Genomic DNA, 72,089 nt, shown 5'->3' with positions numbered 1-72,089 from the left:
CCGGACAAAAATAAAGTATGAAAATTAACAAAGGGCAATAACTCAAAAAATAAGAAGTGCAGAGTACCGGTTCTTGTGCACTGCACTTCGGGTCATTGTAAGAAGAATGCATATCAAGTTTGAAGTCAATCTGACTTATAATGACTGACTTATGCTCCCGACAAGCTTAAGGGGACGCCGACACCGACAACGACGCCGAAACCGCCGACAAAAGTAACACCTATATGTCGCCTTTTTCAAGGCGACACAATAAAGTATGAAAATTAACAAAGGCAATAACTCAAAAAATAAGTAATGCAGAGAACCTGTTCTTGTGCACTGCACTTCTTCTTAATGAGATCTATCACCCTATGAAGTTTCATGTCAATAGCTTTTATACTTTAGGAGAAATGGCCTGGACAAAAATAAAGTATGAAAATTAACAAAGGCAATAACTAAAAAAATAAGTAATGCAGAGAACCTATTCTTGTGCACTGCACTTCTTCTTAATAAGATCTATCACCCTATGAAGTTTCATGTCATTAGCTTTTATACTTTAGGAGAAATGGCCTGGACAAAAATAAAGTATGAAAATTAACAAAGGCAATAACTCAAAAAATAAGTAATGCAGAGAACCTGTTCTTGTGCACTGCACTTCTTCTTAATGAGATCTATCACCCTATGAAGTTTCATGTATATAGCTTTTATACTTTAGGTGAAATGGCCTGGACAAAAATAAAGTATGAAAAATAACAAAGGCAATAACTCAAAAAATATGAAATGCAGTGCCACAGTTCTTGTGCACAGCACTTCTTCTTAATGAGATCTATCACCCTATGAAGTTTCATGTCATTAGCTTTTATACTTTAGGAGAAATGGCCTGGACAAAAATAAAGTATGAAAATTAACAAAGGGTTATAACTCAAAAATTAAGAAGTGCAGAGTACTGGTTCTTGTGCACTGCACTTCTTCTTAACGAAATCTATCATTCTATGAAGTTTCAAGTCCAAAGCATTAATACTTTAGGAGAAATGGCCTGGAAAAAAATAAAGTTTGAAAATTAACAAAGGGCAATAACTTAAAAAATAAGAAATGCAGAGTATCGGTTCTTGTGCAATGCACTTTTTCTTAATAAGATTTATCACCTCATGAAGTTTCAAGTCCATAGCATAGTTATACATTAGGAGAAATGGCCTGGACAAAAAGAAAGTATTAAATTAAATTAACAAAGGGCAATAAATCAAAAATTCAAACTCAAAGTGCAGAGTACTGGTTCTTGTGCACTGCACTTCGGGTCATTATAAGAAGCATGCATGCCAAGTTTGAAGTCAACATGATAAAATTCTATACATTTCACTCCCCTTGAATTTCATCATGTTTGTGAAAATGTATTGAATATTTCACTCAAACGCAAAAATTTCCTCTTATTATTTTACATTCTATACAGATATCAACAGAAATTTATATAATAAGCATATCATTCTATATAAACAAATTCCAATAAAAAAGCTATTCAGCTTCTTAAAGCTGCATACCTCCAGATGAGCTAAAATATTTAAATAAAATCAAAATTTTGTAAGAGTAATTCAGTATCAGTACCAGTACTTGCAAAATCGCTGCAGTATGTACTGCAGTACCAGTACCAGTACCAGTAATGCAGCTCTGATAGTAACACAAATATACAGTTTAATTAAATAATACTGCACATTTGAAACTTCACTTTTCATGGGATAATCATGACGATAATCATGACATTTATAAATACTATTATATACACCTCTCTGTCAATTTATGAATTCTTTATTTTTCTGTCATGAAGGAATTTTGCTCTACTGTATATGCATTATAAGATTCTTCACATGTAATATGGCCATATATAAACAGTTGTAAGCAATATAATCCTCACCAAGCAGCTCGGGTTATATATGCCAACAGCCATAACAAATTCAGAATCTTTATAACTAAGAATATACACAGCAAATTATCATTTAATGTTTCAAAGCAAAGGGAGCAGGAGAACAATATCAAAATTTGGTTATAAAGACTTATGAAATACATCAGGCCGTGCATGAAATGTTGTTTGTTATACCCGAGTGTAGATTTTCCAGGGTAAGCCTGGAAGAGAGGCTGGTAAGCCCTGGAAAACTATGGAAAAGCATGGAATTTCATGGAAAATTGGTATTTTTTCCATGCTATGTGGACTTTTTTTGTCCAGCCATTTCCAGCATTGCTGGAATAGGCTGGAAATTGGTTGGACATTTGTGGTAAAAGGCTGGAAAACCATGGACTTTACTTCCATATAGCATGGTAAGTGGAACTTAGTTTTTGTTTGATGCTGGAAATATGTTAAACTTTCTCTAATTATGCTGGAAAAAACTTGTAAAAATTACAACAAGAAATCTTACTTTATATATTCAGCACAATATTGTAAATTTACGAATAAAATATACAATCATCATTTATTTTAATGCAAGTTACTGTAAATGATTTGAAATTTGACACTTCATACTTTTTATGTAGTTGAAAAAAGGTGTTTCAGAAAGAATGTCTATGCTAAAGACATAAATGAATTGATTGTTCAAAATACGTATTATTATTAAAGTAAATCTACATGAAGTTATGTACAATGAAATAATATCAATTTAATTACAGGCTTTAAGTTTAACTATAAATTAATTAAAGTCTGTGATTAAATCATTCAGACACTATAATAATCAAGATGGGATTGCATTGCTTGCCATTTTTAAATTGTAAGAATTCATGTTTTTGGATAATAATAAATAAATAAATAAACAAAACAAAACAGTGTATGAAAGAATCTCATATATATTCTATATTAAATTGACCAATATTTAGGAAAATAAATACTACATCCACTGCGATTTTATGCTACACAGATCAGAGTTCTGATAAAACTCATTGACCAGCATTTTTTCACCATCTGTGCGTGACTAATTTACTCCACTGGTCATTTCAGATAAGGCTGTTCCATGTGATTATTTTGGGTAGAGATAACATTATAAATTTCATATGCAGAATGTATCTAGAAGGACAATCTTTTTTGTACAAAAATTTGTAATGATCTTTAAAATCTATATATCTATTAGCCATTTGATATTTTCTTTTATGCTCAAAGAATAAAAGTTAAAATGATGAGTAGATTAACCCTGCTTTACATAATGATAGACCTGTCCACTAACTGTTGTAAATTTTGAATTCTAAGATATCTGGGTCAGCAAAGAGTGCAAATTACAGAGGATGTACTTGATATTTTACCAGTTTTGGAGATATTGTTTTGTTTAAGACTTAAAAGTGTTTAAGTATTGGCATGATAACAAATAGAATCACCTGGGACAAAGAGATAAACAACAGAATCAGGTATTTATAAACCTTAAGTTACATTAATGCAAAAACAGGTTATATATCAAACTATTAACATTTGTAACAAGAGATCAAAGTTGTTTTTATATTTTCAACTTCATGCTTTTGTTTTTCTGATAATTGTTTTTAATCTATACATGTATAATCTGTAAGATATAAATTATTCAATGATTTCTTTATAATGTATATTGTTAAAATGACAATTGTTAGTAGATCTTTTTTATTTCCTACAAATAAAACAAATTAAATCAATTTGATAAATAGAATCAGTAGTTTTGTACAGCTGAACAGGGTCATCATATGATAATCATTTGTTATTTACATGTATGTGTTGTGTTTTCAATGATAACATTATACAATTACATAACTTGCAGGCTGGGACAATTAAGTGCTGACTGTGAGAATTACCAACAATGTTTAATAATGATGTGCAGTATTAATCCTGAAATGGTATATTTTTATATCTCAATACGTGAACTTTTTTATTCCATGTCTTTTCTTGAAAAAATACATACTGGGTGATAAATATTGTCACAAATTTACTTAATTCTTATACATGTACTGTGAGAGAAATTCTTAAACACTTGTGCACTTTGAAATAAGATATACTGCATTGCTTTAGTATTTTTTAATATGCATAAGCATTATAAGTGAATATTTAATAGTAAATACTGTTGAAACATTAGATTTGATGTTATTAAAAGATACGAAATATAATTACTTATTTAACCTTTTGTAACCATGACAACTGTTAGAATTTCATTGGCGGGGATTCATTTTATTTACACTGTCTCGTTTATAGGAATATGGTGGGGCTAAGAGCGAGGTTTGGTGCACCATTAACCGGTTTAAACTCCCCAGCAGTCATTATTATGCTGCTGACCGTTCCAAGGCGGCGCCCCACTGTGTTCCTCAAATGTATGTCTATGTTGTTTCATACTGTTTTGGTGACACTTTTGCTTGTGTCCCGTGTTGTTTTCTCGTCTACGGTAAGTATCTTTCCCATTGCCTCTAGTTTTTATTTCTTTGATTACCCCCCCCCCCTTCCCCCGGTCTCCTGTCCCCTTCCCCTTTGTGGGCCTATTGTTGTTTTCTTTGAATTCCTAATCAGTTACAAATTATTTATCATTTAATGATTAACCTGTCCGTGCTCTGTCTTTGCCCTGTCCTGTCCACCTGGGCTCCTTGTCATGGTTCTTGTTGCTGGGTCATATAGGGGTTGCGTTCATTGAACGCCGCCTTTCCTTGATGATCTTGTTTATCATATTCTCATTGACAGATTAAGAGCAAAATAATTGCTAAAATTTGTAAGACAACCAGAACTTACCAAACCTGCAGCTAGTAAAAAAACTGTTTGTGCTATAGTGAATGTAGGATGTTCTATTCTGTATTTGGACAAAAGGATATGTATTAAATTTTGTGAAAGAAATATGTGATCATGTTAAACTAATAAAAATTCCACCCCAAACATTCCTGTGCTGAATTCCGTCAGAGAATTTTACATTTTAAGAACATTCAGGGATGCTGGAATTAGGCTGGATTTTTTTCCATGTTATTCCATCAAGGCTGGACTATTTACCATGGTAGAAAGTCCAGCCTCTATGGTTGGCAGACACATGGAATACCCTGGAAAAAAATCCATACTTTTGTTCCAATACTCCATGTACATGGAAAAGCATGGAATAAAGTCCATGCTTTTCCATGGAAAGCATGGAAAATATTCCATGCAGCATGGAAAATGTTCCATGTTTTTTCCCCGTTTTTCCAGCCCATTTTTTCTCAGCTTCAGGTTGGAAAGTTTTGTTCCACTACTCCAGCCTCTTATTTTCCATGGAAATCCCTGGAAAAGCATGGACTTTTTACACCCGGGAATAACCATCATCTGGTGACTTGGGTTTTATAAAGCTCATAATACTGGGCAACATAATGAATTATAATTTATCTTTATATACATAATTTCCGTTTATCGCCAAAATAAAAAAAAATGTTACGTGAGCGTTTGTTCAGAAAACTGAATTATTAAAAATAAGAGCGAAACTGTTAGAAAATATGTAAATATCATACACACTTCAAAAACTGTTTACAAAACTATACATTTATAATACATATAATTCTAGAATAAGTGGTTTAAATTATAAATTATACTGTTTTTTATTTCATGCTTTCCAGTGTTTTTCTGTAATAGATCTATTTCAGATAATTATATTCTGATAAACCACAAATATAATTTTCACTGTAGCCGGACTATATCTGAATGCAGATGAAAAGAACTTCATAAATTAATGGAATAACAGGCAGAAATAAATGCTGTCAACCATAAATTTTGCTTCTTTGGGAAAAGGAAGTCGATGCCATTATACATCATTTTAAAAATGTAACAAAATTATAGAAATCAAACAGAGCTATATTTCAAAACTGATGATGTGACGTCATGATATGATGACATCATAAAGGAGAATGCGCGACATTATATGGCAAAATCAGTTATAAATACTTAAAATCGCATAAAAAGCATGAAATAAAAAGATAATTTATTTGTTTTACATATATGATTGAAATATATTTCATTTGTGAAGATACACCAGCTATCATAATTTCAATCATGGCTTTGCCACTCGTGAAAATATTACATCTGGTGTTCACTCAGTGATATATATTTCAATCTTACTTGCAAAACAAACAAATATCCTCTATGATAGATGGTATTTTTTTGTATCAAATTTAGTGGTACATTTTAAATTTAAGTTAATTTTATCAACATAGATACTTGTTACTTTAAGAATCAGCGTGCCATACTTGCTCTGAGTTAAGATTTAAAACATAATGGCAACCATTAAATAGGTTAGTGTTTATTAAGTCAGCAGAATCCATTAAGTAAGTTGCACGAATGTGTCTCGCCAGAAAAATGAAGTTTCTTTATGCTGACAACAGCAATAGTCTAACCGATACTCTAAAATTTGTCATTTGTCGATACTAAATCTGCCAGGCCAGAGCGACGAAATTCCCTTAATGCTTATTAACAAACACTACGCTATATTTATAAACAAGGCACATTATGCCTAAGAAAAAAATATTCTCCAGCACATTCAAGCATTTTCTAACAAAAATGTTTTGATAGCTGGTTTAAGGACATGTAAGATGTTTAACAAGTTGGCAAACAGGAAGTGGATGAGCGACAGACCTGAAATCGAATCCCACAGTATGGGACCATGTGTTGATGCTGTATACCAAATATCAAAAGGCTATGATTAGTAGTTGCTGAGAAAACTGTTACGAAAGTTTTTTCCCTTTTTTACTCTTTCTCTTGGTATGACCGCCTCCGTGGTCGAGGGGTTAGAGTCGATGACTTCTAATCTAGTTACCTCTCTGGCGTGGGTTCGATCCCCGGGAGATGCTTTGGTAGTTTAGCGCGGAGGAAGATTGTCTAGTACTGGTGTAACTCTCCAGGAACGATGGTTAGGAAACTACCCGCCTGTATGACTGAAATACTGTTGGAAAAAGGCGTAAAATGAAACAAACAAACAAACAAACAAACTCTTGGTATGTTTTTATTAGATCTTCATCTGAATATAATCTTGATGTTCATGACGTAAACTTAAAGTTCCAGTTGGCACATTATAAGATACATGACTAGTGCTTCGATGTTTTAGATCCGGGTGAGTACCTAACAGACTGGGTATCTGAAATTACAAAATAAACTTATTTAGAATGTGTTGTGTTAACATGTCATACATCTTTTAATATTTCAATGTAAATAAAAATATGTTCTATTAATTTCGTAAACACCCTGAACAAAACTAAACAGTAAAATATCCAAATAAGAAGAAAATAGAAAAGTACAAAAAACGTCACAGCTGGCTTGGGTTATTTATTTTCTAACAGATTTGGTTCTATCAAACTTTCATCAGGATGACAGTAAAATAAGTATACAAAAACAAAACAGACTTAACCACAATATAACTTAATTATTACCCAAACATATTTAAATATATATATATATATATATATATATATATATATATATATATATATATATATATATATATATATATATATATATATATATATATATATATATATATATATATACAGTCACATTCCTCCATTTACGGGGCATCGGTCTATTTGAGACCATACTTGTGGGGTTTATATTTAATGTGGGGCATACATAAGGCCTCGCTACTCTGGCATGTTTAAAACGATGTATGGGGGCGTAGGCTACCCTTCTAACATAGTGCCCGTAGGCCGTTTTTAGTAGTAAATGATATATGTCCCACAAATGTATATATTTTTAATGGGGTTTTATGTTATTGGTCAATATGTTTTCACCTATGGTAAAATTAAATATATAGTTGATATATATAACTTAGTACCCCTTAGTTCTGTTGTTTGGAAATGTCATTGTATGCCTACATAGTGGCATATATAAAAACTGACTGCATGAAATAATGCCACTCAACTCGGTCTTATAAATAGGCCCCATAAGTGAAGATATGTGTGAATATATATATATATTGACAATTTTGACCCCAGGGCTTTTATTTGAACAAACTTGGTAGACACCCATGAGAACATGTTTCATGCTAAATATCTTAGCTCTAGCTCTTTGAGTTCTTTAAAAGAAGATTTTTTAAGTTTTTACTATATGCACATAGGGAAAATCAATGACCCCCGGGGGCGGGGCCAATTTTGACCCTAGGGCTTTTATTTGAACAAACTTTGTAGACACCTATTAGAACATGTTTCATGCTAAATATCTTAGCTCTAGCTATCTGGGTTTTTTCAAAGAAGATTTTTAAGTTTTTGCTATACACAGTCATATAAGGAAAATCAATGACCAATTTTGACCCTAGGGCTTTGATTTGAACAAACTTTGTAGACACTCACTAGAAGATGTTTCATGCTTAATAGCTAAACTCCAGCTATTTGGGTTTTTTTAAAGAAGATTTTTAAGTTTTTGCTATACACATATAAGGAAAATCAATGACCCCCGGGGCAGAGCCAATTTTGACTCCAGGGCTTTTATTTGAACAAACTTGGTAGACACCCATTAGAACATGTTTCATGCTAAATATCTTAGCTCTAGCTCTTTGAGTTCTTTAAAAGAAGATTTTTTAAGTTTTTACTATATGCATATAGGGAAAATCAATGACCCCCTGGGGCGGGGCCAATTTCGACACTAGGGCTTTGATTTGAACAAACTTGGTAGGCACCCATTAGAAGATGTTTCATGCCAAATATCTAAGCTCTAGCTCTTACAGTTTTTTAGAAGAAGATTTTTTAAGTTTTTCTTATTGGTTGCCATGGCAACCAGAGTTTTTAATGGAATTTAAATTTTTGAACAACTTTGGAAGGGGTCCACCTAAGGATCATTTCTGTAAATTTTGGTTGCAATTGGCCATGTAGTTTAGGAGGAGATGTTGTTTGAAAAGTTTGACGCCATTTTTTGAAGGACGCACGACGCACGCAGAGTGATGACAAAAGCTCACCTTTGAGCACTTCGTGCTCAGGTGAGCTAAAAATAATACGTGCAGAGCAGCAGTTTCTGTACACTGCACTTCTTATCAATAAAATCTATCATTCTATGATGTTTCAAGTCCATAGCTTTCATACTTGAGGAGAAATGACCAGGACAAAAATAAAGTAAGAAAATCAACAAAGGGCAATAACTCAAAAATAAGAAATGCAGAGTATCAATTCTTATGCACTGCACTTCTTTTTAATGAGATCTATCATCCTATGAAGTTTCAAGTCCATAACTTTTATACTTTCAGAGAAATGGCCTGGACAAAAATTAAGTATGAAAACAAGGGTGCCATAGTCACAAAATACGCCCGTTTACGAAAGCTTTAGATGGAGATGGGGGCATTATGGATAAGTGTTATCTAGCAAGCAAGTTTTTATCCTTGGCACAGCCGCACTGTGTTGTTAAATGAACCTTAACACAAATCAGTAGGGAAGATAAAAAGTACATGTAATTGTAATTTAATAACTAAAAAATTCTGATTTAAGATTTTATTCTAGGGAAATACATTTAATTACAATTCTTAATCTTTGAATGAGCTGAACTGATATTTACTTGAAAATTAAAATATAATTAAATTTCTATGAGAAAGTATTTACATTTGATAAGGTAATTACTGTATGATCTTTATGAACAAATACCAAGTCTACAGAACACCATAGTTATCACAGTTAAGAATCTTGACCAATGAATGAAACATGTGTAAATAAATGTTACATTCTTTAGAACATACTCAAGTCCAAGAAAGAGGATTATTTTATGCCCTTTGATTAAATTCTATTTTTAGAATTGAAAGTGAAAGTAGATCAAGGAGAGTAATTGTGTAAGTCATTTATGAACAAAGTAATAACTTTGTTGTTGCCCTTTGATTAAATTCTATTTACAAAATCTGAATATTTCATCATCTTTAGTGACCTTGACCTTGTATATATTGACCTAAATTATATGTATCACAGCCATAGTCTTGATAATGACCATTTGTGTTACAATCCCTCAATAAATGATGACTAAATGGTCCATATACACATCTTCATATTTTTATCTGAACTTTGACCTCTATGTGTGACCTTGACCTTGGCCGCAAGGACCTGAATCTTGCACGCGACACTCCGCCTCACAATGGTGAACATTTGTGCCAAGTAATATTGAAATCCCTCTATACATGTGGAAGTTTTGCTCCGGACAAGCATTTTTCAATGACCTCTAAGTGTGACCTTGACCTTTGACCTAGAGACCTGGTTCATGTGCGCGACACTGCTCCTCATAGTGGTGAACATTTCTATGAAGTTTCATTAAATCCCTCCATACATGTAGGAGATATGCTCCGGACAAAATTGGACGCCGCCCGCCCGCCCGCCAGGGGCGTTCCCATAATACGTCCCGTTTTTCAAACGGGCGTATAATTAACAAAGGGCCATAACTCAAAAATAAAGAAATGCAGAGTACCAATTCTTGTGCACTGCACTTCTTAATAATGAGATCTATCATCCTATGAAGTTTCAAGTCCATAGCTTTTATTTAAGGAGAAATGGCCCGGTCAAAATTAAAGTATGAAAATAAACAAAGGGCAATAACTCAAAAAATAAGAAATGCAGAGTACCAGTTATTGTGCACCACACTTCTTCTTAATGAGACCTATCATCCTATGAAGTTTCAAGTCCATAGCTTTTATACATTAGGAGAAATGGCCCGGACAAAAATAAAGTATGAAAATTAACAAAGGGCAATAACTCAAAAATTAGGAAGTGCAGAGTACTGGTTCTTTTGCACTGCATTTCTTTTTAATGAGATCTATCATCCTATGAAGTTTCAAGTCCATAGCTTTTTTAGTTGAAGAGAAATGGCCCGGACAAAATTAAAGTATGAAAATTAACAAAGGGCAATAACTCAAAAACTAAGAAATGCAGAGTACCGGTCCTTGTGCACTGCACTTCGGGTTATTGAAAGAAGCATGCATACCAAGTTTGAAGTCAATCAGACTTATAGTGACTGAGTTATGCTCCAGACAAGCTTTAGGGGACGCCGACGCCGACGCCGACAACGACACAGACGCCGCCGCCGACAAAAGTAACCCCTATATGTCACCTTTTCAAGGCGACACAAAAATGATCTCAAATGAAATGTTTGCAATTTTTTTCAATTTACAACAGTTATTATTGAAAATATATTGAAAAAGATACGCATAGGGGCACAGGCTAAAACGCAGACGCTTATGCAGACAATATAGAATATATAGTAAAACGCAGACAATATAGAATATATAGTAAAACGCAGACAATAAAGGTATATAGTAGAAATGGTTGTTATGGGAATTAAAAGTAAAGGAGGATGATAGCCCTAGATAATAAAATAATTATTTTATTACTCGAAATAAAGAGAAACAAATCATACAGTCAACATACGTGTTTATTTTTTATGCGTTTTACTATCATTTATGTAGTACTACAAACAAGCTGTTATGACAACGACAAAGTTTGAATGGGATATTATTGGCCGCTCTAAATATAAATTCCGCCGACCGAAAGAGGAGTAAACGTGTAACATGTAACCAAAAACACACAAATTAAAAAACAAATGCAACTAGAAACCAAACGACCCTCTAACTGACCCTTTTAAATGGAGACGAACTACTTTAACTTAACCTTGCTAGCTAACATAAGTTTTTGACCCCATAGGAACTGCGTAGTGAGAGAATCATAAATATACAACTGCCGTAACGTCGGTCCAACGAACACCACATCACCATTCACACCCACGACCGGTTGACCCAGGAAGTAGACGAAAACGGTGACCCGGGGCCCGTAAAGGGAAAGCAAGGCAGTGTAATCACAGCGAGGCAAGGCAAAGCAAAGCGAGCAAGAGCAAAGCTATATAGGAATCACCAAGTACTAGGGCGAAACCTATTACTGTCCAGTCAACACAACAACTGGTGAACCTATGATATCTCTCCGCAGTACCTATTTAAAATATCGTAAAGTTCGAGACCCGACGGCATACCCCACCCCCAAGCGGTTACCCCAGCCCTGAGATAGGAGACACAGCCAGGTCCCACTTCACAAAAGCTAATTTAATACAAGACTGAATTAGCCACGTCGGCTCGTCTTCCGGTCGACAGAATTTTACCGCCACAATAAATTTCCTAATTTATTCCCCCCAAAATTCTTAAGACCTTTTACAATTTTTTTAAAATTGCAACCCGCAAGTAATCCAAATAAAATTCTAACCCCACTTCATTTAAATGAATTCCATCTTGGCGGAAAAAGGCAGATTTCGAATCAATATCAGGCTTAACCAAATCAAAATTGCCCAAACTACTAACAAGCTGGCGGCCTATTCTATTTATCCTTGACCTTTTATTTTCTAAAATCTTATAGGCACTTGGGTCGGATCCCCAGACCCGTCGTGTTAAAATGTCAACCCATATGATAATTGTGGTTGGGAAAGCCTCTCTTAAGTATAATAATTCGCTTCTCATGACGTCCTTCATTTGTAAATTTGAAAGATTTATCAAATCGTTTCCCCCCAAATGTATTATGATAATTGAAGGAGGAGAAGAAAGGAGAACCTTCGCTTCAATCTCGTGACGCAAGGAAGTCCACTTCAGGCCCCTAACCCCTAACCATTCAATAGTTCTGCCTGGAATGCGAAGATTCGGTTTCCTGTATTCTTGTGCTCGAATACCTGCCCAGTAAGGAATAGAATCTCCCAGGACCCAAATATCAGGCGCCACTAATAAGCTTCTGAAAGATTTGTCAGCACATATGCCTTGGCTGAAAATAATAGTACAGCCAGAGTTTCATACACTGTTTGGTATGTTTGTAAGCTATTTATATGTATATGTTAAAAGTTTTCACACATTGCTGTTATGAAGAGTAAAACCTGTTGTAATTAGACTTTGTTCATGTATTAAAGACAAAGTGGAAATTAATATATAACAAAGGCTCATTAAAGGCGCATTAAGCCTCAGGAATCCAAATGTTTATGACTTTAAAACATTCGTATTGACATTTTGACTCCCATTATTGTAATCTATTAGTCTCGCAATAAGCTATGAATAATCATAAACTTACAATACATATGACACACAGATTTCACACAGTTCATGTTGATTTATATTCTTTTTTCTTCTACAGGTGCCTCCCAACATTTGCTTAGTAAGGACGGGCTGCATTTGAGCTTTGAAGGTACAGAGACAATTGTCTCAAGCATTGAACAGGCTGTTACAACATCTACTAAGCCAGTAACTACCAAGTACCAACCATCTTCTTGGCGATTCCAGAAAAAAATGACACATTCAACCCGCGAACCTATACAACGGCAATCACATGAGACTATTCACGACATTCGCGACCTACCCTCAGCACCGATACAAAATGCTCCGCATCCAAAGATGGTTAAAACAAATATGTGTAAAATGTCAGGTGTGACTTAAGTTAATGAAAAAATGAACAGGAATAAAATAATCATGCAACTGCAAGAACCTAAAAATAAACATTCATTACATATTTCATGGACAAAATGCCCATCAAACCTTGTTCTCATTGAATCAGAAAGACAATATCACGTGAGTTCTGACTGTGTAAAACTTGTAGGTGGTGGTAATGAAACACCAATGTTTACCACTACTGACAGAACACTCACCCACCACGAAGCCGCAGACATTCTAGTGCAAAATATTCGGGAAAGTGTAACAAATGAACCACCTTACAGACCTAAACCTGGATCTGTGTTTCTCTATGATGATTCAGGTGACATAAATGGAAAGGATTAGATTGGCGCAGTGATGGGTATACATGGAGAAACTATGGCAAAAGAATATATAATAGTTTTGGAAAGAAAATTGAACGGTCATTTTTCAAAATTCATAATAAAGGTGTAGTCAATCACGATTTCCAAAAACATGCTTTTAGATTTATCGATGAAGAGTACAATGGAAAAACTGTTGTGGTATATTATGGCGACAATACAGTATATAGAAATTTACCCCATGCCGGACGAAAAAAGAATACACGTCCATATAAAAGAACAAAACCAAATGATATCAAACAACGTTGTTTAAGTGAAAAACCAAAACAAGTATATGATAAAATGCTAACTGAAAAATCTCCTACTGCGGTTATTAATGGCGTAACCGTACCACGTAATGAAAAACAGATAAAAAACATTCAGGCTAAAGCCAGAGTGGAGGCAAAACAATCACATGATTCCCTTTATGCGTTACACTTACTTGAAAAGCAGCTTGAATATGATTATATCATAAGTATAAAAACCTGCCCAGACTTGGAGGTTTTCGTTGGAAATAGTGAACTTTTTGCTGAGCTTAATAAATTGTTACAAGTGAAAGACATTGACATTGAACTGTATTATGATACAACATTCAACCTAGGTGATTTCTATGTTTCTACTTTGGCTATACAACATCCAATGTTTAAAGAACAAGAGCTGTCGGTAGGACAGCACGCTCGACTATTCTAAGTGCTTGATAGTAAAAGAGCCTTTATAATGTTAAATTTTTTTAAGTTCACAAAAGAGCTAATTTTTTTCATAAATTCATGTTATAGGCCTTAGAGAGAGTCTAATTATACAGTATTGGCTTGACTATTCGGAAGGTAATGTCACAAGGGTGTTTAATTGAGTAAAATAATACTAATTACCTATGAATACATAAATTTGACAGAAAAGGTACAAAGGCTTGTTATTAAGATGTTTTATCAAGTCCCAAAAAAGGTACAAACCCTTCAGTAGTTATTGAGATAACAGCTTACAAGCAAAACTTAACTATGAATTTTTAAGTTGAAAAAGGGGAGAAAAATCAGCCTAAATGCAAGATAGAATTATTGATCATTGTCAGTGACCTACAATTATGACCCTAAATGCATATGTGAAGTTTTAAATAAATATCTTTAATAGTTATTGAGATATGTAAAACTATCATGTTAACATTAACCAAGAGACTAAATAGAAAAGGGGATATGAATCAGCCTTAATGCATGAGAGAGTTATGGAACTTGGTCAGTGACATACAATTATGACCCTCCAATTATGACCCTAAGTGCATGTGTAAAGTTTCAAGTAAATATCTTTGAAGACCTTTAACCTTTAACCAAAATTTCTAAGTTTCAAAGGGGCAAATAAATCTGCAAATATTGCAGGCAGAGTTATGCAATTTTGCAAACTGATATACATTGTTACTATAAAAGAGTATTTTAAATTTCAATTGAATATCTCAAGCAATAATTAAGATATTTGACTTTACAAAAAAAACTTTAACCAAAATTTCTTAGTTCCAAAGGGGTATAATTCTGTCAATATTGTAGGCAGAGTTATCCAACTTGTCAATCTGATGTTCCTTGTTACAATAAATAAGTATTGTAAGTTTCAATTGAATATCTTAAGTAATAATTGAGATATTTGACTTTACAAAAAACTTTAACCAAAATTTTTAAGTTAAAAAGGGGCATAATTCTGTCAATATTGTAGGCAGAGTTATCCAACTTGTCAATCTGATGTACCTTGTTACTATAAATAAGTATTGTAAGTTTCAATTGAATATCTCAAGCAGTAATTGAGATATTTGACTTTACAAAAAACTTAAACCAACGCAGACGCCGACGCGGACGCCGACGCCGGGGCAACTAAAATAGCTCTCATATTCTTCGAATAGTCGAGGTAAAAACCATTTACGATTTATTGAAGAAATAAATTTGAAAATTCCCCAGTTAACACAGAAAGCAGTAAATGTTGTAACTGACAGAGAAAAAGGCATTATAAATGCATTTGAATCGAAACTACCAAATTTCTATATCTCATATGTTGGAATCATATTTTTAGAGATATTAAGTTCTGGTTGTCAAAGCATGGAGGTGGTGTGGACGACAGAAAAGCATATGAGAATAATGTAAGAACATTGCTTACTTGTTCTAGTCTGGACGTTTTTAGAGACACCTATGAACAATTAAAAGAAAAATGGAGCCAGCCATTTATTCAATATTTTGAAGAATGTCTTTATGACACAATAATTCATCATGCTGCAAGGTGGATTTTAGAAAGCAAGAACATCTATAACCCATACTCTGGAATAACAAATAATGTTAGTGAAAGTCTCAATGCTAAATTGAGAAGACTAATAGACTTTAAAGAAAAAACCATTGATCAAATTGTTCTTTACTTTTATTACTGTCAGTCAAATGATCTGTCTAAATTGATTCGTGGTTTCTGTGGTGAAAGTGAGTTGACAATGAAAAACGACTTCCAATATGCTGCTCTTGATTCTGAAACAGTTATTTTTCCCAAAAATGTGTGCCATCCAGATAAAATAATAGACATAATCAAAGGTGAAATTTCAACTATTTTAACAAAAGATAAAAGTGATTTAAAACAAGTGGCCGAATCTGAAAATTGTGTTCCACCAATTATATCATCTAAAGGAGACAGCCAAAAAGCATTAGCCATTAATGTAATTGAAAATAATGACATTGTTCTTGTTCCACAAATGGTTAAAGGGACTAGAGATATTAAATATTCTGTGACACTTTATCCTAAAGAGAAATGCACTTGCCCATCAACAAGCAGGTGCTATCATATAATTGCTGCCATGATGGCAATAGGGTTACCCTTGCCTGATGATAAAAATAGTGTACAACCTAACACAACTCCGAAGGAATTGCCGCCCCAAAAATATGAAAAAATGTGGAACTAAAAAGGGAAGAAAAGGCGACAATGATCTAACAATAAATCCTGCTCCTGATTCTGTAATAAAAAATAACGATAAATCTATCCTTCTGACGTCAACCTGCGAAACACCAAAGACATCTGACACAGCTAAGAAGAATTTATTTCTTTCATCTACTCCAGTATCGATTATAAAAAAATCCCTTTCTTATATCACTATTTATATATTTATTGTTGATATTATCATACTAATAAAACATTTAAATAAAAACGTTTCTAATCTCTAATTAAAATGTTATTTTTGTATCAAATAATAATTCTTATAAATCTCTTATTTTATAAAGTTAATCTGAAAAAAAAGTGGTGACAAGCTGTTAAGAGTCTAATTCACACCTTCTATCCTTCTATTTCTATATCGTCTGCGTTTTGTGAAAACACTCTAAATCTATATTGTCTGCGTTTTACTATATATTCTATATTGTCTGCATAAGCCTCTGCGTTTTAGACTGGCCCACGCATAGGCATACTGTTTATTAGTAAAGTAAATCCCTGAAGTTTATTTAAGGCTATAGCAATTGACCTTTCTTAAGATACTGTACAGTTATACACAAAAAGTATATACAAGTAATCATTACCTAGGGAGTCATTATTGTATGGTGTGTGAGGCAGGGTAACATGACGAACATCTTGTACAGTAGGTGAAACTAAGCGTGCAAACGAAGGTTGACGTGATCTACGTCTCTCAGTAGACCTACAACCTTTTAGACTTGCTCTTCTACCTCTACTCTGTTTTGGAGTGTATTCTAATGAATGAAATTGTAAATTTAAATCAAAAGATCTCCTTTATGAAAGAACAATCAGAAACTTAAATTGGAAACAAATCCTTCATAAACATAAATGCCAAATTCAAATTTAATATGCTTAAAGCACTCAGCTTAATTTTTTCAAAATCACTTATTTCAACACACCTATTAACTAATTTTTTCCCGCCAGAAACATACATGTTTTATGCAAATAACTTCACATATACACTTAAGCCAAGTAGAATCTTACCACATTCATATTTTCTCCTCGTCATTTCCACCATTGGGCTGTTACTTAGAACTTCAATCCTAATAACATAACCAATATTTCTGTTAATCTTATAACTACCTAAGTTACAAGCCATTTTTTGTTAAAATAAAATGACTTTCCTCATGTATAATCATTTTAATTTCTTAATCAAAAACTAATTTCCTGTCATTTTCACATGATTATTATCTAAGTTTGAAATCCTTTCCTAATTGTTATGTTAATTGCTACTTATCTTTAAAAATCAAATTTGTATTAACCCTTGTTGAAGCTTTACATTTTTTGTACATTCAACATGACAAGAGGACAATGATGACAACTATTCTGACAATTCACATCGTTAAAAAACATAATTTTATAAGAAAAATCTAAAATTATACAAAAACCAATGAATCCAAATAAATCTGTCAACATAAAATGTAAAGATACATGTCAACAATTCATGTATATAGATAGAAAAAATAACTAGAACTGCCACTATCATGGCGTGAATACCCCCGCATACCACTTTGTCAGAATCAACAGTGGCCATTTAGAGCTCAAGGACAACCTCCCTGCCAAATCTGAGGTTACTAAGCCAGTGCATTGCTAAGTTATGTATTCTACATGCTTCAAATGTGAAAATGTCAAAATCAATACATTGCGGACAGGACATTCTTTAGCAATTGAGAAGAAAAGCTTTTTTTTTGTCAAGGTCCCTGTGACTTTGACCTTTGACCCAGTGACCTCAAATTCAATAGGGGTCACCTTATAGTCATGATCAACATCCATGCCAAATATGAAGACTGTGGGTCAAAGGAATCTTAAGTTAACGGGTGGACAAACTTTTTGAAGTCAAAGTCCCTATGACCTTGACCTTTGATCCAGTGACCTCAAAATCAAAAGGGGTCATCTACTAATCATGATCAACATCCATGCCAAATATGAAGACTGTGGGTCAAAGGAATCTAAAGTTATTGGGCACACAAACTTTTTGAAGTCAAAGTCCCTGTGACCTTGACCTTTGACCTGGTGACCTCAAAATCAATAGGGGTCATCTACTAATCATGACTAACCTCCATTCCAAATATGAAGACTGTGGGTCAAATGAATCTTAAGTTATTGGGCGGACAAGCTTTTTGAAGTCAAGGCCCCTGTGACCTTGACCTTTGACCTGGTGACCTCAAAAACAATAGGGGTCATCTACTAATCATGACTAGTCTCCATGCCAAATATGAAGACTGTGGGTCAAAGGAATCTTGAGTTATAGGGCGGAAAAGCTTTTTGAAGTCAAGGCCCCTGTGATCTTGACCTTTGACCTGGTGACCTCAAAGTCAAAAGGGGTCATCTACTAATCATGACTAACCTCAATGCCAAATATGAGGACTATGGGTCAAAGGAATCTTGAGTAATTGGGCGGACAAGCTTTTTGAAGTCAAGGCCCCTGTGATCTTGACCTTTGACCTGGTGACCTCAAAGTCAATAGAGGTCATCTACTAATCATGACTAACCTCAATGCCAAATATGAAGACTATGGGTCAAAGGAATCTTAAGTTATTGGGCGGACAAGCTTTTTGAAGTCAAGGCCCCTGTGACCTTGACCTTTGATCTGGTGACCTCAAAATCAATAGGGGTCATCTACTTATCATGACTAGCCTCCATGCCAAATATGAAGACTGTGGGTCAAAGGAATCTTAAGTTATTGGGCGGACAAGCTTTTTGAAGTCAAGGCCCCTGTGACTTTGACCTTAGACCTGGTGACCTCAAAATCAATAGGGGTCATCTACTAATCATGACTAACCTCCATGCCAAATATGACGACTGTAGGTCAAAGGAATCTTAAGTTATTGGGCGGACAAGCTTTTTAAAGTCAAGGCCCCTGTATCCTTGACCTTTGACCTAGTGACCTCAAAATCAATAGGGGTCATCTACTAATCATGACTAATCTCCATGCCAAATATGAAGACTAAGGGTCAAAGGAATCTTAAGTTATTGGGCGGACAAGAAATAACCGACGGATGGACGGCCGGACGGACAGCCGGACGGACGAATGAGCTGATTCCAGTATACCCCCCTTACAAATTTGTTGTGCGGGGGTATAATTATGTAAAATTACATGCTGTAAGTAAGATGACATAACAAGAGCTGTCACAGGAGACAGCAAAGCTCGACTAATAAAATACTGGACGCAGTAAGGAGGACAAAACTATGAAAGAAAAATCAATTATGTATAATTAAGTATTAAGTTATAGTAAAAAAATAACATTTGTTAACATAAATTCCAAGATCAAGGGGAATAATTCTAGAAATAGTCATGCTAGAGTTATGGACCTTGCCACACAACATTTGTGTAATGATAAGAAATATATATTTCAAGTTTGAAGTAGATACCTTAAAAAAATAAAGAAGTTATTATATTTCTTGAAGAAAATCCTAAGTTCAAAGAGAGATAAATCTGTAAATATTGCTTCAAGAGTTATGAACATTGTCATATAAAATGTAATTGATGATAAGGAATAAGAATTTGAAGTTTGAGGTAGATACCTTTAAAAATAAAAAAGTTAATTAAAAAATAACATTTTTCTAGTAAATAAATCAAAGTTTATGGGGAGATAATTCTTGCAATATTGGTGCTTGAGTTATGAACCTTGTCACATAAGATGTGGATGATGATAACGTAAATATATTTGAAGTATGAAGTTGATCCCTTTAGAAATAAATAAGTTACAGTAAAAAATAATAATTTTTATGGAAAAGTGTAAGTTCAAAGGGAGATAAATCTGAAAATATTGGTGCTAGAGTTATGAACCTTGTCACATAAGATGGGGATGATGATAACGTTAATATATTTGAAGTATGAGGTTGATCCCTTAAGAAACAAGAGCACCGCTAGGCGGAGCATTATATGCCCGAAAATGATTTTTTTTTTAGTAAAGATGAAAGATTTCTTAGACATGGGAATTAAATAAAGTTTTACCTCCTTCGCAAAACAATCCTCCTTTTAAGTTTCAATATTGTGGTCCAAATGGAACTTTAGTTACGCCCCGGAAACTGTTTTCAGTTCTAAGGTAATAGTGACCTTGACCTTTGACATTGTGACCCCAAAATCATTAGGGGTCTTCTACCCAATATGGACAATCATACTACGAAGTTTAAACACAGTGGGCCAAATGAAACTTAAGTTATGTTCCAACAACTGTTTTCAGTTTTAAGGTCATAATGAATTGACCTTTGCCCTTGTGACCCCAAAATCAAATGGAGTCTTCTACCTAATATTGACAATCATCCTATGAAGTTTGAACACTGTGGGCCAAATGGAACTTAAGTTATGCTCCGGAAACTGTTTTCAGTTTTAAGGTCATAGTGACCTTGACCTTTGACCTTGTGACCCAAATATCAATAGGGGTCTTCTACCCAATATGGACAATCATCCTATGAAGTTTGAATACTGTGGGCCAAATGGAACTTAAGTTATGCTCCGGAAACTGTTTTCAGTTTTAAGGTCATAGTGACCTTGACCTTTGACCTTGTGACCCCAAAATCAATAGGGATTTTCCACCCAATATGGACAATCATCCTATGAAGTTTGAACACTGTGGGCCAAATGGAACTTAAGTTATGCTCTGGAAACTGTTTTCAGTTTTAAGGTCATGGTGACCTTGACCTTTGACCTTGTGACCCCAAAATCAAACGGGTTCTTCTACCTAATATGGACAATCATCCTATGAAGTTTGAACACTGTGGGCCAAATGGAACTTAAGTTATGCTCTGGAAACTGTTTTCAGTTTTTAGGTCATAGTGACCTTGACCTTTGACCTTGTGACCCCAAAATCAATAGGGGTCTTCTACCCAATATGGACAATCATCCTATGAAGTTTGAATACTGTGGGCCAAATGGAACTTAAGTTATGCTGCGGAAACCAAATTGCTAACGGACAGACGGACGGACGGACATACTTAGCAGACGTGTTTGTGGCGTAATTCCTTTGATCTCTTAACCCCACAAGAGCAAATTTTTCTAACCCCATAAGAGCATTTTTAACCACATAATACATGAAATTCTTTCGGGCATATAATAAAGAAGAAACAGTAAGAAATAGTAATTTTTGAGGAAAATTCTAAGTTTAAGGGGAGATAAATCTGAAAATATTGTTTTTAGAGTTATGAACCTTGTCACATAAGATTGGGATGATGATAAGGTACATATATTTGAAGTATGAGGTTGATCCCTTAAGAAATAAAGAAGTATCAGTAAAAAATAGTATTTTTTAAGGAAAATTCTAAGTTCAAGGGGAGATAAATCTAAAGATATTTGTGCTAGAGTTATGAACCTTGTCACATAAGATGTGGTTGATGATAAGGAACATATATTTGAAGTTTGAAGTTGATACCTTAAGAAATGACAAAGTTATAATGAAAAATATTTTACTGCACCAAAACTTTAATCTAAAATCTGGACGCGGACGCGGATGCGGAAGCCGACGCGAGTAGGACAGCTCTCCATATACTTCGTATAGTCGAGCTAAAAATGTGTATGAATTCTAAACAAGGACTGTATACAAGTATATTACTTTTCCATTTAATGAAACTGGCAGTTAACAAATACAAAAACTTTAAACTCAGTACTGATCAATTGAATTAAAGAGTGTACATACCACTCTTCAGGACTTTTTGGTTTCAATTTTGTTTTACGTTTTGCTGACAAAACCACAGATTCAGCATCTGGTAATCTACCAATATACAAATATGATGTAAATAATAGTAAATGACAGCTAATTTTGTTTGCAAGATAGAAAAAATAAATGTAACAGAAAAATTATATGCTTGTGATAGACAACAAATTCGGTGAATTTCAGCTTACTGGTGGAGGAAGACCATAAGTGCATTATTTCTGGCACAAGCTGCCACATGCTACTTTTATGACAAGTAACTTCACATTCAGCACTACTTTGTCTTCCTTCGGGTGATATTAAGCTATTACCTAAACATTATAAAACAACTATATATTCTTTCTAAAATAATTGTTTATGAGGCATAATGTGCATTTTAAAAGCAATGTAAAATAAGAGCAGATTTTTTTCTTTAATATTAATTTAAGGTAAACCAACATAACATGAATGTGCAGTTCCAATTGTTGATGAAGACCCTAGGTGTCCTACATGTACATATATATTATTTAAAAGACAAGAGGGAACATAATTTAAATCTTTAACTTTGAAACTCTATTCTATCCTATAATTGTAAATAGAAATGCGTCCGAAATATTGTACAATTACTGCAATGTACAGTCAAGGTTGGTCTGAAATAAGGACAAGGACAAATCTAAAATATCAAACCAATTCAATAATCAATACTTCAATTAATGATGCAATTTCATAACACAACTACAATATATTAAATCACTTCTGAAGAGTAAATTAACTTTCTTTAGGTTTTTTCAATGAAGAATTTAGTTTATTCAACATACTTTTAAAGCAAGAAAACATATTTTATCAAATGAATAACCAACCTTTTTGGATTTTTTTTCAAAAATAGCCCACAAGAACTATCTTGAGTTTGGCAAAGAAAACCTGCAGCACTTGTGTCATTTAAGCCAAAGTCCGATGTTTGTGCAAACGAATCAGCTGACAATATTGTGGGGTCACCACGCCTTGTTACTTTGTCTAGATTCAAATCTGGTGAACCAACTCTATCTAAATATAAGAATATTTACACTTTCATAACAAATTTAAAAGGAATAACTTGTTGAGTTACAGATCATTCATATAATATGCAAATTCAAGTAACTACAGAACAAATAAGATGCTACATCAAATAGAAATAAATTTTTGAAAAAGAATTCTTTCAATTTCAAAGTTCTCAAACATAGTGCATATCATCAATTAATTTGAATTTTGCTCCATATATTATTATAACTGAATATGCTGGCACCACATTTTAATGTTTAAGTTGCGGTCCAAATACAAATGGAGTCTGATATATAAATAAAGCTAATCACATGATTGGATTGTTGACAGGTAGAAATTTATTGTATTACCCCAACAACGTTTCTGTTCATATACAATTGTAAATGTTTTGATACATTTCATGATATCAATCATTATCATCATTAATTTTGAAATAATAAATTTATTTCTTATTCTGATTCGTGTAAATAACTGAAACAATAATTTACAAAATATTATTTTGTTATGTACTGAAAATGATATAAGAATATTTAAAAGACTTATAACTGTTTATTCCTTTACTTCATAGAGATATGTACAATATTGCATTGTATACCCATTGATAAGAAATATTTTTCTGAACCATTCCTGTGCTTGCCTAATACAATAACAAGCATTGTTTCAGATATTACATGAATTGAACACATCTGTAGTAAGTATTCCAAAAACAGGATTTTATAAATGTGGAAGTCAAATACTCTGGTTAATGTTATAACCATCTGACAGTGTACTTCTTATGTGAATACATTACAAAACTTCATACCTTTATTTTTAACTGCCTGTCTTTTTTGCTTAGGTGCTGCAACAGGCTGTCTGGCACTACACAATGTTCTTGTTGAAGCTGCTTTCTTTGAAATTGGGGCTTTCTCCTATTATATATGTAACAACTAAACAAGTTACAAAAATAACATAATTTCTTGAAAGTGGAGCAATATTGAAGAGTTCAAAACAAAAATAAACAGGTTGCTCCAATTAAATTTTGATTTAGCATACATGTATTTCCAATATCAACATCTAACTAAATGTCAATCAAAACATATGTAAATGGCCAAACTAATTGAAACTTGAAATGAGGTCATGGAAACCCCCATGTAACATTTTTTACTGTCTTTGGCCAGACAGACAAGTGCTAATCTACAACCCCCAGTTTGTGGTGGCATAAAGATGTCTGCCAAGAGTAATGTAGACATTTTTTAATTCAATTAGCCCAATGTGATATTACAATATATACTAGTTTAGATGTTAATAATGTAACAAGAGGGCCATGATGGCCCCGAGGTCGCTCACCTGTATATAGACCCCCCCAACGTTGCAGGGCAAATTTAACCCAAGGGCTTTCATTTGCACAAACTTGGTAGACACCGATAAGAAGATGTTTCATGCTAAACATCTAAGCTCTAGCTCATTGGGCTTTTTAAAAGAAGATTTTTTTTAAGTTTTTACTATACACATATAGTTAAAAACAATGACACCCATGGGGCCGGGCCAGTTTTGACCCCAGGGCTTTTATTAGACACTTACTAGAAGATGTTTCATGCTAAATATCTAAACTCTAGCTATTTGGGTTTTTTCAAAGAAGAATTTAAGTTTTTGCTATACACATATATAGAAAATCAATGACCCCCGGGGCAGTGCCAATTTTGACCCCAGGGCTTTTATTTGAACAAACTTGGTAGACACCTATTAGAACATGTTTGATGCTAAATATCTTAGCCATAGCTCTTCGAGTTCTTTTAAAGAAGATTTTTTAAAGTTTTTACTGTATGCATATAGGGAAAATCAATGACCCCCTGGGGCGGGGCCAATTTTGACCCCAGGGCTTTTATTTGAACAAACTTGGTAGACACTTATTAGAACATGTTTCATGCTAAATATCTTAGCTCTAACTCTTTTGGTTCTTTAAAAGAAGATTTTTTAAGTTTTTACTATATGCATATAGGGAAAATCAATGACCCCAAGGGCTTTTATTTGAACAAACTTGGTAGACACCTATTAGAACATGTTTGATGCTCAATATCTTAGCCATAGCTCTTTGAGTTCGTTGAAAGAAGATTTTTTAAGTTTTTACTATATGCATAAAAGGAAAATCATTGACCCCCGGGGCGGGGCCAATTTTGACCCCAGGGCTTTTATTTGAACAAACTTGGTAGACACCCATTAGAACATGTTTCATGCTAAATATCTTAGCTCTAGCTCTGGGTTCTTTAAAAGAAGATTTTTTAAGTTTTTACTATATGTATATAGGGAAAATCAATGACCCCCCGGAGCGGGGCCAATTTTGACCCTAGGGCTTTTATTTGAACAAACTTGGTAGACACTCACTTGAAGAGGTTTCATGCCAAATATCTAAGCTCTAGCTCTTATGGTTTTTTAAAAGAAGATATTTAAAGTTTTTTCTTTCGGTTGCCATGGCAACCAGAGTTCTGCATGGAATTTAATTCTTTGAACAATTTTTAAAGGTGACCACCAAAGGAACATTCCTGTGAAGTTTGGATGAAATTGGCGTAGTGGTTTATGAGGAGATGTCATTTAAAGTAAAAGTTTACGGACGGACACCGGACGAAAAGCGATCACAAAAGCTCATCCTGTCACTTTGTGACAGGTGAGCTAAAAACAAGATTACCAAGCTCCCTTGCTACAAAAGGTCACTATTTCAACAATGAAGTCACATTGGGTTTGTCATTTATTTTTACCAAAGTATCATAATTTTCAAAATATTTGTTGATGTGTGCTACTTTAATGCTTCATGACAAATATTTAAGCTCAAGGGAATACAGTTTCAAGAAGAAATATTAATGTGTTTTTCTATACAAGTCTATATTATATATAAAGTAAGTCAAGTAACCCCCAGGTGGGGATCATGATTTGTGGAGAACCAAAACGGTTAGGCCACATGTTATATATCTAAGCTCTATGAATTGTACATATTTTCTGACAAGATTCTTATAAAGTTTGGTTAAAATCGACCATGTAGTTTAGGAGATGTTATTTAAGACAGACATACAGACATCAACTCTCTGAGCACTTTGTCCTAAGGTGAGCTAAAAATCCACATTTCACTGCTTTGTTTCGTGTTGATGCATAATAATGAAATAATTTCAAAATAAATATTAACAACAAAACAATAATTTTACTATGTTTAGTTCAGAGTTTGTTGTGAAAAACTATAAACTTTGAAAGTCTCTTGAAGTTTCAAAATATCAGCAATGCTATTGTGTGCATTAAATAACTAATATGTAAACATATTAATTGCGAAGCGCTTTTGGACTCCAACTTTTTCAGGGTTGGGAGTCCATGGACTCCATGTTTTAAAGTCCTAGTGAGAATCAATAATTACTATAATAATTACGAGTCAATTATGACACATGTTGTTAATCAAATTTAAGTTTTGTAAGATTCAAGATGGATATTCTAAGTCTGTGCGACTGTCCTCGGCAACGATGTTACATTTTTTATGTCCAAATTTAAATATTTAATTACGTTATTATTTTTATATATATTTCGGCCTACCGACCCGTCGACTCCTTATTTTGAGACAATGAAAAATCTGCAGAAATAAAACTAGAACTATCGCTGAATGCGATTCATACCCCCACCAATGTCCTTGACAGAAGACCACATGGAAAGGTGGTTAAGGGAATAACTTATGTGGCACAAATACATAAAAAGAAATTATCTCTGGTGAAAAAAAGACTAATTGTACAGGTAATAGTATAAATATGTATTATCAAATCATGTTCAAAACAGTTACAAATAACCTTTCATTTTCCCAATGTATTAAACATTTTATTTATAAGTCAATTTTTGACCTTCAAGTGTGCCCTTGACCTTAATCTGGCACAAGGGTAAAATGGGTTTTGCACATCACCCAGTTTGGTTGAACATTTGAGTAAAGTTTGAAGAAAATCCTTCCATTAGTATAGAATTTATAGAGTAGACACAATATATTGTCTAGTGTTGGTTGTATGTAAATTTGAAGACTTAAAAAGGGGCATAACTTTGTCAAAATGCAATACAGAGTAATGAAACTTGACCTGCATATCTTATTTGCCACACCTCATATATCTTTTAAGTTTCAAGCAAATGCCTGCGCTAAATTCAGAATTATTCAAGTACATGTAAAAATTTAAGAACTTTTTCTAAGTCAATTTTTGTCTTCCAAGTGTGACCTTGACCTTTAGCCGGCACAAAGGTGACATGGACTCTGCACATAACCTTGTTGAGGTGAAAATTTGAGTAAAGTTTGAAGAAAATTCTTCCATTAGTATAGGATTTATAGAGCGACACAACAAATTGTCTAATATTTGATTGTATGAAAATTTGAAGACTTAAAAAGGGGCATAACTTTGGTAAAATGCAATACAGAGTTATGAAACTTGAACGAACAGCATATCGGAATTGTGACCCTTCAAAAATATTCTAAGTTTCATGCAAATACCTTTTCTAGATTTAGAAATATTCAAATAAATGTTAAATTTAAGAATATTTTCTAAGTCAATTTTTTACCTTAAAGTGTGACCTTGACCTTAAGCCAGCAAAAGAGTGACATAAGTTCTGCACATCCCCTGGTTGAGATGAACATTTGAGCCAAGATTGAAGAAAATCTTTCAATTAGTGTAGGACTTACAGAGCGGACATGACATACTGTGTAATATTAGATTGTTTGATATTTGACCTTCAATTGTGACCTTGACCTTGAGCTGACACATGGGCAACATGGATTCTGAACATCCCCTGGTTAAGGTGAACGTTTGAGCCAAGTTTGAAGAAAAGCTTTCAAGTAGTGTAAGACTTACAGAGCGGACATACTGTGTAATATTTGATAGTGTTTGATATTTGACCTTCAATTGTGACCTTGACCTTGAACTGACACATGGGCAATATGGGTTCTGCACATCCCCTTGTTGAGGTGAACATTTGAGCCAAGTTTGAAGAAAATCCTTCAATTGGTATAGGAGTTATAGAGCGGACACGAAAATGGAGACGGACCGACCGACGGACGGACGGACCGACCGACGCGACAAAGCGAATCCATTATAGCCCCCCCCCCACATTTTGTGGTGGGGGTATAATAAGCAAATAAAGAAATGAACTTACGAATTATATGTTAATTATCACAGCTTTTATTGAAATTGATACGAAAATTATCCGACAAAAAAACTTTCTCCTTTAGTATTAATCAAACATGTGCATTTTTTTAAAAACATTTTGTTTTCACATTTCTTTTTTCTCTTATGAACATTTAAAATGTGTGTAATTCATGTAAGTTTCGGCACTTTCTTTGAAGATTCGAATCAAACAGCCAGGGCTACATGATGGTAAACATCAATGATTGGCAGATTCTTTTGAAAAGCCGGCTACACGTGTGTTAAGGGTGATCGTGTGTAAATTGTATGCGTGTTATTGAACAATGGAAACATTATATTAAATTTTTACGGGTATTATTTTGTTTTCACAAATGTGAGCGAATTTTAATGCGTATTATAACGCTAATTGAGGAATTCAGACAATCGGCGGCGAATTTCGTTTTCATTTCATTTGAAATCGTAAGTACCACACGCACTAAATCTATTCATAACAGCTAGTCCTATTCTATATAGAAGAAATAAAATCAATAACGGTAAATTTTTTATATGTATCATTCAATTAAAAAGGAAAAAAACGAAATAATACACTTTGAAAAAGGTCTCGAAAAAATGTTTACGTCATATCAGACATCTTCAATGTAAGAATATAACATCAATCCGAACATCCGGATGTTTGATTCGGATATCCGGATGGCCGTTTTGGCTCCAGATGACATCCCTACAAGAAAGCATGCTCAAATAAGTGAAAGTTTGGTTGATGATGGAAAATATCCCCCCAAGTAACACATGTATGTACACATTACAACTCACCACTTTCTTTGTGTCAGTTACTGGTTTAGGATGATCTACAACTGCTGTATGACTACATGGTTTTGTGTTCACTGGAGCAGGTTTAGGTTTCACAGGGTGTAACTAAGTAAAAGACAAATATCAATAATGATTAATTTTCTTTTTCACACAATGATTACCATTGGTTGATTTGCAGTATTTGTATTTACCTAACCAGTATCAAAATTTAACAATTGATATTTCTTAAAACAAGCTGAATAGCAAAATGGGCAACTGGTTACTGGTATTTAAAGAGGGATTATGCTGGCATCAATATTTATTTTCATCATTCACAATAATTGATAAAGAAATTTCTGGTCATGTGACATGCCAGCTGACAATGATTATTCTGGAATGAATGAAAATGTAAGCATACAAAGGTAAGCATACAAATTGTTACAAAGAAACATCATGTAAACAACTGATTGGAATCTAAACTTGCTTTGTCAATACATCACTTCATATATAAAATATGTAAGGTTTTGCATGACTTGGTATGCAAAGTATTCAAATACTTACAAATCTCATCATATTTATCTTAACATTGTCAAAAGTCCTTTTGATTCATAAGGCCAAAATAAACAAGCATTTGATAGTATTGCGGGCAATACAGTAGTCCCCTACCGGTCCCTCAAAAAGTTCTTTAATTGTCATACACTCCTGTGTATTGCCATTTATAATGAATTTGAGGATGAAGTCTGTATTTGAAAATATCAACCACAAAACATAATAAAATAAGTTTGTCTATATCACAGTAATGTGTTAAGTTTCCATGCTTAGTAAGGAAATTATGTTTATACAACCTTGTCATATTATTACGATGTGGGATTTTAAAGTAAATCCTATAAGGAATGAAGAAGTTGGAGTGAAAATACCAGTTTCTCGAAAAAAATCTAAGTTCAAGGGGGACATAATTCTGGAAATAGTCTTGCTAGAGTATTTAACCTTCTCAAAAATGTCGAGTGATAATAAGAAACATATATATGAAGTTTGAAGTAGATACATTAGGAAATAAAGAAGTTATTTAAAAAAGACAACATTTTTTCCCCTAAAAAATCTAAGTTCAAGGGAGGTAATACTGATATTTTTTGTGCTAGAGTTATAAACCTTGTCACATATGATGTGGTTGATGACCAGAAACTTATATTTAAAGTTTGAAGTAAACACCTTAAGAAATAAAGAACATATAGTGAAAAAGCTGAAAAATTTAAATCAGAAATCTTGAAATTCAGGCTATTTGTTGCCATAGCAACCAGAATTTTCAACATAGGAAGAAAAGAAAAATATGTGCATAATCTCCAGACTGCCATCTACCCATATTTCAAGTTTCATAAAAATATTTTCAGTACTTTTTGAGTTATCACTGGATCCAGTTTATGTGTTAAATTTGCCATATTTTCAGACTATTTGTTGCCATAGCAACCAGAATTTTCAACATATGAAGAAAAAAAAAGACGTGCATAATCTCCATACTGCCATCTATCCATATATCAAGTTTCATAAAAATATTTTCAGTACTTTTTGCGTTATAGCGGGATCCAGTTTTGTGGACGGACGGACTGACGGACTGACAGACTGACAGACAGACAGACAGACGGACAGACAGACAGACGGACAGACGGACGGAGGGTAAACCTAAAGTCCCCTCCGGTTAAACCGGTAGGGGACTAAAAATATGTCTGGTTCAGGGAACCGGACCGACACTTCTATTTAATGAGATCTATCTTATCTATCTATAAAGTTTCCTGATGATATCAGAGATATGTCCCGGATAAAATTCAAAGTGTAAAAATGAACAAAGGGCAATAACACCAAAATTAGACCAGGCTTTGTTTAGGTTCTTTAAGCATTGCAGTTCTATCCAATAATATCTAGGTACCTACAAAGTTTCATGTTGATATCTCTAATAGTTTTAAAGTTATGTCACGGACAAAAGTCAAAAAGTAAAAATAAACAAAGGGCAATAACTTCAAAATAAGGCAAGGCAGAGTAATGATTCTTAAGCACTGCACTTCCACCCAATGAGACCTATCTATCTACAAAGTTTCATGTTGATATCTCTTATAATTTTAGAGAAATGTCCCGGACAAAGTTGAAAGTGTAAAAATAAACAAAGGGCAATAACTCCAAAAGTAGGCAAGACAGTGTTACAATTCTTGTGCACTGCAAACCTACTTAATGAGATCTATCTACCTACAAAGTTTCATGTTGATACCTATTATAGTTTTAGAGTTATGTCCCGGACAAAGTTCAAAGTGTAAAATAAACAAAGGGGGATAATTAAAAAAATAGGCAAGGCAGAGTTACGGTTCTTGTGCACTGCACACCTACTCGATGTGATCTATCTACCTACAAAGTTTCATGTTGATACCTCTTATATTTTTAGAGTTATGTCCCGGACAAAGTTCAAAGTGTAAAAATAAACAAAGGGGAATAATTCAAAAAATAGGCAAGGCAGAGTTACGGTTCTTGTGCACTGCACACCTACTCATTGAGATCTATCTACCTAATAAGTTTCAGATTGATACCTCTTGTTGTTTCAAAGTTATGTCCCGGACAAGAAAAGGGGACGGACGGACGGACGGACAAGGCGGCGACTATATGCTCCCCCGAAATTTTTCGGGGAGCATAAAAAAGCAATTACTTACTATTACTAATTAAATGACTACATACAAGAAATAAACAACACAATATCACAGGCTGATAGTTTATTATAAAATGGTGTTTGCATTGATTGATTACAATCTTTGTTTAAGTGTAGCAACACATCTATATATGGGGAAAATAAGACATTCTCCCAACCAAAAAAAAAAAAAAAAACAATCCCCACCCTCCTGATTTTTTGGACCAATGTTTCCTGAACCAGACATATTTTTCTTTTTGGCATAAGTAACAAAAGATTTTGAATATTTCTACTTGCTGCAGAGCTTTAAACTGATTAAAACTGGCTCACGATATATATAAAAAATCGGCATCGCGAAAATATGTGACAAATGAAATTTTTTCTGTTTTCCTCATAAATTATACTATTTTGACTATTGTATGTTCGAATGCGTTCATATTTAAATAGATGCTTTTTGGATATTTAAATATTGTTTTCCACTTAGGAATTCATCAAAAAGCCTAAAACAAAAAATTCCAAATTTTCAATTCACGGCACAAATTACTGTCTGCTTATGTCAATATATCAACTTCAAAGACCAAGTCTGTGACTTAATAGTGTTTTGGACATGTCCTTAATAATGTTGGACTTTGTCTTTAAGATTTTTATCAAACATTTAGTGTCTTATCTATTTTTATTGCCTGTGGCAATGTAAAATTAATCAGCTAGCAACTGCTGAGATTGATTGCCTCAGGTGAAGATTACCGGCGCACCATGCTGTGAAGGGTCGTATTAATAAACATAATTTTACAGTTGTCCAAGATTAGCATCTGTCAAAATTTGACTTGTCCGGGACTAACTTTCTGCTTATTGTCAGTTGTCCCAAGTGGTTTTAGAGTTGTCGCGGAAGTCAGACTATAGGATTTGTAGAGCCTTGAGTATATTGTTTCATGAAGTTAACCTGACAACTTACCTTTATGACTTCTCTGTACAGGTCCCTGTCTGAGTTAGGAACACATCTGCTTACACGAAAGATAGGTTTTTTTTCTTTCATGTCCTTCATGATTTAAGCACTGTAAAAATTATATATTAAAATCATACATGTTATCAAAATTACTAACAGATTCTAATTCTATGTTTTGTTTCACAGTTTGACTTTGATTCTATTTTGATTTTATTCACATTATTAAAAATTATAATGGATCTGATCATCTTTCACCTGTACTGTGTATTTATTCATAAAATCAGTAACTTTACTAAATCAATTAATTCAAAGGCCAAAACAATAAAATTAGCAATATATTTAATTACGATGGTCGGCTATCAGTCTTTTACGATGGTTGGCTATCACTTTAGAAACTACACATGAACTAGATCTTATCAGGTCTAGGATTTCATAATATTTATGGACTGTCCGTAAATTTATAGACAGTCTCAAAATTTAAAGATTTTTCAATCCATAAATTTACAGGTATTCAAAGTGAAATTTGCTGTTTTTAGTTTTACAATAAAATCCGCAGTTTAAGACAAGTTGTTTTATTGCTTGTTTATATTTACAAAGGTAATGGGATGGGTTTCATCTTTGTATGATGATTTTGACATTTTTGTTAAAAGTGAAAATTGTAAGTCATCTAACTGTTCTGAATCTTAGCATACTATTACATTTAATCATATAATACCTAACAAGTTATTCATTTTAACCTGCGGTTTTAAATTTTAATGCAACTTCTACTATTTTCTTACTTAATGTCTGTAAATTGACAGACAAGAAAATCTGTAAAATTATTGATTGTCCAAACATTTACAGACAGTCCGTAAATAACATGTAATCCTAGACCTGCTGAACTGTGTCAAATTTTTTGTTTGGTCTCTAGGTTAAAAATTATGAAATCTGCACAGAAAAATATTCCAAAAGTGTCCGGTTGATGGTCACCGACCAGTATCCGTACTTTAAAATCATTAAGAAAAACATGACTCATTAATATCAAACAGTGTAATAAAAAAAGGAAAAAAATATGCAAAGAATAAACAAGATTTATCAATATCAAAAAGCTGTAAAATGACATGTTAGTTTAACTTCGTCCTAACTTCAAATATATCATAATAAGTACATACCACTGACGAATAAATTGCTGTAAATTAGGCGCTACTTCTGCAGGGCACACTAGACCAAGGCGACCAATCGTAATTGCTAGATTTCCATATGTATTTTTTTCGTTGACAGCAGCAGCGAACATGTTCAATAGGGCAGATATAAAAAGGGAGAAACAACAAAGAATAAACATAACGAAATAAGCGATCATTCAATCACAAAAATCAATTTACATTCAGTATGTGTAAACATATAAAAGTTTCCCTACAAAATAAAACAATGCATGTTACACAAAAGGTAGAATAAGGACATTCACATATTCATATAGAAGTTCCCGGCATATTATCTGTATGTATAAAAACCATTTTGAGTTACAACATAGAACTATCATATGTAATACATTGTACATACACTATCGTGTTAACACCAGTTGTATAACAAATTCATATACACCTTTTCTCCTACAAAGGGTTTCACAGAGCTTTTTCTTCTGTAATGTTATAATTTTTCTTTTTTAAATTCACTTGCCAATCTAATAAAACTGGGATTTTCAATGAAAATTTTGAGCATTTTGCAGAAAAGATTAGTAGACTATGAACTGAAATCTCTTAAAATAGATATCCAACAAAAATTATAAACTTCTTTAAAAAAATCGAAAACGTTTCAAACAATTTTAAAAATGGGTCAAAGACAGAAAAGGCCGGGTTGCATATGTATACAAAATATCATGAGGCTGTGATGTTTCTTAAATTTTCTACCACTGTCTGACCATTGATGTTGAAAATTTAACTTAGTAGGTAAACCTGAAAAGAATGAACATCAGACCTGAAATGGAATCCCACAATATAGGACCACAGTCATGTCAATGATGTGAACCACATATCAAAAGGCTGTGGTAAGTAGTTGCTGAGAAAACTGTTACGAAAATTTCCTACTATCTATTGGTCATTAATTATGTCAAAATTTAATGTTGAAAATTTAACTAAGTCGGCCAACAGGAAGTGGATAAGCGACAGAGCTGAAATCGAATCCCACAGTATGGGACCATGTGTTGATGCTGTATACCTAATATCAAGAGGCTGTGATAAGTAGTTGCTGATAAAACTGTTACGAAAATTTCCTAATATTGACCATTAATGTTGAGAATTTAACTAAGTCGGCCAACAGGAAGTAGTTGAGCAACAGACCTGAAATCGAATCCCACAGTATGGGACCATGTGTTGATGCTGTATACCTAATATCAAGAGGCTATGATTAGTAGTTGCTGAGAAAACTGTTACAAAAATTTCCTACTATCTATTGATCATTAATGTTGAAAATTTAACTAAGTCGCCAAACAGGAAGTAGATGAGCGACAGACCTGAAAACGAATCCCACAGTATGGGACCATGTGTTGATGCTGTATACCTAATATCAAGAGGCTGTGATAAGTATTTGCTGAGAAAACTGTTACGAAAATGTCCTACTATCTATTGATCATTAATGTTGAAAATTTAACTAAGTCGGCAAACAGGAAGTAGATGAGCGACAGACCTGAAATTGAATCCCACAGTATGGGACCATGTGTTGATGCTGTATACCAATTATCAAAAGGCTATGATTAGTAGTTGCTGAGAAAACTGTTACGAAAATTTCCTACTATTGACCATTAATGTTGAAAATTTAACTAAGTCGGCAAACAGGAAGTGGATGAGCGATAGACCTGAAATCGAATCCCACAGTATGGGACCATGTGCACCAGTGCAACCCGGCCAAAAATCAACATCAAGCAAATGTATGTATTAGCAATAATTCTTTTATTTAAGATTTAATTTTTGGAAATGGCTAGCCGTACGGGCTTGTACGGCTAGCCAAAAGTTCTAGCCGTACGTGAGTCAAGTACGACTAGCCAGGACACACTGTATTGGCTAGCCGTACAGCACTTTTCAAAAATATATGGAAAGCGAAAGTGCATATGTTAATTATGACTTTAAGCGAGGATTTTAGTCAAAAATGTTTACTTTTTAGAGATTAATCGACTTGTTGGCTACAGTAAAGAATGTACTTTGTCATCTCAAGACGTCGAGACAAAATAGCGTTTGGTTGCAGTTAAATAACATCAATTGAAATAGTTTACATTATGAAAAAAAAACAAACAAACAAACGAATAAAACACCGAAAATAATTGTTGTTGGGCTCTGATAATTGTGTCAATTGCCGATGGTATAGAAGTTCTAGCCGTACGTGAGTCATGTACGACTAGCCAGGACACACTGTATTGGCTAGCCGTACAGCACTTTTCAAAAATATATGGATGGCGAAAGTGCATATTTTAATATGACTTTAAGCGAGGATTTTAGTCAAGATTGTTTACTTTTTAGAGATTAATCGACTTGTTGGCTACAGTAAAGAATGTACTTTGTCATCTCAAGACGTCGATAAAAAATAGCGTTTGGTTGCAGTTAAATAACATCAATTGAAATAGTTTACATTATGATAAAAAAACAAAACAAACAAACAAACAAATCACCGAAAATAATTGTTGTTGGGCTCTGATAATTGCGTCAATAACCGACAGTATAGAAGTTTGTCCATCGTCCATCATTAAGGAAAGTTTGCATTATTAAAATATTTTTCCTTTTCACCGTTTTTTTTTAAAACATCCTTTTTATTTATTTATTTCTTTCCCTCCGATCATTATTTATTCGATCCATGTGCTAAATTAACAGATTTAACAATTCATCTTTCATACAAATAATATAAGCATGAAAATTAACCCTTTCCCCCATGAGCATATTGTGAAAAATGGCCGTTTTCACTGAAAAGCCTCCTGTTACAAGTTCAAACTGCTATGAAACTATGAAAAATGCTTCAATACTAATCAAACTTGGCACAAATGTTGACTGGACCATTGCCTTTGTAACGGCATGCTCAGTCTTAAATTTCCTGTTACCATGGCAACAAGGGGACATCTCAAAATTGCCAAAAATCACTATTTTGCCTCGATTTTTTCAAAATTTATTTCAAAGTCCTGCAACTGCTAAAGGGATTGAGATAGAGTCAAAGGCTTTTCAGCGTTGGTTAAACGTTAGACCTGGGGTCATTTTTAGCCTCTCACAAGTCCAAAATTTTCTTGGCGATCAGGGGGACTCCGCCCCCCTTCAAACCCCCCTAACAGAAGGGGTCACATCCCCCTTCTGGCAACCCCCTGATGTATCTTTTGGGAAGGGGGCGGCGCCGAAAAAGTGCTCAATTTTTTAAGCAACATTTCTCAAACGAAAACTTATGTTTGGGGCCCAAATAGGACATTTTTTGCCGGGTTGCACTGGTGCAAACCCGGGTTATAGTATGGTGAATGTTGGGCGGCGGGCGGGCGGGCGGCGGGCGGGCGGGTGTCCGGGCGGGCGGCGGGCGGGCGGGGAAAAAAACTTTCGTAACAGTTTTCTCAGCAACTACTTATCACAGCCTTTTGATATTTGGTATACAGCATCAACACGTGGTCCCATACCGTGGGATTGGATTTCAGGTCTGTCGCTCATCCACTTCCTGTTAATCCACTTAGTTAAATTAGTTAGATTTTTCGACATTAATAGTCAATGGTAGGAAATTTTCGTAACAGTTTTCTCAGCAACTACTTATCACAGCCTCTTGAAATTTAGCATACAGCATTGACACATGGTCCCATACCGTGGGATTTGATTTCAGGTCTGTCGCTCATCCACTTCCTGTTTATCCACTTAGTTAAATTAGTTAGATTCTTCGACATTAATGGTCAATTGTAGGAAATTTTGGTAACAGTTTTCTCAGCATCTACTAATCACAGCCTCTTGATATTTGGCATACAGCATTGACACATGGTCCCATACTGTGGGATTGGATTTCAGGTCTGTCGCTCATCCACTTCCTGTTTATCCACTTAGTTAAATTAGTTAGATTTTTCGACATTAATGGTCAATGGTAGGAAATTTTCGTCACAGTTTTCTCAGCAACTACTTATCACAGCCTCTTGATATTTGGCATACAACATTGACACATGGTCCCATACCGTGGGATTGGATTTCAGGTCTGTCGCTCATCTACTTCCTGTTAATCCACTTAGTTGAATTAGTTAGATTTTTCGACATTAATGGTCAATGGTAGGAAATTTTCGTAACAGTTTTCTCAGCAACTACTTATCACAGCCTCTTGATATTTAGCATACAGCATTGACACATGGTCCCATACCGTGGGATTTGATTTCAGGTCTGTCACACATCCACTTCCTGTTTATCCACTTAGTTAAATTAGTTAGATTTTTCGACATTAATGGTCAATGGTAGGAAAATTTCCGTAACAGTTTTCTCAGCAACTACTTATCACAGCCTCTTGATATTTAGCATACAGCATTGACACATGGTCCCATACCGTGGGATTGGATTTCAGGTCTGTCGCTCATCCACTTCCTGTTTATCCACTTAGTTAAATTAGTTAGATTTTTCGACATTAATGGTCAATGGTAGGAAATTTTCGTAACAGTTTTCTCAGCAACTACTTATCACAGCCTCTTCATATTTGGCATACAGCATTGACACATGGTCCCATACTGTGGGATTTGATTTCAGGTCTGTCGCTCATCCACTTCCTGTTTATCCACTTAGTTAAATTAGTTAGATTTTTCGACATTTATGGTCAATGGTAGAAATTTTCGTAACAGTTTTCTCAGCAACTACTTATCACAGCCTCTTGATATTTGGCATACAGCATTGACACATGGTCCCATACTGTGGGATTCGATTTCAAGTCTGCAGCTCATCCACTTCCTGTTCACATTTATGGTCACTGGTAGGAAATTTTCGTAACATTTTTCTCAGAAACTAGTTATCACAGCCTCTTGATATTTGGCATACAGCATTGACACATGGTCCCATACTGTGGGATTTGATTTTAGGTGTGTAGCTCATCCACTTCCTGTATACCCTACTGAATTAAATTTTCGACATTAATGGGTCAATGAAAATTTTTTTTCGTAACATCACAGCCTCATGATATTTGTTGTACAAATGCAACCCGGCCTTTTCTGTCTTTGACCCATTTTTTCACTCTTTGAGGCCTAAAAAGGGGGGGGGGTCGAAAGTGCGTTGTTTCGGGTTTATATGTGGTAAAGGGTTAAGGACGTTATAACATGCAACTTTGACACTTAATTTTATTAAGATAGATTATACAACGCTTACTCGTATTCATTTTTTTCATTTCTTTATTAAAGTGAACACACTAGGACAAAATGCGGAAATTTGATTAAAATCGTCGTTTAAAGACACAAAATAACATATGCATTTTCGACTTCCATATAATTTTGAAAAGTGCCGTACGGCTAGCCAGTACAGTGTGTCCAGGCTAGTCGTACGTGACTCACGTATGGCTAGAACATTTGGCTAGCCGTACGGCTAGCCACTTCCTTAATTTTTTTGTGGTAACTGTTGGGAAATTGAAAAATTCGAAAAATAATCCAGGTTTTAGCCGTCTCTTCACGAAAAAAAAGCCCTGTGACAACATGACCAAAACAGTAATAAAACAAAAATGATTGTAGACAACAGGAGCTTCATGCTAAATGACAAACATAAATCATACAAGTGATAACTGCATATACTCTTGTTTCATACAAAAACTAGGATTTTTGTAATGTCAGCCACTAAAGAATTGTGCCGTGTTTTGTTGTTTCTTTTTTTATAAACTTTATCCTGTGCTCAACACAATATTATTCCTTTAATTCAACACATTTAAATTATAAAATCCATGTAAATTCTACTAATTATAACACGCCTATTGGGCTATTCCAGAAAATATCCGCACCCCCCCCCCCCTATGGAAGAGGTCTGAGATGAAACCCCCCCCCCAGGACAAACACTTAAAGGTTCCCCCTTGGACAACATAATGTAAACAGTTTTACTCAAAATGACCCCCTTGGACGACCTTTAATGTAAAAGATTTTTGCCCAAAATAATACAATAGACAACTAGGGAAGAGACTTTTGATCAAAATGCTGCCCATGGACAACCTATCCCGTCCCTAGATTTGCCACTACTTGCCAGCTATTTCCACTGAAAAGGGTGGCATTAAGTGTAAAAAGGGTGAAATTAACTGGAAAATGACAAAATTCCACTCTTTTTCCACTGTAGTGGCAAAATTACCACCAAACGCCACTATCCTTTGGTGGCATTTAGGTGGCATTGAGTGGAAATTTGAACATAGACTTTTTTCATGGTGGCAAAAAGGTGGAAATTGGTGAAAAATGAAACTTAGTTTATTTTGAAGGTGGAAAATGAGTGGCTTTTAGTGGAAAAGTGAAACTCTAACTATTTTCTGGGTGGCAAATTAGTGGAAAAAAACTTAGAAAATTTTGTGAATAACTTTTAGTCGAAAAGGGAAAGGGAAAACTGAGAAATGATTGTGCATTGCAGGGTTTAAAAGATTTATTTAAGTTAAAGCTCCAAACTGAAATAAATCTGTTTCTAGGTTTTATCAAAGCATCAAGTGAACTTTTTATCAAAAATAGAATAAATTAAAGTTGAACAGTTTGAAAATTTATCAGAAACTCGTATTTCTTAAAAATCTTTTATATGCAATACTAGAATGCCATGAACACAATTCTGATACAAAATCACTGCCCATAATGGTATGATAATTCCAGCTGTAAAGTAGCAGGAAAAGACACTGAAATTGGACGTAAAATCACTTTTCCAGGCGTAAAACACACATAATTAATTAAGAGCAAGAAAAATTAGAAAAGTATGGGGTTACTTTATTTTCCATTTTTTCTTTCTTTTTTTCAGTACTTTTCTTTAGGGATGTAAAGTTTGACTTAAAGTCAAAAATGCTATGTTCCATTCTATGCTTGTAAAATAAAATTACTGCTGTAAAAGTGTACTTAGCTTTTTTAGTTGCAATCTGTACATTAAAAAGTTGAAATGTTCTTCAATGACCAGAAAATTCATTTTTCTGCATAAAGTTTGTTGTTAAAATCTGCTATGATATTTAATGTCAATCTTGAATAAAGTTTGACTTTGGTCTTTTCTTCTAATAAAGATTGGTCTCTTTAATATTATTTTAAACTGATATCTGGTGAGTTAACTTACACTTTTTATGTAATGCTTACAATAATTTAAGTGAAAAATGCAAAGGGCAATAACTCCAAAAGTATGCAAAAGAGTTATGGTTCTTAAACACAGCACATGACTCACAAAGATCTTTATCTCAAATATCTCAGATCTAAATCTCATATTTCAAATTAATATCTCCAATACTTTTTAAGCTTGTAACTTTTAATTCAGAACAAAAATTAAGCATGGAGAAGTACAAAATGGCAATTAACCCCAAATCATGCAATAAAGAGTTATGGTTCCTAGGCCTTGTACTTCTCATCAATGAGATTTAGTTATATGTGGAGTTTAAAATTATTGTATCAAACATTTTTTTTGTACTATGCTTTGCAGATTAAAACTTACAAAGGGCAATAACTCCATAACTTTGCAGGAGAGAGTTATGTATTTAAAAGAAGAAAAAAAACATGAATCAAACTTGTTAAAAATAATATTTAAATGCAATTTAATACATATACATAACAAGAGCTGTCTGTAGGACAACACGCTCGACTATTCTTAGTGCTTGATAGTAAAAGAGCCTTGATAATGTTAATTTTTTTAAGTTCACAAAAGGGCAATTTTTTTTTTTTATAAATTCATGTTATAGGCCTTACAGAGAGTCTAATTATACAGTATTGGCTTGACTATTCGGAAGGTAATGTCACAAGGGTGTTTTATTGAGTATAATAATACTAATTACCTATCAGATTACATAAATTTGACAGACAAGGTACAAAGGCTTGTTATTAAGATGTTTTATCAAGTAAATCACTGCTTTATTATTATGAATGCATAAAATTGTCCCAAAAAAGGCACAAACCCTTCAGTAGTTATTGAGATAACAGCTTACAAACAAAACTTTACCATGAATTTCTAAGTTGAAAAAGGGGAGAAAAATCAGCCTAAATGCAAGATAGAATTATGGATCTTTGTCAGTGACCTACAATTATGACCCTAAATGCATATGTGAAGTTTTAAATAAATATCTGTAATAGTTATTGAGATATGTAAAACTTGCATGTAAACATTAACCAAGATACTTAGTAGAAAAGGGGATATGAATCAGCCTTAATGCAAGATAGAGTTATGGAACTTGGTCAGTGACATACAATTATGACCCTCCAATTATGACCCTAAGTGCATGTGTAAAGTTTCAAGTAAATATCTTTGAAGACCTTTAACCTCAACTAAAATTTCTAAGTTTCAAAGGGGCAAATAATTCTGCAAATATTGCAGGCAGAGTTATGCAATTTTGCAAACTGATGTACATTGTTACTATAAAAAAGTATTTTACATTTCAATTGAATATCTAAAGCAATAAATGAGATATTTGACTTTACAAAAAAACTTTAACCAAAATTTCAAAGTTCCAAAGGGGCAGAATTCTGTCAATATTGTAGGCAGAGTTATCCAACTTGTCAATCTGATGTACCTTGTTACTATAAATAAGTATTGTAAGTTTCAATTGAATATCTCAAGCAATAATTGAGATATTTGACTTTACAAAAAACTTTAACCAAAATTTCTAAGTTAAAAAGGGGCATAATTCTGTCAATATTGTAGGCAGAGTTATCCAACTTGTCAATCTGATGTACCTTGTTACTATAAATAAGTATTGTAAGTTTCAATTGAATATCTCAAGTAATAATTGAGATATTTGACTTTACAAAAACTTTTACGAAAATTTCTAAGTTAAAAAGGGGCATAATTCTGTCAATATTGTAGGCAGAGTTATCCAACTTGTCAATCTGATGTACCTTGTTACTATAAATAAGTATTGTAAGTTTCAATTGAATATCTCAAGTAATAATTGAGATATTTGACTTTACAAAAAACTTTAACCAACGCAGACGCCGACGCGGACGCTGACGCCGACGCCGGGGCGACTACAATAGCTCTCATATTCTTCGAATAGTCGAGCTAAAAATAGATCAGCCTTCAAGATAATGAAGCAGTGTGCTTGCTTATTAAACATACACAATATAGTATGCCTTTCAGAGGCTTTAAATCTATTGTAAAAATAATTGTGTGAAAAGTAAATGGCTAATAATTCCTGATAATTTCTTATAATCAGGATAAGTAAATACTAGCTAGTAAATACTGCATCCTCTAAGATTTAACAACAAGGCATACAACACAGATCTGATAAAACTACTGCTCTCTTATCTAGTAATCTCTGCATGGGGGTTAATAGTTTACTCAAGCTGACAAGACTGTTCCATTTGATTATTTTGGGAGAGGCAACATTATACATGTTATATGTAGAATCTGTGTTAAAATAGCATGCTAAATTATCTTTCAAAAACTTATTTCTACTCAATCTATTTAGGTATTAGACATAGTTTATACATTCAAATGAATGTAAAAATAAAATGATGGGTGCTATGGTTTCTGAATAATCCCTCCCAGTTTAAAATTATAATGGAACTTTCCAGTTGTACGGTTGTTAAGTTCAAAGGAATTGAGGTCAGTTAAAGCTTGCAAACACAAAGGAAATGATTGGTATTGTAGAAATTCTGGAGATATTATTTTGTTTAAAATGTATGGGTGCATATTTTTGTGCCCCCACGTTAGTGGCGGGCATTTAGATTTACCCTTGTCCGTCCGTCCGTCCGTTCACTTTTGTGTCGCACGTAACTCAAAAAGTTTTTGACCTAGAGTCATGAAACTTTACAGGAATGTTGATCAGCATGTGTAGTTGTGCACCTGGGTATTTTCGTCTTGATATTTTTAGTATTTTCAGAGTTATTTCCCTTGACTTAGTGCAATTTTGCAATTTTCAACTTGTGTCACATGTAACTCAAAAAGTATTTGACCTAGAGTCATGAAACTTTACAGGAATGTTGATCAGCATGTGTTGTTGTGCACCTGGGTATTTTTGTCTGGATATTTTTAGTATTTTCAGAGTTATTGCCCTTGACTTAGTAAAATTTTGCAATTTTCAACTTGTGTCGCATGTAACTCAAAAAGTATTTGACCTAGAGTCATGAAACTTTACAGGAATATTGATCAGCATGTGCAGTTGTGCACCAGGTATTTTCGTCTGGATTTATTTAGTACTTTTAGAGCTATTGCCCTTCACTTAGAAAATTTTTGCAATTTTCAACTTGTGTCGCCAGTTACTCAAAAAGGATTTGACATATTCATTAAACCTTACGGGCAGGTTGCTAAGCATATTTAGATTTGCACCTGGGGTTTCGCTTGTGGATTTATCCAGTATTTGTAGAGTTATTTCCCTTGACTTAGTAAAAAGATTGACAGAACAGTGGCGCGGTGGGGGCACCCGTGTCCTATGGACACATTTCTAGTTGATTTCTCAAAGAATACATTAAAAGTCTTATTAGTGTGGCAAATAGAAATGAGAAGTTTTAACTGAAGTGTGAATGTGTAGATTATAACATTAGACAAGGAGATAAATAGCAGAATCATTCCAAGTAAAAAGTTTCAGGTAAGCAACTTTTACATATAACATTTATTATTATTTTTGCAGAAACTATTAAGTTTTTTAACAGTAAAAATATGAAGTGGTATTGTATAAAATTATGTTTTAAATTTGTTATGGTTGTAACTGGACTAAAAAAGAAAGCTGAATTTACATATAAAGAATGTAGGAATGCAAAGAATGTAGGAAGAGCTTCATCATTTCATAAATACAGTATGTTTGAGAAAATTTATCATCAATCAAACTATAGATAACCAGGTACCTATTACTACAACTTTCATGCTGTAAACATATTTCCTTGTGTGTCACATGTGAAGCAGATCAACAGTAACTGTTTTAATAGTAAGCTTCATTCCTTCATTGTTGTAATTCAGCTTTCATAGTGCAGTAGATATATAACCATAACTAGACAGTCTAGAGTAACAAGCTGTTAGGAGAATGACAGTTCATAACAGAAACATTAAATAAGAATTATTCTTTTGGAGACACAAAGCAATGAGGAGCAGCCTGGAGCAACACACTTGTTCTTCAGTGGCTTTACAAAGGTATCTTGTTAATTCAAAGTTATTTTAGAATTGATAGGAAAGAAGTGTCACAGTACCCAATAAGACACTTTTCAGTTCTTCATAAATATAGCTATTATGCACTATTTACAAACCTACTTTTATTCAAACTCTTTATGACACTTTAATTTGCATTTACAATTAGTTTTACAAATTTTAAAGTTTTTGTACACCTAAGTTTGAAAATTTTGTCAAATATTTATCCTGATGAAGGTTCGTTAAGAACTGAAACTGGAAGATTATTAAATTACTTAACCTGCACTGATGTTGTATTTCTTAATTTCTTTCTTATTTTAAAATTTTGGAGTTGTATACATATACCATGTTTCATTTTCTGTCTTTACTTATTGGATATTGATAATTATATTTTAGGACCAAGTGATGGCAGAACTGAGGCAATATGCCTCACATGAGAAAGGTACAACAAGGCTCATCAGAATGCTATTCAATATAGAGGAGATTAAAGGCGGCTCATTGTTTGGTATGAGAAAATGGAACAGAGAGTCTGATGCCAGACCTGTTTGTGCAGACAAGACAAAACTCAAGTTCTTGAAAGGTAACTAATGAACTGAATGAAAATATCATTTTTGATTCTGCGTATATTTTCTGCCTTGGAGTATTAATAAATAAGAAAAGTTTTATTCTTCCACGTTTGCAATGCTGTTTTGTTAAGGTTTTAATCATTACTATGCACACAACTTGAATATAGAAATATCCAATAGTCATGTAAACAAGAGGGCCATGATCGCTCACCTGACACAACCGCATCCAAGCAATGTCTTAAACAAGCATCATGACCAAGTTTGATGACAACTGAGTCAAACATGTGACCTCTAGTGTGTTATAAAGATTTTTCCATATTTGGGCAATGTGACCTAATTTTTGACCAGACACGACCCATATTCAAACTTGACCTAGAAATCATTAAAACAACCTTCCTTACAAATTTCCGGAATATTTGGATGAAAACTGCAGCCCCTAATGTGTTGACAAGCTTTTCTATTTTTAGCTCCTGTGACCTAGTTTTTGACCAGAGATGACCCATCTTCCAACTTGCCTTAGATATCATCAAAACAACCTTCTTGACAAATTTCCAGAATGTTTGGATGAAAACTGCAGCCCCTAGAGTGTTAACAAGCTTTTTCTATTCTTAGCTCCTGTGACCTAGTTTTTGACCGGAAATGACCCATCTTTGAACTTGATTTAGATATCATCAAAATAACTTTCCTGACAAATTTCCAGAATATTTGGATGAAAACTGTAGCCACTAGAGTGTTATCAAGCTTTTTCTATTTTTAGCTCCTGTGACCTAGTTTTTGACCGGAGATGACCCATCTTCGAACTTGATCTAGAAATCATCAAAACAACTTTCCTGACAAATTTCCAGAATATTTGGATGAAAACTGCAGGCACAAGAGTGTTAACAAGCTTTTTCTATTTTTAGCTCCTGTGACCTAGTTTTTGACCGGAGATGACCCATCTTCGAACTTGATCTAGAAATCATCAAAACAACCTTCCTGACAAATTTCCAGAATATTTGGATGAAAACTGCAGCCTTTAGAGTGTTAACAAGCTTTTTCTATTTTTAGCTCCTGTGACCTAGTTTTTGACCCGAGATAACCCATCTTCGAATTCGATCTGTATTTCATTGAGACAAACATTCTGACAAAGTTTGATGATGATCCAATCAAAACTGTGACTCCTAGACTGTTACCAACCCAATTGTTAGAGTGTTAACAAGCTTTTTCTATTTTTAGCTCCTGTGACCTAGTTTTTGACCGGAGATGACCCATCTTCGAACTTGACCTAGATATCATTAAAACAACCTTCCTGACAAATTTCTAGAATATTTGGATGAAAACTGCAGCCTCTAGAGTGTTAACAAGCTTTTTCTATTTTTAGCTCCTGTGACCTAGTTATTGACCCGAGATAACCCATCTTCGAACTCGATCTGTATTTCATTGAGACAAACATTCTGACAAAGTTTGATGATGATCCAATCAAAACTGTGACTGCTAGACTGTTAACAACCCAATTGTTGACGACGCACAATGTACAACAGACGACGACGGACGCCGGACAAAGCCCCATCACTATACCTCACCTTGACCACTTCGTGGTCAGGTGAGCTAAAAATTAATGTAAGCTTATGTTTTCCATTATTGTAACAATTATTCATAATATTTTTTTGTTTTAGATTGTGCGCTGGAAAAGTGGCTGACAACCCAAAGGACTGAAATCCATAGGGTGATTCTGCACCTCCTCAAACCGTCCAGGAATAGAAAGATAAACTGAAGATAATAAATGGACTAATGTGTTGCTATTTTTTGAGACAATTATTTCATATGGAGACATTAAAAAGGATTATTTTTAAAATTTGTTTGTTTCTCTTTTAGGGTACAGGGTGGCTTAAGCAGTTTCCAGCTATTGCCATCCACAAGGTGGAAAATTTCTGAAAGGGTGAAAATAGGTGGCATTTAGTGGAAACTGAATTTGCCACTTTGTGGTGGAAAAATGGTTGAAAAGTGTCTAAATACTCCACCAACTTTCCACCCTAATGGTGGCAAAAGGTGGAAATAAGTGGCATTTGGTGGAAAATGAGTTAGCCACTCAATGGTGGCATAATGGTGGAAATTCGTCTAAATACTCCACCATCTTTCCACCCTGATGGTGGCAATTAGTGGACACAAGTGGCATGTAGTGGAAAATGAGTTTGCCACCCTAAGGTGGCATAATGGTAAAAGTTTGTCTTAATACTCCAACAACTTTCCACTCATTGGTGGCATTAAGTGTAAACAAGAGGGCCATGATGGCCCTGAGGTCGCTAACCTGTATATAGCCGCCCCCCGGGCCAATTTTTACCCAAGGGCTTTTATTTGTTTATTTGAACAGACTTGGTAGACACCCATACATAAGAAGATGTTTCATGCTAAACATCAAAGTTCTAGCTCATTGGGTTTTTTAAAAGAAGATTTTTTAAGTTTTTACTATACACATATAGTTAAAAACAATGACACCCCTGGGGCAGGGCAAGTTTTGACCCCCAGGCTTTTATTTGAACAAACTAGATATTTACTAAAAGATGTTTCATGCTTAATATCTAAACTCTAGCTATTTGTCTTTTTTCAAAGAAGATTTTTAAGTTTTTTCTATACACAAAAAAGGCAAATCAATGACCCCCGGGGCAGGGCCAATTTTGACCCCGGGGTTTTTATTTGAACAAACTTTGTAGACACTGATTAGAATATGTTTCATGCTAAATATATGAACTCTAGCTATATGGGTTTTTTCAAAGAAGATTTTTAAGTTTTTGCCATACACAAATAAGGAAAATCAATGACCCCCGGGGCTGGGACAATTTTGACCCCAGGGCTTTTATTTGAACAAACTTGGTAGACACCCATTAGAACATGATTCATTCTAAATATCTTAGCTCTAGCTCTTTGGGTTCTTTAAAAGAAGATTTTTAAGTTTTTACTATATGCATAATTAGGGAAAATCAATGACCCCCTGGGACGGGGCCAATTTTGACCCCAGGGCTTTTATTTGAACAAACTTTGTAGACACTCACTAGAAGATGTTTCATGCCAAATATCTTAGCTCTAGCTCTTTGGGTTCTTTAAAAGAAGATTTTTTAAGTTTTTACTATATGCATATAGGGAAAATCTATGACCCCCTGGGGCAGGGGCCAATTTTGACCCCAGGGCTTTTATTTGAACAAACTTGGTAGACACTCACTAGAAGATGATTCATGCCAAATATCTTAGCTCTAGCTCTTTGGGTTCTTTAAAAGAAGATTTTTTAAGTTTTTACTATATGCATATAGGGAAAATCTATGACCCCCTGGGGCGGGGCCAATTTTGACCCCAGGGCTTTTATTTGAACAAACTTGGTAGACACTCACTAGAAGATGTTTCATGCCAAATACCTTAGCTCTAGCTCATTGGGTTCTTTAAAAGAAGAATTTTTAAGTTTTTACTATATGCATATAGGGAAACTCAATGACCCCCTGGGGCGGGGCCAATTTTGACCCCAGGGCTTTTATTTGAACAAACTTTGTAGACACTCACTAGAAGATGTTACATGCCAAATATCTAAGCTCTAGCTCTTAGGGTTGTTTAAAAGAAGATATTTAAAGATTTTTCTTTCGGTTGCCATGGCAACCAGAGTTCTGCATGGAATTAAATTCTTTGAACAATTTTGAAAGGTGACCACCTAAGGAACATTCCTGTGAAGTTTGGATGAAATTGGCTCAGTGGTTAATGAGGAGATGTTATTTAAAGTAAAAGTTTACGGACGGACGACGGACGGACGACGAACGGACGGACGCCGGATGAACGCCGGACGAAAAGCGATCACAAAAGCTCACCCTGTCACAATTGGTGGAAAATTGTCTAAATGCTCCACAATTGAAATGGGTGGCATTTAAGTGGCGGGACGGGATGGAAGAGACTTTTGCTCAAAATAACCCCCCTTGGACAAAAATGTTCAATATCCACCATTGACAAACTACTGAAATTGACTCCCTAGGACATCTTCCATAGTTATATTACTTATAAAAATAGACCCCTGGAAAAACTATGGAAGAGACGTCTGCTCCAAATAAGCCCCCTTGGACAAAAACATTCAATATCCACCCTCGGACAAGCTACTGAAATTGACACCCTAGTACATCTTCCATAGGTATATTACTTCTAATAAAAGACCCCCCTGGACAACCTATGGAAGAGACGTCTGCTCCAAATAAGTCCCCTTGGACAAAGACATTCAATATCCACCCTCCGACAAGCTTCTGAAATTGACCCCCTATGACATGTTCCATAACACTAATATAGACCCCTCTGCACACCCTATAGTAGAGACTTTGATCAAAATGACCTCCCTTGAACAAAAAGTTTTAATATCCCCCAAGCCCCTTGGACAAACTACCAAATTAACCCCCCTACGACATCTGTCATATGTCAACGTTTTAGGATCTGATTATCAGCAATAGGTTGTCACCTTCTCATATCCTTTTAAACAGGCAATCAGCGGCGAGCTTTCATAATCTTTAAAGCCATGTCAGGTTTCTTTTTTTATCTACTGGAAAATCAATTTTGAGTGATTTGGAAAACAAACATGGCGTTGTGCATATAGCCTGCAGACCCTGTAAACTGCCAAAACAATATTGACCATTAAAAATTGAGTCTATTATTTCCAGTTTATTTGTTTCATATTACTTCAATCATTCTTTTTCTAACAAAAATACAGTCATGTAAAGCTAAATTCTTGGGAAATCCTTAGTAAGGATATATCATATCTGAGCTTTAGTAAGATTGTTCATAGGTATAATGCTAATAAAGACCCCTTGGACAACCTATTAAATGAAATAGCCTCCCTTGGACAAAAAAGCTTTTGATGCCCCCTAGGACAAACTATGACATATCTTGTAAAATTATAAAACACTTTTTAACACAATGAACAACTTTTGCAAAACATCATGTCTGTTTATAATTTTTACTTCCATAGACACATTTTGGGAGTAACTTATGCTAAAAAAAAGACCCATACAATTCAGTCTAGCCAAGTTCAGATCATACCCTTTATTACATGACGATAAGGAAGGAAAATTATAGTGATATTAAGCCCATTTATTTGAGTTCACAGGCAAAAGTCAAGAAAACTTTACATTTAGCAATAATTGTTTTTAATTATGTACATTACTTCCCAAATTATCCAGATATAACTAATCCACATGACGGTCCTCCTGGGCTCCTTGCTGCTAGTTCTTGTTGCTGGGTCATGTGGGGTTGCGTTCATTGAACACCGCCTTTCCTTGTTGATATTGTCTATTATATTTCATTAAAAACTCTATAGAAATCCTTTAAAATGTCTTGATTGATAAAAATATTGGGACAGTGTTTTTTAATTCAAAGGTAGCTTATAATTATATTTTAACAGATTTATCTCAAGCTTGACCATTCCAAAAATAGTAGGACTATTCTACTCACCCGGATGTCAGAATTAGTGTAACAATTTGGTTACAGTTTTACGTGCAATATCATATCCCATGAACCACTTACGATATTTGCTTGTACTTCACACACTCATTTAAGAGCATATTATAAGGTCACTTTCAAGGCCCATAACTCTTGCATGGAATTAAACAGAATTTTAGCCCTTTTTGAACTTAAAAAATCCTTGGTATAAGTTTTGCTTGCAACTTCAATCTTCAAAACTACTAAAGGTATTCAATTGAAACTTAAGTTAATTCATATTTTATAGTCATTTTCCAAGGCCTGTAACTCTAGCATGGATTTTGACTGAATTATGGTCCTTTTTGAACATTTATTTAAGTGTTTCTTACAACATTATTCTTCAAAACAACTAAAGATATTAACTTCAACTTCATACATGCTTGCAGGATCATAAACAATGGTCACTATCCAAGGCCAGTAACTCTATTATGGGTTTTGACTAAATTATGGTTCTTTTTGAACCTTTATAAATGTTGCTTACAACATTATTTTCTTCAAAAGAACTAAAGGTATTCACTTTAAACTTCATACATGCTTGCAGAATCATAAATAATGGTCACTATCCAAGGCAGGTAACTCTAGCATGGATTTTTACTAAATTATGGTCCTTTTTGAACGTAAATAAGTGTTTCTTACAATATTCTTCTTCAAAACAACTAAACATATTAACTTTAAACTTCATACAAGTTTTCGGGATCATAAATAAAGGTCACTATCCAAGGCCCGTAACTCTAGCATGGATTTTGACTTAATTATGGTCCTTCTTTAACGTTTATAAGTGTTGCTTGCAGGATCATATATAATGGTCACTATCCAAGGCCCGTAACTCTAGCATGGATTTTGAATTATTAAATTATGGTCCTATTTGAACGTTTATAAGTGTTTCTTACCATATTATTCTTCAAAACAACTAAAGGATTATCAACTTTAAACTTCATTCATGTTTGCAGGATCAAAAATAAAGGTCACTATCCAAGGCCCGTAACTCTAGCATGGATTTTGACTAAATTATGGTCCTTCTTTAACGTTTATAAGTGTTGCTTACAACATTATTCTTCAAAACAACTAAAGGTATTCACCTTAAACTTCATACAAGTTTTGGGGATCATAAATAAAAGTAACTATCCAAGGCAGGTAATTCTAGCATGTATTTGACTAAATTATGGTCCTTTTTGAACGTTAATAAGTGTTGCTTACATAACTATTCTTCAAAACAACTACTGGTCGTGGACCATCAACCTGACACTTTTTGAACATTATTCCATACAGAAAATAATTGAAAGCTAGAGATCTGAGATTTTGACACAGTACAGCTAGGTTCTTCTAATAAACAAACAAATTTGTTTATTTTTGATTGATTATAATATATTTTTTATATTGACTCTTTTATCTGAGGCTCATCAAGGAGGGTATCAAAACTACCAAAATTGTCCACACTACAGCACCATGTGTCCGGACAGATATACAATGGCACTAATTTATAGGGATGGCAACCTATACCAAAATCAATACTCGAGTACTCGGTCATTTTTCCGATCTAGTACTCGGTTACTCGGATGATTGCCAGTGATCTTCAAAGTTTATCACACAATATCAATACCGTCTGCATGCTACTTTCGTTTTCTATTTAAATTCATAGAATTCTGTAGATAGTAAATAGAACTGCACAGGAGACAAATTAATTATAATTAAATCAACAACATAATATTTTACAAGTTCTAATTGGCGGCAACAAAAGTTTTTAACCTGGTCTAAATACTAGTTACCTTTATTCTTACATTCATGATAGCAATTGGCCCTTTGTTGTTTTCAAAACAGTTAGTTCGGCTACACAATTACAGGTAATTAAATATCATTTAAGAGGCTGGATGACATAAGCAACACAGGTGCGCATGTCAAACTGTTGATCACCTCGTTAAATTTATGATATCATTTTCGCACCTCTGCAAGAATGTTTCAAATGCATTTAATGGGTATTTATGAAGATACATTCTTATTCCCAAATTTCTGAACTAATTGGATACACCAATCTTTCTAAATCACAAAAAAAATTAGAAAATATATATTTTTCTGAGTAATCGAATATCTATTTTGTTAACTGATATTCAGATGTTCGATCTAGTACTCGGTTAACCGGTAACTCGTTGCCATCCCTACTAATTTAATTCAGATAAAAGCTTGGGTGTTTTGATTTTTGTTTTTAACATGATATACAATATTTCAGCAACAAATGCTGAAATTTTGAATATTCTATTGTTTACTCTGCAAATGATTAAAGCTGGTATATGAGACCAGGCATTGCTTTCTTATTTACCATTTATAATGGTTGAAATAAATTGCTAGCCCCAAATGTTATTTCATAATTTAAGTCTACATTTCGTGTCCGCTGCATAACTTTTAAACTACTGAATTTTTTTCTGAAATAACTTGGCACAAGTTATTACCATATTGAGGCTATGTGCAAAGCGCAATAATTGGGTTGCCATCCCCAATGTCAAGGTCACACTTAAAGGTCAGGGGTTAAAAGGTGTACAATTTGTGTCCGCTACATAACTTTAAAACCGTTGTAAAGTTTTTTAACATCCTGACAGCCAAGTGTTTTTTATTCTATAACATGACTGATGTTTAATTGATATAAAACCTGCTTTTTTATTAATTTTTTTTTTTTTTGGGGGGGGGGGGGGTTGAAGAGAAAGGACATAAGTGATGACTTCTCAATTTAGAAAAAATTGAGGGATTATTTTCACATGACAGGTATAACAAGAGCTGTCGGTAGGACAGCACGCTCGACTATTCTAAGTGCTTGATAGTAAAAGAGCCTTGATAATGTTGATTTTTTTAAGATCACAAAAGGTCTAATTTTTTAAAAATAAATTCATGTTATAGGCCTTAGAGAGAGTCTACTTATACAGTATTGGCTTGACTATTCGGAAGGTAATGTCACAAGGTTGTTTTATTGAGTATAATAATACTAATTACCTATGAATACATAAATTTGACAGAAAAGGTACAAAGGCTTCTAATTAAGATGTTTTATCAAGTAAATCACTGCTTTATTATTATGAATGCATAAAATTGTCCCAAAAAAGGCACAAACCCTTCAGTAGTAATTGAGATAACAGCTTACAAGCAAAACTTTACCATGAATTTCTAAGTTGAAAAAGGTGAGAAAAATCAGCCTAAATGCAAGATAGAATTATGGATCTTTGTCAGTGACCTACAATTATGACCCTAAATGCATATGTGAAGTTTTAAATAAATATCTTTAATAGTTATTGAGATATGTAAAACTTGCATGTAAACATTTACCATAAACATTAAGAGACAAAGTAGAAAAGGGGATGTGAATCAGCCTTAATGCAAGATAGAGTTATGGAACTTGGTCAGTGACATACAATTATGACCCTCCAATTATGACCCTAAGTGCATGTGTAAAGTTTCAAGTAAATATCTTTGAAGACCTTTAACCTTTAACCAAAATTTCTAAGTTTCAAAGGGGCAAATAATTCTTCAAATTTTGCAGGCAGAGTTATGCAATTTTGCAAACTGATGTACATTGTTACTATAAACAAGAGGGCCATGATGGCCCTGAGGTCGCTCACCTGTATATAGCCCCCCCCCCGGGCCAATTTTTACCCAAGGGCTTTTATTTGAACAGACTTGGTAGACACTCATAAGAAGATGTTTCATGCTAAACATCTAAGTTCTAGCTCATTGGGTTTTTTAAAAGAAGATTTTTTAAGTTTTTAATATACACATATAGTTAAAAATAATGACACCCCTGGGGCAGGGCCAGTTTTGACCCCCGGGCTTTTATTTGAACAAACTTTGTAGATATTTACTTAAAGATGTTTCATGTATAATATCTAAACTCAAGCTATTTGGGTTTTTTTCAAAGAAGATTTTTAAGTTTTTGCTATACATGTACACATATAAGGAAAATCAATGACCCCCGGGGCGAGGCCAGTTTTGACCCCAGGGCTTTTATTTGAAAATACTTGGTAGACACCCATTAGAACATGTTTCATGCTAAATATCTTAGCTCTAGCTCTTTGAGTTCTTTAAAAGAAGATTTTTTAAGTTTTTACTTATAATATGCATATAGGGAAAATCAATGACCCCCTGGGGCGGGGCCAATTTTGACCCCAGGGCTTTTATTTGAACAAACTTGGTAGACACTCATTAGAAGATGTTTCATGCTAAATATCTTAGCTCTAGCTCTTTGGGTTCTTTAAAAGAAGATTTTTAAGTTTTTACTATATGCACATAGGGAAAATCTATGACCCCCTGGGACGGGGCCAATTTTAACCCCAGGGCTTTTATTTGAACAAACTTGGTAGACATTCACTAGAAGATGTTTCATGCCAAATATCTAAGCTCTAGCTCTTACGGTTCTTTAAAAGAAGATTTTTTAAGTTTTTACTATATACATATAGGGAAAATCAATGACCCCCTGGGGCGGGGCCAATTTTGACCCCAGGGCTTTTATTTGAACAAACTTGGTAGACACTCATTAGAACATGTTTCATGCTAAATATCTTAGCTCTAGCTCTTTGGGTTCTTTAAAAGAAGATTTTTTAAGTTTTTACTATATGCATATAGGGAAAATCAATGACCCCCTGGGGCGGGGCCAATTTTGACCCCAGGGCTTTTATTTGAACAAACTTGGTAGACACCCATTAGAAGATGTTTCATGCTAAATATCTTAGCTCTAGCTCTATGGGTTCTTTAAAAGAAGATTTTTTAAGTTTTTACTATATGCATATAGGGAAAATCAATGACCCCCTGGGGCGGGGCCAATTTTGACCCCAAGGCTTTTATTTGAACAAACTTGGTAGACACCCATTAGAAGATGTTTCATGCTAAATATCTTAGCTCTAGCTCTATGGGTTCTTTAAAAGAAGATATTTTAAGTTTTTACTATATGCATATAGGGAAAATCAATGACCCCCTGGGGCGGGGCCAATTTTGACCCCAGGGCTTTTATTTGAACAAACTTTGTAGACACTCACTAGAAGATGTTTCATGCCAAATATCTAAGCTCTAGCTCTTTGGGTTTTTTAAAAGAAGATATTTAAAGTTTTTTCTTTTGATTGCCATGGCAACCAGAGTTCTGCATGGAATTAAATTCTTTGAACAATTTTTAAAGGTGACCACCAAAGAGACATTCCTGTGAAGTTTGGATGAAATTGGCTTAGTGGTTTATGAGGAGATGTCATTTAAAGTAAAAGTTTACGGACGGACGGACGGACGACGGACGGACGGACGACGGACGAAAAGCGATCACAAAAGCTCACCCTGTCACTTTGTGACAGGTGAGCTAAAAAGTATTTTAAATTTCAATTGAATATCTCAAGCAATAATTGAGATATTTGACTTTACAAAAAAACTTTAACCAAAATTTGTAAGTTCCAAAGGGGCATAATTCTGTCAATATTGTAGGCAGAGTTATCCAACTTGTCAATCTGATGTACCTTGTTACTATTAATAAGTATTGTAAGTTTCAATTGAATATCTCAAGCAATAATTGAGATATTTGACTTTACAAAAAACTTTAACCAAAATTTCCAAGTTAAAAAGGGGCATAATTCTGTCAATATTGTAGGCAGAGTTATCCAAATTGTCAATCTAATGTACCTTGTTACTATAAATAAGTATTGTAAGTTTCAATTGAATATGTCAAGTAATGATTGAGATATATGACTTTACAAAAAACTTTAACCAACGCAGACGCCGACGCGGACGCTGACGCCAACGCTGACGCCGACGCCGGGGCGACTACAATAGCTCTCATATTCTTCGAATAGTCGAGCTAAAAAGGTTTAAATAAGATTGTTTCAATATCGAATATTGTATATTAACTTGATATTGAATGAAAAACTTTAATCATCGGCCTTTTACATTTTTATGCTCCCCGAAAAATTTCGGGGGAGCATATAGTCGCCGCCTTGTCCGTCCGTCTGTCCGTCCGTCCGTCCGTCCCCTTTTCTTGTCCGGGACATAACTTTGAAACAACAGGAGGTATCAACATGAAACTTTGTAGGTAGATAGATCTCATTGAGTAGGTGTGCAGTGCACAAGAACCATAACTCTGCCTTGCCTAATTTTTGAATTATTCCTCTTTGTTTATTTTTACACTTTGAAGTTTGACCGGGACATAACTCTAAAAGTATAAGAGGTATCAACATGAAACTTTGTAGGTAGATAGATCTCATTGAGTAGGTGTGCAGTGCACAAGAACCGTAACTCTGCCTTGCCTAATTTTTGGATTATTCCCCTTTGTTTATTTTTACACTTTGAAGTTTGTCCGGGACATAACTCTAAAAGTATAAGAGGTATCAACATGAAACTTTGTAGGTAGATAGATCTCAATGAGTAGGTGTGCAGTGCACAAGAACCGTAACTCTGCCTTGCCTAATTTTTGGATTATTCCCCTTTGTTTATTTTTACACTTTGAAGTTTGTCCGGGGCATAACTCTAAAAGTATAAGAGGTATCAACATGAACTTTGTAGGTAGATAGATCTCATTGAGTAGGTGTGCAGTGCACAAGAACCGTAACTCTGCCTTGCCTAATTTTTGAATTATCCCCCTTTGTTTATTTTACACTTTGAAGTTTGTCCGGGACATAACTCTAAAAGTATAAGAGGTATCAGCATGAAACTTTGTAGGCACAGAGCCGACATGTGACCTTATTCATCTCTATTAATCGAGATGATATCTCTTTGCCACGTAGCAAACGATGACTATGTCGCGTGAACGAGAATAAAAATCCAAAGAAATAGATAAAAAAATGTATGCCATCTTTTTATCGCACCTGAAATTGATTAAAATGCACATATCAGTACTGTACATGATATAACCCCTCCAAAGTAACGACACTAATAGACAAAAATGATAGATATTTAAAAAATAAAAACTGCTATTTTCTTTCGTTAAATGTTGCCATTTTGTCAAAAGGGTTTTCCCTTTTAAAAAATTGTTTATCATTTGCTTGCATGGTACTCTTACCATTATTGCAGTTTTTGCCTTCGTATCCAGCAACACATTCGCATTCATATGCATTAACTAGATCTTTACAGGTACCACCATTCTTGCATGGATCGGTTGAGCATTCATTGATATCTGGAAATGGTATGATAAATTTCATCATAAAATATGATACAATAGATTAAATATTCAACTATTTTCATTTTCATTAAGTTTAGTACCTACATGTAAGTAGAAATATCAAAATTAAAAGCTAGCAAATCTTTGATTAAAATCAATATTGTTTTAGATAAGGCAGAGTTTTGTCTGTTGCCATATTATAACCGAATAGATTTGATATCTGATAAAATTGGCATACCAGCATCCTATTTTTGTATTAGTCTGAACGCGTGAAAAATTAACTAATCAAAAAAGTTGAAATGTTAAAAAGAGCTTGTTGTAAAATACTTGAAAATGTATCAATACTTGTTTTGAAACGAAAAAAAATCCACAAACCTTAGAATGGCATGACCAATATTTCTTTTAAACTAAAACACAAGCAGGTCATATTACAGTCGCAACTGTAGGAACTCAACACTATAACAGGTTACCAATGTTACTGATTTATCTTATAGGATGTTTTACCTGTTTGGCAATTGGTTCCTTCATATCCATTCACGCAAGCACATTTATAACCATTTACTAAATCTGTACAACTTCCGCCATTTTGACAAGGGTTGTTTTCACAGTCATTTATATCTTAAAATGCAAAAGAATCGTTAAAGTATTTACCAAATTTTAGCTATAAAAACATTCTGTCGTTCAATTAACTTTAAGAAAAAGTACTTTTTATTATTTTTTGTTACTGTATTGCTACTTAATAATACAGCATAATGGAACTTTATTTTATTTGTATATAACTATAATGAAAGAGACGCTAATAAAAACTTCTTTAAGTCGTACAAGACCATTTTGAGACAAATCGTACTACATAATTATACAATACATTATTTCTAATTTCACCAGGTATTAAAAAAACGTTCTGAACAATATATTTCAGAATTAAGTGTATTATCAATTACAGGTAAATGAAATTTACCTATTTCACAGTTAATACCATCATAGCCATCAACACAATGACATATCCGTGTATTTATTTTATTCTCACACGTTCCTTTATTTTCACATGGGTTCTCTTCACAATTGTCTACAACTGGGATATAATTTAACAACACAATTTTAATAGTATAGGTGCTCAACAGATAAGTTGCAACGTACTTACAATATTTGTTTAATGATATAAATACACATTGTTTCTGAAAACTTTGAACTTCACACAAAAGTTAATGTTAAACATCTACATAATACGTATGACTAAGTATACGAAACAGAGAAAACCCAAACAATTTATTGTTCCTCTATATTAACGATAACTTTAAAAATATTGAAACATTTTAGTAATTTAAAGACATAACTGAATTAGAAAGGAAGTACCAGCAGAACAATTGACTCCAAAATATCCAGCCAAGCATGTGCAGGTATATCCATTGACAAGGTCTGTGCAAATACCTCCGTTGATACATGGATTAGTCATGCAGTCATCTATATCTAAAATGTCAGATATTTCTTGAGTATATCAGTGTTACAAGTATAGGGTGTTTATGTTAGATATTGCTTGAAAGAAACGCACAAATAACATTAAATTAAATAAGCGTTTTAGTTAAGCCTTTTTTACCGATTAATTAACATGGACATGAACACGTAGAGGACTTTTATTTGTTTTGCATGTAAGATCGAAATATATTCACGGATTTAATATTTGCACAAGTGGCGTAGCCACGAGCAAACATATAATAGCTGGTGTTCACAGTGAAATATATTTCAATCTTACATGCAAAACAAATGTTCTATTTATTTCATGATTTGTTACTGTTTTTAGGTCATTTGTATTTGTTTTGCCGCGTAACGTCATGCGTTCTTCGTGACATTATCACATCATGACGCCATCGTACTAATGTTAAGTTCTGTTTAGTTCTGTAAAAATCGACGTTTGTTACAAATTTAAATCTCCTTATTGCTCGAGTTTTAAAAGATGATATTGTACGAACTCCGGGATGTAACACTTCAAAAATTCGCAGGGTACTAAAGTCATAGAATAATTTGGTTGCATTCTAGCAGACTTTCAGGATTGTTGTATGATCAAACACGTTTTGAGATATACATGACAAGTTGAAAAATGCAAATTTTTACTTATTCAAGGGCATTTATTCTGACAAAGCAGAATTAATCCATAGCAAAAACACCCGGTGAATAACTTCACATGCATATCAACATTACTGTAAAGTTTCATGACTATAAGTCAAACATTTGTTAGATATACACGACAAAAGATTGTTTATTCACTTAGTCAATGGCATTAACTCTGGAAATACTGCATAAATCCACAACCGAAACCCCTGTTGCACAATAACACATGCTGAGCAACATTTCTGTTAAGTTTCATGACCCTGGGTCAAATACTTTTTCAGCTACCTGTGGCACAAGTTGAAAATTGTTAATTTTACTAAGTCAAGAGTAATAACTCTACAAATACGGAATTAATCCACACGCAAACACCTATGTGCACAACTACACATGCTGACCAATAGCCCTATAAACACTAGGTCAAATATCTTTTGAGCTAGTGCGACGCAAATGAGAACGGACACCCGGTGGACGGACGGACAAGGTTTAATCTGCATGCCCCCGCCCCGCCCCCCTATAGCGGGGACACAAAATTGCATAGGTTTGACAAGTCTGCTCATGAATGAAAATATATAATCAAATCTCCGTTCCTTTTAATATACGTTATATATTCAGCTCAATAATGTCTTTATGAGTAATTATTGGAGATACATTACGCCAACTTAATATAAACTAATTACATGTAAATATTGCGGACAGTGTAGACGTAGAAAATAAAGTGGAGATATTTTAGATTAATTTTAAAGGAATCTGAACTGTATTAATATAGTATTGTGAATAGATTATATATAGTTTGAAGATTTTTATAGAACTGTGTTTATACAATTGTAAAACACTAGATTATTGACTTGTGTTATTCTTGTGTTATGCTCAACCAAAACAGATTTCAAATTTTCACCGAGCGGGGAATACGTGGGGAGCAGAAAAAGGATAACTTGGAATTTACCAGGCAAGATTTTATTGACAGCTCAGTTGATAACAAACTTTTACATATGTTCGATGAATTAAAATTTATTAGAAACGAGCAAGTGAGCTGTAGTAGAAGTCTTGTAGATTTCAAAAAATATCTCGTACAAGTAGACTAGAAAATTGGACAGGTAATCAGTGTCACAAACTTACAAACAGAACTTTTAAAAGCAGTAGCGTACAAGTCAATAGACTTAGAGGCCCGATCAAGACGAAACAACCTTATCTTCAGGGGTATTGTTGAGACGAGAGATGAAGATTGTTTCACGATTATATCAGATTTTCTTGAATCAAAACTGGATATAGACCCGAGAGACTTGTACATGGCCAGGGCACACAGGCTGGGAAAAAGTTCAAGGTAAAAAGTTTAGTAAAAGGCCAATAATCGTGAACTTTAGAGACTTTGGTGATATAAACTATATAATGAGTAGAGTAAACAGATTGAAAAACTATACTGGATTTTCTGTTGATTACGACTATCCAAAGTAAATTCAATCCGCAAGATCCCGACACCGTACCGAACACCCACGATCAAAAGTATCTATAGTATTCCCAGCAAAATTGATAGCAGACCGCGGTCGGCTGATTCATGATGAATTTCCCAATTGGAATTTATACGTAAATTACGACAGAATGACATATATAAGTGAAATTGGCCAAACAACATTTACGCATCAAATGCAGGATCAACCGCGCCCTTCTGTAGTTCAAGTACCTACAAATGATACACCAGCGCAGTACAATACATGATACATAGTTAACCCAATAACGAGTTACCCCCCGCCTGGATACGCCCCATTCATGAGTGGACAGCAATTTTCGCTCACTGATAAAAGTGGGTCACATTACACAAACGGTAAACTCGGGATGCAGCAAATTGATCAAATTAGCAATAACAAGAATAATAACAGTACCGGAGTATTAAATATGCCGAATGATGATAATACGGGTTTTGCGCACTTGTTAAATGCAAGCAGTTGTCAAGGAAGTGAGACTCAAAGCGTAAATGGGTCACCAAACCGTTGTGAGCAGACACAACATATTGTGAACTCGGAGCATGGGAACCATTTCGGAGGTATGCCTGCTTTGTTAAGAAATACTTCTGAAATCTTAGTGCAAAATGCTAGTTTAGTGTCCGAAAATGTCAGCCTAGTTGAAAATAATACCCACTCTCAAAATCAGTGTAATTTTTTATAAGTGCAATCATCATACAATATGAGTTCAGATAGTCAAACATATGCCAAAGTGGTAGAAGGTAGTGGATCACATATATCACGTACAAAAGAGCGTACTTTGCGACGAAAACATTCCGCAAGCCCATATAGACGCGATTTGACAGCTGTCAGAAATGGGAATTTCCCTGTTTCTAATAATAGAAGCGACAATAACACGGCTGCTCAAAAGCGCGTGCGCGGGGTTAAAGGGTAGGACGGAGCGGAGAAGATCACAGTTCGTTGCGCGTATATGAACATTAACGGATTATGTAGTAAAAGACTGATAAATTTAAATCTGACTATATAAAGGAAATTTTTTAGTAATAATGATTGTATTTTATTTACAGAAACATGGACAGATGTATTATCAAATTTACATGTTGATGGTTTCGAATATTTTGTTTTAAATAGAACTGACATTAAACGTTCAGCGAAACGTAATTCAGGCGGTTTTATAATTTATTTAAGAAATAATTTAGTCACAGATGATACTTTAGTTTTTACCTCACAAGACGATATTATTTGGGTTAAAATTTCTAAGATGAAGTTGGGGACAGATAGATACTTTTTTATTGGGTTATGCTATGTGATTTTAGATGACAGCAGCCGACAATCTATGAATGAGAGTAATATTTTTGATAGGTTAATTGACTCAGTTATATATGTTGAAAGTATGTCAGAAATCGAAAATTATTATGCTATTTTTGGAGACTTTAATGCACGTACATACTTTATCTGATTATGTGGAAAATGATACTATGAGTGATTTTAATATTGATTATTTGCCTGAAGGGTACCAGTCTGATATTGATATGCAGAGGTTTTCAGAAGATAAGGGTCATGTTAACAATAACAGTACGCTTCTGCTAGATTTTTGTAGGCAAACAAGTTACAGATTTGTTAATGGTAGAAAAGGAAACGATAATATGATGATGAAATATACTTTTGCAAGTAACAGAGGACGTAGTGTGGTGGATTATTTATTATGCAAGCGAAATATGTTTGATAATATTTCTATGTTTTATATTGATTTACCAAATATTGTATCGGATCATTGTTTATTGTCAGTTACATATTCATTTGACTATATAACGGAAAATAATTGTGATATTTGTGATTAAAACGATTTTGAGAGTATAAATCATAAGTATGTATGGAAACACGATTTAAAAAATACATATATTGAGAATTTAGAGAGCGACAACAGCTTAAGAGATTTACGTGATTTAACGAGCAATATAATAGCTAGAACGTCACATGATGATATCAATAATTGTATACATGTTTTTGAAGGCATTTTTAATAAAGTAGCCTCCCCTTTTGTTAAAAACATTTGATCAGATAAAACAGTTATGTTAACTCTGAAAGCACGCAGCCCTGGTTTAACGAAGAATATTTTGAATGTTTTTTTATATATATGTCTTAATCAATACAGAATGAATCAAAACGAGTGTACGAGAGTAAATATGGTAAAAGCCATGTCAGATTAGAAGTCAATCATTACAAAAAGTAGATACAATTACGATAAAGAAAAAACAAATAAATTGTTAAGTAATAGACACAAAAATGCACGTTTATATTGGAATATGTTGAAAGAGGCTGCGGGTATTAAACGGTCTAATATATCAATGTCGATGTTTGAGAAGTATTTAAAAGCTGTTAACAATCCAGATGATAGTTATTTTTCACCTGGTGAAGATGTTATATATTTTATTAAAAGATATGAAAATGATGAATTTAAAATCATGTTCAATGAATTAAACACGTGTATATCTGTTACTGAAATTACAACAGCCATTAAACAACTAAAAAATAATAGGTCAGGGGGGTCCAGATTGTTTGATAAATGAGTTTTTTACTACAGGCAAAGATGCTTTGAAGAAAGTGTTTTATATATTGTTGAACAAGATTTTTGAAATTGGTTATTTTCCGGCAAGGTGGTCTGAAGGCTTTGTGATTCCACTGCATAAAAAGGGAAGTGTAAACAATGTGGATAATTATCGTGGTATAACACTTTTAAGCAGTCTTGGTAAACTCTTTACACGGATTATAAATAATAGGTTGAAACTTTGGGCCGAAAACTATAATGTATATATAGAAGCACAGGCAGGATTTAGGGCGAATATGAGCACTGAAGATAATATTTTTGTACTTAAGGTAGACCATGGGTAATGCATTACCTCCACTTTGAAGAGTATTCAAATAGGCTAAAATCACTTGCAAACTACATTGAAATTGAGGGGCGTGGGTTCAAACCCCAGAAGGGGCAACGTTTTTTTCTTTCTTTTTTTTTCTTTTGTACATTATTTATGTATCAAAAAGGGTTTGATTTAAATTATATAATTATTGTAGGTATCTATTTGCTAAATAATGCCAAAATTTATAGCAAATATGACACCAGATATTTTCAAAATTTAATAAAATAAAAACCACACGGTAAAAGTATTTTATATTTCGCATGATCAACCAATATACCTTTAAGAAAATTTAGGCAAACTTTGAAAACAGCCCCTCATTATGGAAAATTTTAGGAATATTTTAAATAAGGCATTTTAGATATGGAAATGGTAAAATAAGTGTTAAAGTTGGTGGGGTAGGGTAACATTTTTATACATATTCAAAACATTTTGTTTAGAAACAAACATTTTGCTTGTGTAATTTGTTATTTGAATGCTATTATTGTTTCTTAACAATGGGCAATAGAAAAACATTTTTTATAATGATGATATTACAGATTATTTAGAGTTTCCTCATTTCTGAAAATAAGCCCTTCTAATGGCAAAGTCTTAGTTCAGAAATATATCCATAACTCATAAACTACACGGTAAATTTTATTTAAATTTTGCATACAGGTGAACTTGAAGACATATAACCGTCCTATGTTGTCAATTTTAAAGTTCCTTATGGTTCCCATTACCCATGGTCTACCTTAATGGCTTAATAACCCATATTATTAATCAAGGGAAACAACATTTTACTTTGTTTGTTGATTATACAAAAGCTTTTGATTATGATTATGATATTTAGAAAAGGTGGTACTATTCCTGGTGGCACGATATTTAATTATAATAATGATCCCATTGAAATTGTTACTAAGTTTAGTTACTTAGGTGTGGTATTTACTACAGGAGGTTCGCTATTTACTGCTCAAAATACATTAGCTGGGCAAGCACAAAAAGCTATTTTTACTTTGAATAAATACTTACATAAGTTTACCTATATACCTCCAAAACACAAGTTAGAATTGTTCGATAAGCTTGTATCCCCTATCTTGAACTATTGTTGTGAACTTTGTTGTTTTGCACATAATTTAGCTTGAGAAAGTACATTTGCAATTTTGCAAAAGATTACTTGGTGTAAAAGGGTCTACACAGAACGATTTCATATACGGCGAGTTAGGCAGAGTATATTTTAAAACTATACAAATGTTTAAGGCTATCAAATATTGGTTACGAATTTTGCAAGCAACACAAACCAAATATGTCTTTATTGTTTATAATTTATTGAAGACGACTGTAGAATTGTGTCTAAATAAAACAAACTGGTGTACATTATTAAAAGATTTACTATGTTCTCTTGGATTTGTTGATGCGTGGATTTTTCAAGGCGTTGGTGATACCGAAATGTTTCTTGCTGTTGTTCAACAAAGATTAAGCGATCAATTTATACAGAACTGGAATGCAAAACTTAACCAATCAAGTAGGGCTCTATTTTATAACACAATTGCATCATTTAGATTTCAACCATATTTGGAATGCTTTAATATTCATAATTTTTTTCAATTATTTACTCGTTTAAGGGTATCATCTCACAGATTACACATAGAAGCCGGTCGATGGACCAAACTCACCAGAACACCTATTAGTGATAGAAAATGTATAACATGTAATAAGGTAGAAGATGAATATCATTTTATTATTGAATGTGTAATGTACATTGATATTAGGAAAAAGTATATTGCCAGAAAATATTGGATACGGCCTAGCATGTATAAATTTGTAGATCTTATGAACTCAGAAAATAAGAACATACTTAAAAACTTAGGAATATATATAAAAAAAGCATTTATTATTAGAAATACTTTGCAATATGATTAACAATGCAAATTTGTCCAGTTGTAATGTTCATGTTAACATAATATCCATATGATTTGTCTTGCACTTTCGTTTCGACAAGACAGATATAATTTTGGAGAAAATTAAAACGTTGTTGTACATAATTACATATAATATGTTTTCTATTGGTATAAATGTCATATTTGTATGATAAGGGTTGGCAATTAAGTCAGCTCGAAGGTCTCTTTGCAACTTAACATGAATAGTCAAAGCACTTTTAAAATTGGACTTTCAATGTTTCAAAACAATCCAAAATGAATGATAAAATATATTTGTTACAATTATGAAATCTGCAATTGATGCGAAGGGACCTTAAATTTTTAGGATGTGTTTATAAATATATGGCAATGCGTTTATGTATTAAAATTCAATTAATTTACAACACATTTTGCATTCATGGCTCATGTTATGTATGTTTTGTTTTTTGTATGTTTGTACATGTATATGTGTGTATGTATGTTTATATGTATATATCATAGATCTATAAGTTAGTGGTCCAAAGATCAATTTTGATTTGAAAATGTTCGTTATTCTATTACAGTAGGGTGAACGTTTCGGTTGTCAAAAATAGCGTTTTTCGTGCGTCCGTTTTTCGTGTAACGTGCGTGCGTATAGCGTGCAACGTGCGTTTGCTGAAACGCTTTCTCAAGCGTGCATCGTTTACAAGCGTTTAACGTTTATCGTTTTCCGTGTATCGTTTTTCGTTTATCGTGCGTCTGAAAGCGTGCGTTTCTTATTCCCAGAAACGTTTAGCGTGCGTCTGCGTTCGTCTAAGCGCTTAAGTACCGTGTTTTGCGTCTGTTACTATTGAGAAGTAAAAGAATTTCTTAGATAGATATATTATGTAAATTTGTTGTTTCTTAAACATGTAAGAGATGTTCTGTGTCCCTGTCAAAGAATAGAAATATTATATAAAGAAGTATTATTGTGATATTTACATTAAAGTTTTAAAGTTTGTGACCTCGCGGTGAATACTGGTCAGATTTCTACATGCTTAAAGCCGAAGATCAATTAGTTTTAATCCTATTTAACATACGCATAAGATATAATTACTAATTAATTGCAACATTTTTGATATTCAATTCAGCAAACAGATGTTTATATGCGTACCAATATATATATTAGATACGAGGTTCGTCAGACATCAAATGATGGGAAACAGGACGTTTCGGCCCCAAACCAAATCGGCCCCAGTCGAAAAATCGGCCCCTGGACGTTTCGGCCCTTTTCCGAGAGACGTTTCGGCCCCACTATAGTATATTGCTTGATTGATTAACAACAATTAATTTAATAACAATTAAACAATTATGACACTTTAATTCTTTAAATAATTATTTATTATCTTTTGATCTCTTGAACCATTTAGATGAACGTTAATGTTTTTTAGATGTACGTTAATGTTTTTAAAGGTGTAACAAACAATAAAGGCAGGTTACTTAATTTATAAAACAAACCACTAAAACTTCTGGATTAAGAAAAGTTAATTAACAATTATTACTTAGAAAACATTATCTTTTGATCTTAATTAAACTATACGTAATTTTTTTTCAAGGTGTAACTAATTAACTGTTTATAGCTTTATGCTAATTGGCGGTAAGTAATATCAGAGAAAACTTCAAAAGATATGAAAAAACGGGTTGCTATAATCTCATGATAATATTTTTAATTATTATTGCTATTAGATAATGATAGATGCTAGATGTTATAAAACTGATTGAAAAACTGAAACCAAATTATAAATGCTATGTACCTGCTATAGATAAGTTATAACATTCGAAAATAAAGTGTTTGTGCGTATAATTGTTGGAATAATTTCATTATATATAAAATTAAATTAGATACATTATTTGCTGGAAATTATCTGTGATTTAATACTTACAATCGGTATTTGTATTGATTACTTTTTCCCTACTACTAATATAATCTAGTTTTTATACAAAATGATTAAATATATATATCAATTGATTCATTTAATCATTGAAATGCTATTAATATATTGGTTTAAAATACAGTACATATCATGGGGCCGATTTGGTAAAGGGCCGAAACGTCCGGGGCCGAAACGTCTTGGGTAGTTTGGGGCCGATACGTCTTGGTGCCGAAACGTCTCGAAATCAAATGATGTGATCAGACTAGCACCCCACCCCCTTTACAAGTTCATCTTCTGACTTTTCATCAAAGACTGTCCGAATCCTATCCGAATACTATTTAGGTTGATAATTATTTTAGACAGTTCCTTCCTATTTTTCTTGACGGATTTATATTGATATGTAACAGCCTGGCAGGCACTCGAACCCTTGACACTCGGAATACGATTTCGCGGCTCTTGAGTTCCTCTGAGCTATTCGGCCGCTTACACGTTTTACTTGTTTAAATACTGAATAGTTATAAACCTACTGTGTATGCAAATATTTCTTCGAATTTCCCAGGCTTACTTAGCATTATGAATTAATTTCTAGCTGGGCTATACAAATGTTTGTCAGTCACAGGGTGAGAAAAAAGTGCATCCTGACATGTACTCGAACCCGTGACCGTCTAAATACTGTACCGCAGCTGTACCGACATTTGTTAATAGTTTCATTATTTGTACATGTATAGTGAACATTTTACTAATTATACATTGTACATTGTACTATTTCTATATTTTTGTACAAATAAAAATAACTAGATATTTTTCTAGATAAAAAATTCTGTGGTGGCTAAAATATAGCATGTTGAACTTTTTAGACATGTAATCACAACAGACAGGCTAAGCCACCCTTTACAAAATTTCCCCTATCTGTCAGCTCATAATCAAGCCATAGACTACTATTTTTGTATGTGGCCTGGGCTTTTACTGGTCACTTACAAACCGTATAACACTGATAGCGAACAGATGCCCAGGCTGGTCTGGATCCTTGCTGGTCGCAAACCATTATGTTGCTTTTATCGTGACGGGGCTCAAATATATCTTAATCTTATATGAGGTCAATAATATAACCCACTTTGATAAACATATATAGCTTTCTTGATTTTTATTCTGTATATTATCTAAAATCACTTTTAAGGTTTATCAATCCGTAATCATTACTTAACATAATACCCCTTTGAAATACCCGAGATGAGCCTGTGTCGCCCTTTGCTAACTTAAAAGTATATAACCTTTCCATATAATTCTTTAAAGATTTTTCTCAGCTGAGTAAGATAGGTATGCTGTAGTCCCAAGACACTTGTTTAACTTCCCTCAAGTAAGTTATAAACCTAGACATAACTGATAAAATTCTAACTATAATATACTTAAATATCACCTATGTATTTATATTAATTTACATAAACCCATTTTGCATACTAATATATCTTTTGGGACCTGTACAATTTCAATTGATTGTAATTTTAATTTTCCTACAATATCAATTTTATGCTTCATAGGTAGGTCAGTTCATTAAAAAAGGCATAATACAAGATCCCTATGAAAAGTAATGTAATTGATAACTAAATCCAAATCAACTTCATTAATTAAAAGCTTTCATTAGATGACTTAAAAAAGAAGATTTCAATAATTGTCCAGGAAAAATATAAAATTTATAGTAAATTTTATCTGGACCCCAACTATTAAAGAAAGCAGTGCCACATAAAATGTTGATACACCGGGTATTTTTACCTTAAACTTAACCTATTAGGAAATGATACAGAATTTTTTATATAACATAAATCTATTATATTAATTAACAAACATATGTAATTGACTAAAATAAGGTAGTCCTAACAAATTTCATTACAAAATATGAGAATTATGGCAAATCTCCTAAGATGCCTAAATGTCAAAGATAGTGCACTAAATCACTACAAAATATGAAAATTTTACCTAATTAAAAGAGCCTTGGAAATTAAACAAAGCTACAAGAGGAACATTAATCTATCATATTAATTAACAAAGGTATCTAATTGACTAAAGTAAGGAAGTCCAACCAAATTTCATTACAAAATATAAGAGTTATTGCAAATTTCCTAAGATACCTTACTGTGTTAAGATAGAACACCAATTCACTACAAAATGGGGATTTTTACCTTATTATATCAGCCTAGGAAATGAAACAGAATTATAAGTGCAACATAAATCTATTATATTAATTAACAAGCATATCTAATTGATTAAAATAAGAATATCTCAATAAATTACATTGAATATTCAAAATATTATGGCTTATTTCCTATGATGTATAACTATACAAGCTAACACACTAATTCATTAAAAATGGGAGTAATATTACCTGATTATAACCTCATGGTAAATGAATCAAAGTTATATAAGCAACATAGTATTATTATATTAAGTTAAACCTACATCAACTTGACTTATATAAGAAAATCCCAACAAATTTCATTGCAAATTAAGAAATAATGGCTAATTTTCTATAATGCCTTATTAATAACTTTACCACACTAAATCATTGAAAATTTGGGTAAGTTTACATTGTTATAACCTTTTGGTCACTGAAACAAAGTAAGTAAAAGCCAAATAATGTTATACTATCAAGTAACTACTACATCTAATTGACTAAAATAAGAAAACCCCATTGAATTATATTGACAATGACGAGAGATAAGGTAAATTTTCTATGATGCCTATTTGTTCAAGCAAATACATTACATATTTAAAAATTGGGGTAATTTTCCCTTATTATAACCTCCTAGGAAATGAAACCAAGTTAGTAAGGCAACATATCACTATAATATTGAGTAACAATTACATCTGTTTGATTGATATTGAAAAAATCCACCAAATTTCATTGAAAAATAAAAAAAAAGATATGGCAAATGTCCTAAAATGCAGACAGAGGTGTTCAGATCCACTATCAGTAAGGAAGTGTTCCCTTCCCTGTCAGGGGACCATAACTGGCATGGTATATGGAATCACAAAAAAGATACTGTAAAACTGATTTTTTCATTTTTACAGCTCTGAACTATTCACTAATGAGGGGACATAAGATAAGTTAGTTAACATAAACCCGTTTAAAATACATGAATGGCTAGCTATCATTTAACCCTATCGCTGCCAAGGGGTTATTGTTTTATTGTTCACCTATTTGCCAGAGGATTTTCTAAGAAATTAGTATATTATCAATTAATATAATTATTATTATTTGTTATTAGTATTATAATAATTATATATGTTTCCAAATCTGTTAGTATATTAATAATTATTGTCGATGGTATAATTTTCTTTATATTTATTATTATTTTTATAATTATTATTATTAATTTATTATTATAACTATTATTTTTATAGAAACGGCTAAAGCCGTCCATATGGTAAATACGCCGAAAATAACAGGGACGGTTTAAGCCGTCCCTATGGCAGTGAAAGGGTTAATCAGATCACTAAACGATCTAGCTTAGAAGTTGTTAAAAATTTATATGATAAGGATATTTTATTAACGTTTAGAAAACGATTTCTATTTTGCCTGCGTTTTAGCGTGCGTATATCGTATAGCGTATTTCGTTTTGCACGCGTTTTGCGTATTTCGTTTCATAAAGGGTGCGT

General features: G+C 33.6%; 2 protein-coding genes across 2 annotated transcripts; both read right to left on the bottom strand.

Annotated features, from left to right (window-relative positions):
• Window positions 1–14,605: 14,605 nt before the first annotated feature.
• LOC132720736 (uncharacterized) lies at window positions 14,606–29,777 on the bottom strand. The gene is made up of 8 exons (XM_060704929.1): window positions 29,766–29,777; window positions 29,229–29,330; window positions 24,095–24,200; window positions 23,115–23,298; window positions 22,261–22,335; window positions 17,609–17,667; window positions 17,191–17,358; window positions 14,606–16,155 (listed from the first exon to the last, which is right to left on the bottom strand). The coding sequence occupies exons 1-8, from the start codon at window positions 29,775–29,777 to the stop codon at window positions 16,064–16,066; spliced, it is 798 nt and encodes a 265-aa protein (XP_060560912.1). The 3' UTR covers window positions 14,606–16,063.
• Window positions 29,778–55,152: 25,375 nt separating this feature from the next.
• Window positions 55,153–62,995, bottom strand: LOC132720735 (fibropellin-1-like). The gene is made up of 5 exons (XM_060704928.1): window positions 62,407–62,995; window positions 59,521–59,634; window positions 59,126–59,239; window positions 58,672–58,785; window positions 55,153–58,182 (listed from the first exon to the last, which is right to left on the bottom strand). Exons 1-5 carry the CDS (start codon window positions 62,555–62,557, stop codon window positions 57,980–57,982), a joined length of 696 nt encoding a protein of 231 aa, XP_060560911.1. The 5' UTR covers window positions 62,558–62,995; the 3' UTR covers window positions 55,153–57,979.
• Between the last annotated feature and the right edge of the window lie 9,094 nt (window positions 62,996–72,089).

The sequence above is a fragment of the Ruditapes philippinarum genome, unplaced genomic scaffold, assembly GCF_026571515.1.
Source record: "Ruditapes philippinarum isolate M1 unplaced genomic scaffold, ASM2657151v2 ctg2689_1_1_1_1, whole genome shotgun sequence".
Classification (NCBI taxonomy): domain Eukaryota; kingdom Metazoa; phylum Mollusca; class Bivalvia; order Venerida; family Veneridae; genus Ruditapes; species Ruditapes philippinarum.
Note: the sequence above shows the minus strand (reverse complement) of the source record. Positions and strands in the feature narration are given on the sequence as shown.

Bases quoted from the DNA above. Each gene is read 5' to 3' on its own strand.
- LOC132720735 (XM_060704928.1), bottom strand. From the start codon at position 62,557: ATGGGCTTGCGGAATGTTTTCGTCGCAAAGTACGCTCTTTTGTACGTG. The intron at 59,635-62,406 runs GTGGGTATTATT...CTGACATTTTAG, and splicing joins AAATTACACTGATTTTGAGA to ATATAGATGACTGCATGACT. The intron at 58,183-58,671 runs GTAAAACATCCT...TACCATTTCCAG, and splicing joins AGGAACCAATTGCCAAACAG to ATATCAATGAATGCTCAACC.
- LOC132720736 (XM_060704929.1), bottom strand. The intron at 22,336-23,114 runs GTTGGTTATTCA...GTATATTGGTAG, and splicing joins TTGAAAAAAAATCCAAAAAG to ATTACCAGATGCTGAATCTG. The intron at 16,156-17,190 runs GTAATGATTACT...TAACTGTTTCAG, and splicing joins ATACAATAATGACTCCCTAG to AATCAAGAGCAGCATATTGG.